This window comes from Talpa occidentalis, unplaced genomic scaffold (genome assembly GCF_014898055.3).
Source record: "Talpa occidentalis isolate TD23 unplaced genomic scaffold, MPIMG_talOcc4v2.1 talOcc4.2, whole genome shotgun sequence".
Taxonomy (NCBI): domain Eukaryota; kingdom Metazoa; phylum Chordata; class Mammalia; order Eulipotyphla; family Talpidae; genus Talpa; species Talpa occidentalis.
In genome coordinates, this window is record NW_023602073.1 from 58,498,766 (window position 1) to 58,559,713 (window position 60,948).

The following is a 60,948-nucleotide window of genomic DNA, read 5'->3' on the forward strand; positions in this document are numbered from 1 at the left end:
GATATACTTTATTTTTTTATTTTTTTTAAGATTTATTTATTTATTCATTTATTTTCTATTTATCCATTTATTTCTTCATCCACACAAGCACTGGGTACAGTCAGAAGCGCGGGAGGGTGAGAGAATTCACCAGAGCCAGAGCGGGGAGCAGAGCAGGCAGAAGGACCGAAGTACACTGCTGAGGGGAGCAGCGGGCGGCAGGAGAGGTCTGCGCGCCATGTGGGGCCCTCCTCCGGTGGCCGGGGAGCAGCCGGGGATCGAACGGGTGCTGCAGAGGCTGCAGGCAGCTTAGCAACCCAGCGCTCCACCGCTGCGCCACCGGGGAGGCCCAATACTTTAGATCTTTTAGTCCCTTACTCTCAGATCCTATCGACTTCCAATGCTTGAGTTGCTGTGGGGAGATCTTTGTGTTAATGTTTTTCCTATGTTTTGTTTATTTCCTTAGGATAAATTTCCAGAAATGAAATGACAAATTCATAGAAATATCAAAAGTGGCAAGCTTCACCAAGACACAACTGGTATAATTTTTGGTAAATAGCCAAATTATTTACCAAACGTTTCTATCATTGCATGTGAGAATTTTGTTTAACATTAAAAATACAAGGTGTTTGGGCGGGGGGTGGTCTCCTTATCCAGGAAGAACTTAATTTGTATGGGGCCATTGCCACCTTGTAGCTTAATCCCCAGGACTGTTATTTCCATTTTAGGTTCCTTATAGTCAGATTGTGCTGCTCCTAAACTCATATGGTCAGAATATAATGCTTAAGTTATAGATATGGTTAACTGACCTAAAAAGCAATGCTTTCTAAAAATCAAAGTTATCAAAATTACAACCCTTTATCAAACAAATAAATGAAATGACCATTAAGTATGTAAGCTAATGATTTTTTTTTAAATAATAAACTCTTAAGTTTAAATAATACTTAAGTTTCTTGAGAAATAAAGGCTCCTATTTTCTCCCTAATCCTGAAATATCTTCAATCATAACTAAATTTCACCCTGGTCTTGGTCCTCTAACTAATTAGAATGGGTCATTCTAACTGGAGTAGAATTAGAAAGCCCTTGCAGGGCTGGTGTAAGGACCTGTCTGGCTGGCTTCCCAGACCAGGAATCTATTATTCTGTCTATTGTGTCTACTTAACCCTCAGCCTTAGGCTCAAACTGCCCTCCCATTCCCAACAGGCTGAGACCACTCTGGATAAGCAGACAGGAGGGACTGGACTGACATTTCTCTCCTCCTGTGAGACAGCAGAGCCTGGGCATTGAGAGGGGAGCACAATCCTAGCAGAGACTGGAAAGGATGTTCAAAGAGATGGCAGGGGTTTACCTCCCAGTTCGGCTAGACAGCGAATATCTGCATCATCGACAACCATGACAGCATCTAAACAATGAATTGGCAACATTTTCCCCAACTATAGGACTAATCAAAACAATATGGTGTCACTTTACTTTTCTGAATCACGTTTCCTGTTCTATAAATGGAGGTTTAAAAACTCTTAACTCTCAGTATTGTTGTAAAGACTAAATGAGGGCCTCCCTGGTGGCGCAGCGGTTGAGCTGGGTTGCAAAGCTGCCCGCAGCCTCTGCAGCACCGGTTCGATCCCCGGCCACCGGGTGAGGGTCCCACATTGCAGGCAGACCTCTCCTGCCGCCTGCTGCTCCCCTCAGCAGTGTACTTCGTCAGTCTGCCTGCTCTGCTCTCCGCTCTGGCTCTGGTGAATTCTCTCACCCTCCTGCGCTTCTGACTATACCCAGTGCTTGTATAAATAAATAAATAAATCTTTAAAAAAAAAAAAAAAAGACTAAATGAGATGATTAAGGTCTTCGAAAGCAGATTAAGAAACTATTATTAGTTTTTCTTTTTTCATTAATAATATTGCAGCTAACATTATTGTGGCTATCTACAGTGCAGTTTATAATTTATAGTAGTTCTCAAAATTCTAATGTGCATATGAATGACCTGAGAACTTTGTGAAAATGCAGAACTTTGATTCAGTAAGTCTGAGGTGTAAGAGGCTGACACTGCTAGTTCACCCTCCACAATTGAATAACAAGGGTTTGTAGCAATTTGCAAACATGAAATTTTCTAATAGTAGACTCCTGGCAGACTTTAAGTCACCAATTTGGATAGTCATTTGTGTAGCCCACATATTATATGATCAAAAGAGCCTATGACCTTATATATTCCACAGACGAATGTAGTTGAAAGGCACAGATTTAAAAGGTAGAAATTCAGGCCTACACAGAACTTTCCTAAGTATGTTTGACATTTCAATAGATGTTAATTAAAGATGTGGTCACATAAATTTGGTGAAGCTTGGGTTAAACAAAATTAAGCCAAATTCCTTCTTGCATACTTACAACATTTTCTTTTTCATGTAAGTAACATCAAATCCAAATGGAAATTGCTTAAATGGGCATATTTTGTTTTTCTTTCAATACAAGAAGTCTGCAAAGTCCTAAACCCAGTGGCCCAGTGGCAGCATGCAAAGTCCTAAACCCAGTGGCCAAATGACATCATTAGTGACTCAAGTTCTTTCCACTTTCTTATTCTGCCATATATGGTACCTGGACCTCATTCTAAGCTAGTTAGCCTCACAATCAGAAAATGATGGTGGCAAAATAAGCTTCACAAATCTTAGGATGGTCAAAGGCAAAAAAAAATGGGCTCTTTCTTCTTTGTAATTTTTTTCTTTCAGATGTTATGCTTTTTAGTTCTAGAATTTCCATTATGGTCTTTTTATTGTTTGTTTCTCTGCTGAGATTTCCTATCTTTTCGTGCATTGTAAGTATATTTTCCTTTATGTTTTTGAGCTCAGTTATAACTTTTTAAATTCTTGTCTGCTAATTCTAACATCTGGGTCCTCTTAAGGTTATATTTTCTCTTTTATTTGGGCTGTATTTTCCAGTTTCTTCTAATGTCAAGTACCTTTGGATTTTATTCTGACTATTGCAAATGATACAGTTCCTTTTGTTCTGGAGACTTTTCCTTTTTTGTGTTTACTTTTTTTTAGTAGGCAGTTAACTTCACTGAACTCCCAAGCTACAAATGCTATCTCCCTTCTGATGGGTGGGATCTGAAATTTCAGTTTATCTTTTCACCTTACCTGTGCTACTTAGAGTCTGACATGCTCAAGCAGGGGGTCAGTGATTTCATCAGTCTACACACAGAATTTGGGGCTCCACCCTTGTGCTTCCTTCTCTTCACTTTCTTTTTCTTTCCTTTTTTCCTCTCTTCACTTTCCAATCATGTGGTCACCAAAACTCTATCCTCTACTTATTCACAACAGTACAACTATGGAATTATATCCTGGTTTTAATCACCCCACATGACCCTAACTAGGACCTTCCTTCAGGGGAAAAAAAAAACCAAAAAAACAAAAAAAAAAAAAAAAAAAAAAAAGCTAGCCAGCACTATTCCATTCTTTCAAGGTGTTGACACCTTCCTACTATTTACATGTGTCCATCACTCTTCAGTGTCTTCATAGTGACTTTTTATAATTTTGCCATATGGGAGGTTTGGTCTAATAGGAGCTGCTCAGCCATTACTAGATGCAGAATGTTTGTTATTCTCTTTGGAAAGAACAAAGACGTTTTCTCAGAATCTCCCAGAAGATTTCTTTTCTGTTTTATTGAGTGCATTGTGTTTGCCTGCTCATTCTTAACCCCTCTTGTTCTGGAATTTGCTTGCTCTGAAGAACATGGTTGCCCTGAGAAAGGTATACTGAATTTGAGTTTGACGATCCAGGAAAAAGGTAGGGATGACTACTGAGCTAGAAATCAGAGGAAATTTCCACACAGGACTTTCAGTGTCTTTATTTTTTTTAAAGATTTATTTATTTATGCATACAGAGCTGGGGTACAGGCCAGAGATGCAAGGGGTGAGAGGATTCACCAGAGACAGAGTGGGGAGCAGAACAGGCAGACTGACAAAATACACTGCTGAGGGGAGCAGCGGGCAAGACAGGAGAGGTCTGCTTCGCCATGTGGGTAGCTCCCTGGCTGGCCGGGGATCGAACTCATGCTGCAGAGGCTAAGGATTGCTTCATAGTGTGGTGCTTAACCCCTTGCGCCACCAGAGAGGCCCACTTTCAGTGTCTTTAATATGAAGGTCTGCATGCAGGAGCTCCCAGTTCTCATCCCAGTCTCACCTGCAATATTTTATAAAAGGATTCATTTGATTAAGAAATTCTCCATCCACAGAGCATGTGTTAGGGCTGGATCCTATGGGGCACACTCAGCACGCTGGCCAGAATTGAAAGCAGCAAGGTCCTGAAGGCACATTTTGGTTACTATACTCAGTGTGCTTCATTACTACGGCAGCCTGGCCACCAGCCTGGGTTTTACTGGTGTGTCCAAATCAACAATGTTCTGTGAACCACAGCAATGATTTGGACCAAAACTCAAGGTCTGAACTGATTGCTGGACTAGATGCCGGTAGTGGGCAAATATTGTTGGCTCAGTTTTTGATGAACGTTCCCAGAATGTGGACCGCTCAAGAAAAATGAGTTTTTCCTTGCAGCCACAGCTAAACTTAGGATGCAGAGTTTTGTTTTGATAGTTATTTAAGCTAAACTAAGCTGAGGATATGGTGATTTTCATCAATTTATTGCTTTGTAGGTTATTGATCCCTGGTGCTGGGGAATGTCCCCCACTGAAACCACTAAATATCTCCTGCAACCAGCTCAAAATATGCTTTTTAAACTACTGAAAAAGATGTAAAAAAACCAGTAAGGACCATTTTGAAGACAAAAGATCCCCGCAACTCACCACAAAATTATTTCATTGTACCCTCCTCCCACACATGCACAATTTTTTATGTACTGTATTTCCTTGGTTCTAAGATAGTTTTTAAGACTTAGCATTGATTTAGTAAATAGCTTCTTAGGAACAAAAAAAAACAACAACACCATTGATGGCTATGGATGATGTGAGGGTGATTGGGTTGTGACATCTGTTACCCATTGATCGCCAGGATTGATCCAGATCATCTGGCTGGCTGGTAATTGTCCCCCTCCTCCCTCCCTGGCCATGTGTGTCCCTCCCAAAGCTGTGTGCTCGGTGGAGGAGGCTGGCCTTCCCCAAATAGAGACAGGCCATTTTGTGACAGGTATATATATAGCTGCACCCCCCTGCTAGAACTTTCAAACCAGCTCTCCCGAATGCCCACTGTGAGAAATACCCTGATATCAGAAACTTTAAAGTGTGTGTGTGTGTGTGTGTGTGTGTATGTGTGTGTGAGATTAGTTAATGTTTGAATCAAAACACGCTAAAATGGTTCAAGTCTCAGAAGGTAGGAGTGCTGTCATTGACTTTCCACCGCTCAGTTTCCCCTCCAGAGGCCCAGGTGTTTTCAGCCTCTTGTGTGTCATTTGAAGTATTTTATGCTTATAACTGCTTGTGAATGCTCGTATTCTTTGCTTATCTCCCCATCACACAAATAGTAGTGTATTATATACCCTCTTCTGAGCCTTGCTTTTCCACTTAACAAAATGTTGTCAAGATGAATCCACATCCTGTCCAGAGCATTTTTATTTCTTTTGTTTTTCTAAGATTACATCACAAGCACTTCACTATCTTTCCATAAAAACACTATAATTACCTTTTCAGCAACTATTCAGTTTTGTGACTGGACCACAATTTAATCACTCCCTGTTGTTGAACATTTAGATTGTTCCCTGTCTTTCACTATGACAGGGAACACACATCGACCATTTACTCATTCAGCAAGTATTTATTTTGACAACCATGACTTGTGATCTTCCTATGTACCAAAGTGTCTTTCTCTTAGAGGATGACAGTTAAGCAGTGGAACTAGACATAGAAATAAATAAGAGCACAGAAGTGTTCCCATTCCCTCAAGGAAACTCTGAGTACAGTCTGGACTCCCACATGGGGAGAAGAGAAGAGAGGTGTTGATGGGTTCACCTCTATGCTAGCTAGATGGGGGGCTGGCTGGTTGGGATGTTGGATGGCTAGGGGGCTGGGGGCTGGCTGGCTGGGGGGCTGGGAAGCCGGCTGGGGATTGGCTGGCTGGGAGTCTGGCTGGCTGAGGGGGTTGGGGGTCTTGCTGTATGATTGGCATAAATGACTCTCAACTTATTCATTAGGCTTGGGAGCCTGGTTAAATGCATCCACCTCAGACACAGATCCAATCTCCACCACCTGCTCACCACGCCATTAGTCAGGCTTCAGCTATGGCGAATTTACAAAAGTGGAAAATAATTATAGGATAACAAAGTTTAATACTTCTCAAGCCACTTACCATATGCCAGGACAACCCCCAAGCAGGTAAATATTATCTTCCCATTTAAAGATAAGAAAATTAAGGCACAGAAATGTTAAGTTTAGTAGCTGTGATTTGTACTCAGACAGCCCAGCCCCCTAACCACTATATGGTACTGTCCTGCAAAAGGCAGCTGAATTTAACCCTGAGGGTACATTTGTCTTTGTTCTATGCATGAAAACCTAATCCCTTTCCTTTCTTCTTAAACCTCAACAGGGTAAACTCAAGCTGCCTTTAATTCTCACTGTTTGGATGAGCATTTTGCCTGAATATGGTCTTTTTCTTCTACACAGAATTGCCTGCCAGAATGAGGTGCAGAGTTTCTTCCTGCCCTAAGCTTTGCACCTAAGAGGTGCAAGGACACTCAGACCCTAAGGTGGCCCAGACTCAGGACTCACAGACTTGTCTTGGGGCCTCAAGGACCTGGGCAAAAGGATCCTCTCGGCCCCAACCTTCTCCCTCTAGCCCTCCTCCCCAGCACCCCAAAGACAATCACTCACCACCACCCCCACCACCACCCCCTGCTTTGGTTCGCAAACAGCTTCCTTCTCCCCCAGACAACAGCCAGCCTGAATCTCATCAACCAGCACGCTGTGCGAGCGCGCCCTTTATGGCTTCAGACAGGGCTCAGAAGACAAGTAATGAAACTGTCTTGGTGATGCCCAGGCTCCTGCCCTACCTAGTTCTAGTAATTCAATTTCTTTTCAGCTATTGGAACAAAAGGCCCTCTTCACCTCAGAATATTTCAAATGCCAAAACAAATAGCAACTTAGAGCAGATGGGACCATTCACATCCATCCCTCTTTTTTTACTGTAATGGAAGTAACGATGAAACACCACAAAAAGAGTGGGAATGAGAAATGGGTTTCTCTCCTACCTTCAAGCCCTACCCCCGCCCCCCACTCAGAAGTAGCTGTTGTAATTGAAATTTTACATGAATGATTTTATACACAAGGAACATTTTCCCTTTTCAACATAAATGGCAACATAACATATTTACTGTTTGGATCGTGTTTTTGTATTTTAATTTAAAATTTTCCTGCTTACAAATATATCTTGGAAAACTTTCTATCTGAGTATGTCCAGATCTCCCTTATTTTTTCCTTTGGCTGCAAAGAATTACATTATATGGCGATACTATATTTTATTTAACTAGCTTTCCACTAATAGATAGTTAGGATACTTCTAGATTTTTGTGATTACAATTGGTGCTTTATTTAACAGCATTGTGTACGTATTTTGGGGAAGGCTGTATTTCTGCAAGATAAATTCCTCCTTATTTTTAAGTAGATGGTGCCAAATTGCCCACCAAACTGAAGTTTTTCACTGGAGGATGAACAAATAGCTGAAGCCTGGTTGTTAAATTATTTAAAATAATCAAAACTATTTTATATGAGAAAGCATCTCATGGCTCTAAGACACAAAAACATGCATCATAAAGGGAAAAAAGGAGATGTTTTATTTCATTAAAATTTTAGGCTTCTGTACCATAAAAGACACCCTTAAAAAATTAAAAGACAAGGCACAAAACTGGGAAGGGATATTTGCAATACATTCAGTGGAGCTAATATCAACACCAAGTTGTCATATTAGCAAATGACAAACACTTTTTGTATCTGGTATACCAGAGTAGTGAACTCTCTGGGAGTGCAAATGGCACAGGCACTCGAGAGAGCAATTTGGCGACACCTCATCCAATGGAAGGAGCGCCCGCTGCAGTGACTCTATTTTCCTATTCTGTATTTTTGGTGTCCCAGCATCTGTGACCTCCCCGAGGTGGCAGAGAGTCCCCTCCAGGGAGAGCCATTTCTTAGAGATAGCACAGGCTCAGAGCACACAGCTCAACCCTTCTGCCTCTTCTCTCCGGCTTCTCTAAGGCAGTATTCACTCCTCAGTTCTCATCCCCCCAAACTCAGGTACCGATTGATCACCAGAGGCTGCTGCCACAGTTACGGTGCCACAAAAAAATTTTGTAGACAAAAGACTGAGTATATGAAGGTGTGTATAAGCCTAGCTTTGTTTAGGTACCCTCTGATATTTACACAGGATGAAATTGCTAACGATGTATTTCCCAGAACGTAATCCTGTTGTAAGGCGGTATAGGACTGCACAGTCCGAAGCCTGCTGACTTTCAGACCAGTGGTTTTGTAAAAGAGTGGTCCCCAGGAAAGGGGGAGGTTCCAGGTTCCCTGCCCCACCCAAATGGAGGGTGGAGCTGAACAGAGAGAGAAGAAGCTGCAGAGGAGAATGAGGAAGGAAGCAGGATGGAGCCAGATGGAGACCTGGAGGAGGCACATGGAGCCTAGAGACACGTGAAGAAACTGCGCTTGCCTTTTGGTCATGGACTGGGTGACACAGATGTGGGTGAGACCCGTGGGGAGGTGACAATGGCAGCTTTTATCCTGATGTTGATTTTGCTCTTTTCCTTCCAAGCTTGTCTGGTTGTTTCCGACCCTTTTCTGTGGGGCCCCACTGGAAGATGCTTTAGACGTGTGGCAGGCCTTGGGGACTTGCTCTGGGCCAATCCCATTTGGATGGACTTTTACCCACGAGGGGACGGGTAACTTTGGGTGCTTGATTTAGAAACTAGATTCCTTGCCTTTCCTGTATTGTTTCCCAATTGTATTAAAGTTCCTTCCCATTAAAGTCTCATATGTTTTGTGTTGATGCGGCGGATGGCAGAACCCATTTAGAATAGGCAGTTTTGCAGGGTTTGGGCTGCCCCTCTCCCTGCCCTGTAACAGTTTCTACATGCAGAAAACATGATAAAGACTCTGGGTCATACTTTCCTCTAATCCCGCTGCCTCCTAGCCAAACCGGGTGTTTTTCCTTGTGACCCGGGATGACATGGGCAATCTCCCTTCATCTCCAGAAATGTGATATATTTCAATGGCATTATTGTCACTCTCTTGTCACTCAGTCACTTCTATCAATTAATATCCCATGGGCACAATGGCTACCCCCACATTGCAACCTGAGAAAGTCCCATACCACACAGAGGGAGATACATGCATCTCACTGCAGCTTTGCTGGCTACCCCGAAGAACTGGAAAAAACCCAAATGTCCATCAGTACGAAAAATAAGGAACATATTGTCCCGTGATCTCATAATGTCCAAATCAGGAAGACAGAAAAGATGAGAGTTGTGTGTCACAAAACTGAATGAATACAGCAAATTGCAAGATAGATCAATGTGTCTGCTTCTGAATTTTAAAACTATGTAAAATAGTGTATATTATTTATAAAATGTGCTAAGAGTATAAAAACATGGAAGAGAAAGGTTCTCACCCAACTGGAGCATGGTTTCTCTGGGAGGGAGAGCAGGGGTCAGGGTAGGAAAGAGTTCAAAGGAGGCTTAACCTCTCCCAGTGATACTTTATTTCTTTCAAACCAAGCAAATATTTGACTGAGGTATGAGGAAATGTTAAGATTTGTTTAATTTGTGTGTTGAGTCTGAATGTTTGCTATTCTATTTTTGACACTACTGTAAGTTGGAGCTATTTTATAATCAGATGCAGATATGATTTAGGCTGCATGATGACCTCAAGGTCATATATAAAGACATCAAGGTCATATATATAGACAGCATGGTGGATGCCAACAAGATCTGTCCCCACCTCAGCTGCATCAGATTCTGCCCCACCCCCCATCTTATTTTCAAAATGGCTGACCTATTAGAAAACACAGAAAATATACCTATTTGTTTATCAAGTGTTCAAAAGTTAAGCCACACACCTCAAAAGATAAGAATGATATTAGAGTGTTGTTCAATTAATTAGCTAAAAAAATAAATTATTTTTCAGGACAAATAAGGAAGAGAAAAATAGTCTATGACTCCCAATAAAAGCAATAGTTGGCACACCTATTCTAAAAAATTTTTCTGAAATGTTCAGATTAAAATTTTCAGAATTTTCATGAAAGAGAATTATTTCACCCATAATAATGAACTTTCTATCCTTTAAAGTATTTCTTTTATTTTTACTAAAAGCAAAGAGTGTCTGGGCCTCCCCGTTGGCGCAGTGGGTTGAGCACAGCACTGTGAAGCTATCTGTAGCCTCTGCAGCGCAGGTTCGATTCCCGGCCAGCCAGGGAGATTCCCACATGGCACAGCAGAACTCTCCTGTCTTGCCCGCTGCTCCCCTCAGCAGTGTTTTCGGTCTGTCTGCCTGTTCTGCTCCCCACTCTGTCTCTGGTGAATCCTCTCACCCTCCTGCACCTCTGGCCTGTACCCCAGCTATTGTATAAATAAAAAATAAATCTTTAAAAACAAAAAAGCAAAGACTAGCTTTTATTTGTTCTCAAAACAAAGGCTACATTTTGCTAGAAATATTTTTAAATCTTTGCATTTGTCACAGGTTTTCAGCAGCAAATATCAAATGAATAGCTTAAACCTTATGAATAGTTTTTAACAAATGACTAGCTTAAATGATAAAGACATTTGGTTTTTGATATAACAGGTGGGGTTCAGACAAATGGCATGGAAGTGGCTGCTGTCACTCAATTATCTCCTCAAGGACCTAGGGTCTTTCTTTCTCATCTGCTGTCTTCAGTGTGGCAGCCAGCCTCCAGATTGGCCCTTCATTATCCCCACATTCTAGTGTTCACATCCCTCCTACAATTTATCATATTTAGATTTGGTCCATGTGGCTACTAGAATATGGTGGAAGGAATGGTATTACTTCTGATATTAGGTTCTAAAAAGACTCCAGAATCCATCTGATCCGTCTTGGGTTCACACACTCTCTCTTGTTTTTTTTTCTCTCTCTCTCTCTTCCTCTTTCACTCTCTTGCATTTCTCACTCTGGAGAAAGCAAGCTGTCATCTTGTGAGCAGCCCAGAGGAGAGGCCCTGAAGCTTTTTATCAATAGCCAACCTTTATTTGACCTTTTCAAACTAGTGTGCCAATTATTGCTTTTATTGGGAGTGACAGGCTATTTTTCTCTTCCCTATTTGTGCTGAAAATAATTAATTTTTTTACTAATTAATTTTCTATCAATGGTAGAAATGATCCTTAGCAACAACCAAGGGAGTGTGTTTGGAAGTGAATTCTCCCAATGACCCTTGAGTTGACAAATCTGAGAGCTTGACTACTATACGACCTCAGAAGAGACCCTGAGGTAGGACCACTCAGCTAAGTGATTTCTGGGTTTCTAGACCTCAGAAACCATGTGGAATGATAAATGTTTGTTATTTTAAGGTGTTACATTTTGAAGGAATTTGTGACACAGCAGCTCCAAACACTATGTCCTCATAGGACAGCACCTCAGCCTTGAAGAAAGTGGGCTGGGCAGGCAGGGCTCTCCTTAGGTACTTTTCCTTTTTATTATGGAGGAAAATCTTTCTTAGAAGCCACCCAGCAGACAACCCTTACTTCTCACCGGCTGTACTGTGTGTCTTGATCACCTCTAGCTGCAAGGGAGGCTGAGAAATCAAGTACTGGATCTTTCAGTTGCTTCATAAGGAAGCGGGCGAGCAGCAGGAGGCTGAGGGAGGGCTGCTGTGCAGCAACAACAGCCTCTCCCAGCCCTTCCCAGTTTAATCTGTCTGGTTTTCTTCACTTGGAATCATTTAACTTGTTCCTTCATACTCTGTATTCACTGAAAACTAGAGTTAGATTCAGATTAAACATAATTGGCAAAATTACTCATGGATGATGCTGTGACTTTCATACTCTCATGTCAAGAAATAACCAAGTTCTTCATTAAATAGACATTTTATAAGATCTAAGCAGAGAGTGGTGCACCACTGATAGAGGGCTAAGCCAGAATCTGGATCCTATCCTTCTACCCCAAGAGCTGTCTTATACTTAAGGGAACTCTAGGTTCTTCTAGACTCTAAGTTCATTTTGGACTGTCTTGTTGGAACTGTGTGTGATAAGCAGTCTCTGCTTCTTGCATGTGATTTCCTCAGGGCCTGATGAATCATAGAAACAATGTAAACACAGTCAAAACACCCAAAAGGATCATGAACTGACTTTGAAAATCAAATGCAGAAACGCTGAAATGTGATCCTTTCTTGTTGTCCGCTTGGAGTTCTTAAGGTTTTAAAAGTAGAATGTCAGGGGGAAATGTGGCGAAACTTCTCCACTGGTTGGCTCCAAGGCACAGGACAGGCGAGAGACCCACCAGCTCTGCTCAGACGTATAGAACATTTGACCACATCAGCACCCAGTTACGTGCTCCTCTGGGGCCCTCTTGTGCACAGCTATGATGAATGTAAGACGGCAGCCACAACTAGAGTTGGCTTGTCTGCATAGGGGCTGTGCTGCACCAACTGTGGTCTTTACCCCTCTCCATGGAACAGCAGAATCTGTATCCTCAATGAAAATCAAGGCCTAGGGCCTCCGTGGTGGCACAAGGGGTTAAGAAGCAACCTATGAAGCTCTCCGCAACCACTGCAGCATGAGTTTGATCCCCGGCCGGCCAGAGAGCTACCCACATGGCACAGCAGACCTCTCCTGACTCGCCCGCTGCTCCCCTCAGCAGTGTATTTCAGTCAGTCTGCCTGTTCTGTTCCCCACTCTGTCTCTAGTGAATCCTCTCACCCCTCACACCCCTGGCCTATACCCCAGTTCTTGTATTAATAAATAAATCTTAAAAAAAAAAAAAAGAAAAAGAAAATCCAGGTCAGAGGAAGCAGGGACACCAGAGACTGTGTCAGGACATAACACAGATCCTGAAAGGGCAGTGGGCTTCCCTAGATCTCTTCCCCGGGAGCCCGAGTGAACAAGATGGGCTTGCTTCCTGCATCCCTGAGCACAATGAGATGATGGGAAGGAGAACACCTGTCAGGGCAGTCGGCCTTGAAGACCACCTCCAGTTGCTTACCGTTGTCTGCTGCCTTCGTGGCGGGGGTCTCTGCTGGCTGTGTGGAGCCTTCCCTCCTTCTCCTTCCCACCCCCAGATCTTGCTGTCATCACAGACAAATCTTAAACTCACCCTCCACCCGGTTTTCCCGGTTCTGTCCCAGTTTCCCCAAGTTGGTCAAAGGCAGCCCCACCCCTCCCAGGTAAGACCAGGCTGAGACGAGGCATTTGCCGTGACTCATCCTGCCCATCCAACCAGTCCCCGGGCCCCGAGAGTCTTCTGTGGCAACGACTTTATTAACTTGTCTTCTTTCAGCCACCACCCTCCTGGCCACCGACATCCCTAGGAAGACTCAGCTCAGCGTTATTCCTCCCTGTTCTCGTTGCCCTTCCAAGACGTGCCTGCCTGGGGACGCTACGGTCTCCGCCTGCCCGCTGCAAATGGTCTTGCCCTCCTCTTCTGCTCCTCCCTTCCACGGCACCTTATCTCCCGCTCCACCTGCTTCAGAAGCCTTGTTTCTTACCACCCTGGGTAATAATAGACATACCATGTGCCAAGCATTTTATGGTCATATCTTTAAACTTTATTTATATTTACCTGCGCAGCATGGGTGTTATTATCCCTTTGACAGATGGGGAAAACTGAGGCTCAGAGAGGTTACCCAGGTCATGCTGCCTATAAAGAACAGAACTGGGATTCAGTCCATGCCCTTCGTCCTGCGTAGCAACCTGCATTGTTCATTCCCGCCTCTGCAAGGAACTCACTCTGCTCCTGGGCACAACACCTGCGCTGCTCCTTGCGGCTTCTTCAAACCCCTCAACCCACAGCTCTCCTGAAGGTCCCAGCCCTTCTCTCTCAAATTCTCTCACAGGAGTCTCCGCCCTGTACAATCCAGAGCTTGATTACAGTCTGCCTTGTATTTTTCTCTCATTATTTCACATTTGCCTGTCTTGTTTCCAAGAAGCCTGGAAGTGTCTGAGTTGGGGAATGGGGTTTCCACTTACTCCTGTCTTCTAGAACTCCTAGATACAGAACCGGGTGCACAAATACTCTGTGGAGCTGACCTGATCCCCCCCCCCCCAGGAAAGTGGATTGGACTTCACCCTGTCACAGCCACCCGTCACCGCAGCAGCCTCATATCTCTGTGGGTAGGTACACACACACACACACACACACACGCACACACAAACACGTGCACATGCGCGTACACACTGTCACACATACATTTAGTCAAAAGATCTCTTCCCAGGATCCTCTCTGGTGGCTCAAGGGGTTAAGTCTCAGCACTATGAAGCTATCTGCAACCACTGTAGAATGAGTTTGAGCCCTAGCCAAGGAGCTAACCCAAATGGCACAGCAGACCTCTCCAGACTCGCCCGCTGCTCCCCTCAGCAGTGTATCTCAGTCTGCCTGTTCTGCTCCCCACACTGTCTCTGGTGAATCTTCTCATCCCCTCCAACCCTGCACCTCTGGCCTACAGCCCAGCTCTTGTATGCATAAATAAATAAATCTTAAAAAAAAATCTCTTCCCAAACAGAAGCAATTACATGCCTGGAACTACCCACCCAAGATGGAAAACTGCCTCCTCACTGAATACTGGGTGTTGTGGAATTCCAGCACGGCCCAGTGTGGCCACAGCATTGGTGGCCGCCCAGGGAGCTCAAGAATGGCTCTGATATCCAAACAGAGGATGGACATTGGGCGGGGACCTGCAGTCCCTGCTCCAATTCTGGTCCTGCCACTGTGTGGTCTTAGGGAGGGGAGAGATGTGATCTGGTCACTTGGCTAGTTTGGGACATCCTCAGGCAGTGTAACTCACAGGCTATGAGGAAGCCCCTCCTCTCCAGAGCCACGTTGCTGGGCTCCTGAAGAAGCATCACTAGTGACTCCTACAGCTAAACCCCACTTCTCACTCCCCACCCCTCCCCAGCCACGCTCCCACCTTCTGGGCCTCAAAGCCTCTCTCTGTCCTGAAGGGGTGTGACCATATTTGGCCTCCAAGCTAGAATTAAGTGTTGCCACTTCAAATCCATCATTTCAAAACAGGAAAAGGAGCATACAATAAATTTCAGATCTTTTTCTTCTAACACTTAAGGGAAGGTTTGGGGTTTGGTGAGAGGGTGCTGACTAAGGGCTAATGGTATCATGAAGGGTGGGAGGAGAAAAGATAGTGAGAGATAGCAGTGGTATCAGATGGGGCCCCTGAAACCAACTTCCCTTCCTTTACAGTTTTGCCCACAGCCAATCATAACATGTGAATAAACAAACAAGGGGGTAAGCAGAGGGGTGCTTATGTAAGAAAAACAAATAAAAATAATTGTGTAACACGTCACACATTCCCCACAGAGGCCAGAGAAGGAGTGTGGGGACAGACGTCACTGTGAGGGGCACTGGGGGCCTGAGTGTGTCCCTTCAAAAACCAGAGACATCTGGTCAGGCTTGGCCCTGCGGGGAGGGGACGCTGCCTGCTGGAGGGAGGCCAGCACTTAATTCCTTTGCTGCCACAGCGCATCAGGGAGGGAGGCGCCTTCTGATAACCATCGGTGGAGTTTTGCAACTCGAAGTGTGAAGCCTTCTCAGCCTGCTAAGGCCCAAGCAGAGCCCGCCTCTGTGGGCATGGCCCTGGGCGACTGCCAAGAATGCTCCAGATTGTGCCAGAGATGAATGTACCCACGCTGTGAAGCCAGGGGGCCGCTCCCAGGACCAGGGTGCTGCTCATACAACCGGGGTGTCTTCTGCGTCTCTCCCGGGTCTGCAGCCCTTGACCGAGTTTAACAGGCCCAGGTGGCGGCTGCCTGAGCCACCTGTGGGTGCGCCAGCCACCAGGGAGAGACGGCCACATTCCAGGCTCCAGGCTGGCAGGGAAGCTTGGCAGGGAGGCCTGAGCTCCGGCAGACAGCGCTGAGGGGCGGCTCCTCCCCACCACGGGAGGCCCGGGGCTGAGGACATGGAAGAACAGGTGTTCAAGGGAGACCCAGACACGCCGCATTCCATCTCCTTCTCTGGCAGCGGGTTCCTCTCCTTCTACCAGGCTGGGGCCGTGGACGCCCTGCGGGACCTGGCCCCCCGCATGCTGGACACGGCCCATCGCTTCGCAGGCACGTCTGCGGGGGCTGTGATTGCCGCGCTGGTCATCTGTGGCATTGAAATGGGTAAGGGCTTTTTGGGGGGTTCTCTGGGGGGCTTCTGGAGGGATTCTCCAAAACAGAGCTGGGTGACTGCCTAGAGATGCTCTGGGGACCAAAGCTAAGCTTTCTGGGTGGCAGGAAAGGAAGTGGTGGGTTGAGCGGGACAGTGAGCAGTGCGTGCAACATTTGAAGGTAAGGTCTGTGAGGGCCCAGGCTTCTCTGACCCACGGGGTGAGCTTGGACTCACCCCCCCACCCCCCTCCTTCCTCGAGTGACTTCTCTGTGGGAAGTCAGTCTTCCGGGGCCTGGCGAGGGAAGTCAGTATCTCCCACAAGCATCCTGGTGTCAGATGCTACACCAGGACACAGTCACACTTTGGGGTAAAGTGTTGCTCCTGTCTGGCCTCTTCAAATGCAAATACTCATGGGAAGGGCACCCCTTCATGTCTATATCACCTTCATGAAGATGAATTTGTGAGAGCAGCATCCAGAAGGCTGGAGAGGTGGGAGCCCTGGGAGTAGAGGGGGAGAAACTGGGAAGGAATGTGGATGATCACCTTTACCCTCTGTGCTGCTTGTTTGGGGTCCCCAAGAAGGATGGGCCCACACCACTGACACATGAGCAGAAGAACCAGCGCCTACAGACTCATTCTTAGCAGCCCCAGACCTAGTACTAGAAAGACCCTTTGTCCTTGGGGTGCATTTATTTTATCTTTGTCTTGATTATAATTTTTATTTTTTAATTATTTTATATCCTTGCTAGTGTATTGACAATATTATAATAATATATGTGACTTATATATACTTATATAATATGTATGTAATTTCTCTCCTCAAGTGTAGTCACCACAGCACTCCCACCACCAAAACACCCATAGTCCTCCACCAGAGCACATTGTGCTCTACCCCCTGGCCCTAACTCTCTGAAAGCCACAAATCCATCGCTAGCTTTCAAAGATTGGTTTTAAAGTTTGTCTTTGTCTGACTCTTTGTTTGGTTTCTCATATTCCACATGTAAGCGACGCCATCCTGTACTTACCTTTCCCTTCTGGCTTATTTAGCTTAGCATAATCCCTTCTGGCCCCATCCATGTTGCCCCAAATGGCATGAGTTTATCTATTTTTCATTGCTGAGTAGTGTTCCACTGTGTGTATATACTACATCTCGATCCGCTCATCTGCTTTGGGGTACTTAGGTTGTTTCCAGAGTTTGGCTATTGTAAATAGTGCTGTCATCAACATGGGAGTGCAGGTTTGCTTTTGAATTAGTGTTTTTGGATTTTTGGGGTAGGGGTGCATTTATTCAGTTACTGCACTATCGTTCTGTGTCAGGCTCTGTTCCAGGTACTGGGACAAAGTCCCTGCCCCCATGGAGTAGAAATTCTGTGGGGGTGGGGGGCGGGGAGGACAGTTAACATTCAAACAAATAACCTCCCCCTGTCAAGAAGTGATTGTCTTATGTAAAATCACAGCAGGAAATGTTCAGAGAATAAAGTGCGGTGTGTCTTAGAAAGGGTAGTCAGGGAAACAGACCAAGTGGAGTGAGTGAACACACCAGGTAGGGGGGAGTCAAGTTGCCTGGGGGGCTGGGGAGTGGTGGGAGAGAGAAAGGGGTGGGGATAAGGCTGGAGAGGCAGGCAGGGGCCAACTCACATGGACCCTTGTAGCCAGAGAGATGGGGAGCACAGGCACTAAATGAGGAAGGTGACATGGGGGAGGTGATGCCATGTGGGTTATATTCCAGTTCAGCTGTCTCATGGAGTGGGCCTGGGACAAGTTATCGACCTCTTTGTGCCCCAGTTTCCGCATTCATAAAGTGGAAATTCCACTTACACCTAATTCCCAGGGTTGTTAAAAGATTAACAGCTAATCAATTAGTGCCTGCTGTTCCACTCAACCCATTTCTTATTTTCCTACTATCCAGAAGGCCTAGCTTTGCTCCCCAAATCGTCTCAGGCAATCATCCATGGCTGATATGATAAATTGCTTATCACAGGGCCTGGTATGTGGCAAGCTCTCTTCACACTGTTTTTAAGGGACCCCTGTTGCTGGGTCACATGAGTTAGGGAGCACAGCAGAAACATAACAGTGGGAAAATACTGTATGTTTATGTGAGGAATGAGCGAGGCAGGTGGCTGGGCGGTGAGGTTGGTGAGAAGCGGTTAGATTCAATACATACTTTGAAGGTGGAGCCGAGGAGACTCACTGAAGAACCAGGTGCAGTGTGTGAGGATGTCAGCAAGCAGGGCACCTCCACTCGAGATCCCTGAACTGCGTGGGTAGTCTTTGTCTTTGTTTTAAAGAATAATAGCAATGCCCATTCTCTTACATGCAAGATCATTACATTCTTTTTAATATTTCACAAGCAACAAGTTTCTTCTCACTGTACAAAATTCAAACAATGGAAAGTCACACAAAATAAAAGTGTACAGAATTTAAAAAGAGCCTCCACCCAACCCCTTCCTGTAGCCAGTCTCAGGGATCCATGTGGATCTTTCCAGATGTTTTTTTATGTAGAGTCTGCTGTGACTGTTGTAGCTAATGTCACCCAGTGGACTCTGGGACAGGCCTATGGACCGGGGCTGGGATAAGGGTCCCACTCCTTCGTCCTGGAGTCACAGCACTGACCTGGGCAACACCTTGCCTCTGTGACACTCATCTGCTCCATTGCTTGCACCGTTCTCATGCCTTTATTCAGCTTCCTACAGTTCACTGTCTAAGAGTCATTCTCTGGCATTCAAGGACTTTCATAATTAATTCAGCTCAAGCAATTCAATAAATACTGGCCAAACCCTATTCGGCCAGGCTGTGATGGGTCCTAGAAAGACCCCTAACTGTGGGCATAACCAAGGACTGACTGTGTGCTGCTATAAGGAGAATAGAGCACAGGGAGCGTGAGACAGCAGCACGCTGATGAGATTCAGCCACATCGCTCCTGCCTACTTCGTTCCTTTTAACTGCTATGCAACTATTTATTAAAAGCATTTCCTTTATACCCAACCCTGTTCTGTCTCTGACACATTAACTTATTTAGTCTTCACTAACCCTCTGAGGTGAAAACTGTTATTTTCTCCATATTACAGAGGAGGAAACTGAGTCACAGAAGGCTTAAATAACTTGTCTAAGGTCATGCAAACAGTACTTGGTGAAGATGAGGTTTGAACCCAGTCCGGCAGCAGAGTTGACATTCTCACCCCTTCAACCCCTCTGCCTCCTGTCAAAGCAGTGCCAGGGGTGGGGATGCTGGCTGCATGGATAGTGGGATCAGGGAAATCTCTTTGGGCAGGTAGAATTTGCACACAGACCTAAAGGAGGTGAGGGAGGCTGCCGCAAGTGTATCTGGAACATTCCATGCAGAGGACAGCAACTTGCACTACATCCCGCCAGCTGTCAGAAGCAGGGGAACCAACACTCAGTCTCCTGGCTTTCTTCAAGATCCCCCAGCTTTCTTCAAGTTCTTTTCCCTCTGTCAGTGTATAGTCCATCAGACTCCATCACAGTTCACCCAGCCATTCCAGTGATGGACACAGCCAAGCTGTGGTTATAAGCAACCCCACAATCAGCATCCTGTCATGTCTCCCATGGTCACGTTGAGTGTTTCCCTAGGATCCTCCATTAGCTTGGAGAGACTCTATTATATTATTCTCAAGTCAATTCTACCAGCTGGACACCAGCAGTGTCTACGAGTTCTAACTTCCCCACAATGTCATCAGCCTTTTCGCTATCAGACTTCAAAGTTTTCAACAGTCTGTGGATGTGAAACTCTATCTCATTTCATTGTGTCTATCGAATCTGCCTTTCCCGATTGCTAGGGATGTGAAACTTCTCTCTGTATTTATTGACTGCTTGTGTTTCTTCTTCCATCACTGGCCTGTTCGTGACCTTGTTCCATTTTCTCTACCAAGCTGTCATTTTCTCTCTCACTTGTAGTTACAGTTTATACACCAAGCATTTGTCAGTTATAGAGATTGCAGCTGTCTTATTCCACTCCATGGCCTCTCTTTCTGTTTTATTGATGTCTTTTGTCATTTAGAAAATTCCAGCTTCCATGCAGTCAAATGGTTCAATGCGTTCCTCTTTACATTTTGTAGTTTTCAGTATCTTTGTCATAATGAGCTCCTCAATGTTTTCCAGTTTTGCTCTCTCAAATTTAGGTTAATACCTCTAGAATTTATTTTGTGGAGAGTTTGAAGTAGAAATCTAAGTTTTCATTAGTTTTGCCGTGTGAAAACCAATTTTCCCACTCCAATTAGGGGCAGTCCTTGCCACTTTTTTCTGAAATGTTGCTTCTGGCTTATTCAAGTTCCTAGATTTTCTCTTTTCTTCCATTGACTAATTTGTCTGTTTCCGTACCAGATCCTATGGTTTTAATCAAGAGAACCTTATCATAGGGGACATATAGCATATGCAGCAATCTTTCTCCTACTTCCCTTCCAATTTTTTCTTTAAATATTGCTTCTGCCACTTTTAACCCCTTCCTTTCCTCATGAGAAGCTCTATTGGGATTTTGCTTAAAATGACACCTTCCCATTTATAAATATAGTCTTCTCTATTTTTTCTGGTCCTCTTGTCCTTCAATAAAGACCTTGTGTATCTTTTATTAGATTTGCTAGTTTTTGTTGCTATGGGGATGAGATCTTTTGTCCTATGGCATTTTTTTTTCTTTTCTTTTTTTTTTATATAGGAACTGGGATACAGGCCAGATGTGCAGGAGGGTGAGAGGATTCACCAGAGACAGAGCAGGGAACAGAACAGGCAGAGGGACCAAAGTACACTGCTGAGGGGAGCAGCGGGGGAAGAGAGGAGAGGACTGTCCCGCCATGTGGGAATCTCCCTGGGGTGCAGGGAATTGAACCGGAGCTGCAGAGGCTGTGGACAGCTTTGTAGCGCTGGGCTCAACCCACTGTGCCACTGGGGAGGCCCCCCCCATTGCATTTTCTAAGTGATTTTTGCTGCTGTAAACTATTGTTGATGGTTTTGCACAGTGAGACTGTTTTGAGCAAACTTGTTAAACCTTGAAAATTCGGTGCGTTTGTTGGTAGATTATCTCATACTCATGTGCAAACAATTACACTATCTGAGTATTATCAAACATCATCTCTTTTTAAAAAAATTCTTCAACATATGGGCCTCCCCTGGTGGTGCAGTAGTTGAGCGCTGGATTGTGAAGATGCCCGCAGCCTCTGCAGCACCGGTTTGATCCCCGGCCACCGGCAAGGGTCCCACATGGCACGCAGACCTCTTCTGCCACACCCACTGCTCCCCTCAGCAGTGTACTTCGTCAGTCTGCCTGTTCTGTTCCCCTCTTTGGTTCTGGTGAATTCTCTCACCCTCCCATGCTTCTGACTGTACCCAGTGCTTGTATAAATAAATAAATAAATAAATAAATCTTAAAAAAAAAAATTCTTCAACATTTGTCGCCCATCCCGCCCCTTCTCCAGACCTGGGCTTTCTATGTGGGGATTATGTGTGGTTCCTGTGAGAACTGAGGCAGCAGTGGGGCCATCTTCTGGAAATGCGTGCCTCAATTTGGATACACATGAAGTTGTTTATAAAAGCATTAAACACAGAGTTTATTCTTAATTCAAAATGCAGTAAATATTCATTCATTCATTCATTCACCTGAGGAAAAATGGCCTCTATGACAACCAGTGGGGCATTCAGAATTTCCAGTCTGGTCAGAAGTAAGGCTGGGAATTTGCCTCAAAGCTATATTTGCATAATTTCAAAAAATTTTCTTATCAAAGAGTGGGGACTTGGGGAACTTGAAACTCCAATCCTTCTTAAGCTACTACTTGGTATCTTTTCCCCTATAAAAACTGCATGGTAACCGAATTACTCATTCATTCATTCATTCAGTCATTCAACTAGTGTTTATTGACCATGTGCAGAGGATACAGAGATGTAATGCAAAACAAAACTCTGCTCTTGCCCTCATGGAGCCTACAGTCACCTCAGACTTGAAGGCAACCACCAGGTGGTTATAATGCAAGACAGTTGCAATTGAATGTTAGAATGTTAGAAAATTTAAAAGCATAGGAGTTCAGAAGGAGGTTGCAAACATTGCAGTGATGGAAATCCTCGGGGTGGTGGTATTTGAGTCACCACTTGAAAAGTGAGTAGAAGCCCCATAGGTCGGGCAAGGTGAGGTTTTTAGCGAGGACAAGACAACAGGACAAATCACCAGGTGGGGACATGCTGCCTCCTGGATGTGAACAGAGCAGGTGGGCTGCTGTCAGGGCCATGGGGGAGTTTCAGAGAAGCAGCTCTTGGCTCAGTGAGAGTTGCCCAAAATGGGGAAGGGCCATTTGGGGGAGCCAAAGAAGGGGAACACCTGCCTCAGAGAGGTCCACACTGAGGGTAGAGCACCCCCGCCTGAATGCTGCTGTGGGGGTCCCATTATTTAGTGTGGTGACCGAGAGGATCTGTAAACCTAGGGTCCCCAGATTCCCAGCCCAAAACCCAATATTTTTTATGTTGTTACATGAGTCTAAAAGAAAAGTTTCATAATAGAATATGCACATCTGTTAAACTTTTCAAGTAACTTTAATTCCCCCTCACCTCATCCTTTATATTCCCTTGACACTTTCTCCTCCCCAATCCCTCTGACTCTCATTTCATTTTTTAATGTTCACTAATTTTCATAAGTATTTGTTGAATCGTCTACTGTATAAATGTCGATCATTTGTCTTTGTCATTCTGACTTGCTCACTTCCATTTTGCTGTACATGGCAGCATTTTGTCTTTTCTTGTAGCTGAGTGGTATGCCACTGTGTTGGATATCCCACATCTCCTTGATTTAATCCTCAATCACTGGGCATCTAGATTGTTTCCATGTCCTAGCTATTGAAATAGTGCTGCAATTAACACTGTAGAGCATCTAATTTTTTGGTCCTGCATCCTTTGGATAGATGCCCAAGAGTGGGGTTGCTGGGTGGTATAGTATTCCCAATTTAGTTTTTTTTTTTTTTTAGATTTATTTATTTATTTATTTATGCATAGAAGAACTGGGCTACCTGTACTGCTACACACTCTGTCTCTGGTGAATCCTCTTCCTGTCCACCACCACCATCCTGCTGCCCCTTCCCTACACCTCTGGCCATTTTAATTTTTTAAGGTAAATCCAGATTGCTTTCCATAGTGACTGCACCAATTCACATTCCCACCAACAGTGTAATAAGGATCCTCTTTCCCTGCATCCTTTCCAGCATTTGTTGTTGGGGGTATAGCTTTCCCTAATCAGATGAATTTAATCAGAATGGAGGGGATAATGTAACAAACCCCACAGGCAGCTCAGAGACCAGCACGTCCACAGGAAAGTGCACTTAACACGGAAGCAGGCTCTCTGAATTCTGAGGACAAAAGTATCCTATAGTCAGAGTAGAACCAACCTTGTAGGTACAGTCTTCTCACATAGTCTTTCAGTGTGGGGTTTAATAGGAAGGTGGGATTCAAACCAAAGCTGGTGTGACCTCAAAGCCCAAGTTCTCTCCATCTCTCCCTCCCCCAGGTCCCAGGAAAGCACTCAGCACTGAGTGACCTCAGAAAAGTCTGCTCAGCGACTGTGCATTGGAAGGAACTGATGCCTACTTCCCACTCCCCACAGCTGACCCTGGGTATCACCAGTGATCCCATGAAGGAGCTTTGCAAACTAAGGGGTTGTTGTAGCTGCACTGGGCAGGATAGCAGAGGCTTCTGCCAGACAGAAGAGCATTGTCTTCCCTGTGGCCTTTGCGCGCCATCCCCCCATCCCCAAAGCTGGTGAGGTGATTCTGGAGTCAGGACCCAGCTTCCTCCCACTGTGGTCCATGAGGGTTGCCAGCCACATCTGCAATCCAGCCGGTCAGAGAGGGAAAAGGGGAGGCACACCCTTGCCTTTTAAGTATAGGCTTGGGAAGTGACACACGTCTTGTCACCTCACCTCCCATGGGTCAGAACTTAGTCACATGGCCACACCTGGTGGTAAGGAGGGCTGGGAAATGTAGACTGTGCTCTGGGAGGCCAGGTGTTCAGCTGAAGCTTGGAAGCTCAGTTACCAAGGAAGGAGGAGAGGAGGGATATTGGATATTGGGGACAATATTGTGATTCTGACCCAATAGCCATAAGTGGTGAGATGAGGATGATGATGATGATGATGATGATGATGATGATGATGATGATGATGATGATGATGATGACGGTGATGGAGAAACTATTTTTGTCTGCAAACAAGACCATGGCTCCATAATCATAAGTTCAACTCCAGGCTGTTGGCTGGAGAGGGGCTCAGCTCTGCACCTTCAGGGGGACAGTGCCCTCTTGGCAGCTGGAGGCAGGAGTGCCTTGGTCCTACTGGAGTTTGGGGGGCTGGGCAGTACCCTTCAGCTCCTACTGTGTCCCCCACTTAGAATGACCCGTTTTCCTCCTCAGACATAGAGCCTCTTCCAAAGCACCCTTTCATCTTACCCCACTTGATCTCCAGGTCTGATTTCCAGTTTGTCCACAGAATCTGTCCCCCACATCTGGCACTTGGTGCACTGTGGTGCATCTTAATTGTTCCAGATGTTGTGTCTCATTTCATCAGTTAGATTGGATGAACAATCAAGTTCTCATGAGTCCCCTGGCTCCCACAAATTGCTTGTCAAACAAGAGCTGCTCAGTAAATTCTTGGTGATTTCCGGCTGTCAGCAGGCATGGCACTGGAGGTGTCTTTGAAATTTCTATTTCGGGGTTTACTCGTTCTTAGGTAATTATCTGGCCCTAGATATGACTTAAAATACCAGAATTTTATAGACAGAAAGTTAGCAAATCCAACTCTTCCATTTTATAGATGATTGTATTAGAGTTAAATCTTAAAGAAGTGATCAGTTGGAGGTGAACTTCACTTAGGTCAGTGGTTTGTAAACTGTGTTCCAAGGAGCCCCAGAGTGCTACGGGAGGCAGGAAAATTATATACACTGCAAGCCTGTGGCTTTCTCCTGGCTTCAACAAGTACAGCCTTGTTATTATCTGTCTTATTCAAGGAAGTTCTTTCTAAAATTTCATTTAAAGAAAGTGTTCTGATGACCCCCCTCTTTTTTTTTTTGAAGTTTGAAAGCTGTCATTTGAGCCAATGTGCAAAGAAATTGAGGAGCAGATTCTGGCTGAATTACAGTGATCAAATAAAGCCATTCATTCAATCCTTAATTCTAGGGCAGTAGTGAACAAAATGGGTGTCTGCCCTCATAGAGCCAACATTCTTTTGGTAAAATCAAATCATAAGTAACTAAAAATGTAGAAAAATATCAGCATGCATGCTCAAAGGAAGGGAAAAAAAGCAGGAGGTGGTATGGTGAACGATTTGAGGGTATAGTTTCAAGTGAGATAATCCTTCCAAGGGGAGTGAGCGGAGGGAGAGAATCTGTAGGCTCCGAGAGTGTTCCCGGATGACAGGTCCTTGGTGGCATATCCCTACAGAGATGGGTTTGCATCCTCCATCCTCCCGCCCTCCAAGAGGAAAGCAGCTCCCCTCTAGTCAGGAAATAGGCTTCCACAGCATCTCACAAAGCACATGCAAATGCCAGGGAGCAGTAGGGTCTCTGTCCCACCAACACAGGCACAGTAGGGCCCAGGATGACACCTCGCTGGGAACAGAGGACAATACAGGCATTTTGTTCTGCCCCCTCAACTTGCCCCCCAAGTGTTCCAGTGCCACCTAGGGCAGCTCCTGCCATCCTAATGACAGAGGGTTTTGGGGGCCCTGGAGTTCAGGGTGACTGAAGTTACTGTCATTGGCAGGTGGTTCACTGGGATCTCCCTGACTAGGGCTGGATGGATGGATGACCACTATGAGAACCTTGGCTCTGGTAACTCCTTGCTTTGGGCACCAGTGGAGGAGAAAGATACCCCAGAGTTGGTGGATGTAAGGGCAGGAATAGACACGGTGCAGGTTTTCTGATCCAGCAGACCGGGTAAAGGAGGAGTCAGAGTCCTCAGTGGCTTTTGCAGGTCTTTTATTGGGGTTCACCAGGCATATGGCAGGCAGGGGTGCTGGGGGGCCGGGAGGCTGGCAGGCCTCCCAGCCCCCAGCAAATCCTTACTCTATCTGGGCTCTCTGGTGATCTCGGCTTCTCTTCGGCTTCTGCTGCTGCTTTCTCGGCTTCTTCTCTTTCGGCTTCTACTGGAGTCCCCATGACACCGCCCTTAAAAAGCACAGTCTTAGCACAGGTGTACCCACTTCAGGTGCCCGCCATCAGACTTGCATTCAGGATCACAGGGTTCCCTCATCTATCCTGATGGCGAGAGGGCAGAAAAGCCTGATTTTTTACCTTACCCTACAGTGGAGATTATAGGTTCCAGGAAGCAGGAGAACTAGAAGTCCCATCTGTGGGTCCTTGACCCGCCAGTGACCTGCCTCACCTTGCTCTTCCCATCTGTAACTTGGAGGTGGGAGGACATCCCGCTTACAGGCTAAGAGAAGCCATGGCTGTGTTCCCAGCACAGGTGCCTATGATCAGTGCGTGAGTCGTCTTTGATCAATGAATGTTGAGTGAGTGGATAAACACGTGAAAAGGAAACTACCTTGAAATAGAAAAACAGGCAAAGCAGTGTTTTTGAAACTTAATCAAGCGTGTCCTTGAGAACTTATTGAATGTATTAAAGCAAAAATGACTGGACACCAGTCTACGTGATTAAAATTTTTACTATCTACTTGTGAGTTCATCCGCACAGATTAGGTTTTCCGTGGGACTTCCGTGTGGCCTGGGTGTTGGAAGGACCTGTCTGGACTGGTTTGCCTTGGTCCTGGCCTGGAACCCCAGGCTTATCACCAACTGTAAAGGCAGGCAGGACACGGAGCAGGTTTTCTGATCCCGCAGACAGGGTAAAGGAGGAGAGAGTCCTGGAGCCCTCAGTGGCTTTTGCAGGCTTTTATTGGGATTTACCACGTACACAGGAAGGGGTGCTGGGGGGCCAGGAGGCTGGCAGGCCTCCCAGCTCCCAGCAAGTCTTCACTCTGTCTGGGCTCTCCGGCCTTCTCTGGTGGTCTCTGCTTCTCTCCCATTTGTTCTGCTTCTCTGCTTCTCTTCTGGCGTCCTCGTGACGCTGCCGTTAAAAGCCCGGTTTCAGTCCAGGTGAATCCCATCTACCTCTGCCCACACCCTACTCCAGGTGCCCGCCATCAGGCATGCCTTCAGGACCGCAGGGATCCATCATCTATTCTCATGGCGGGAGGGCAGAAAAGCCTGACACTTTTACCTTACCCTACACCAACTCAAGACTGATTTTCATGTTAATGACGCTGTGGGTGATGGCAATTCCAGCCTGTAGGGTCAGGAATAGACACGGTGCAGGTTTTCTGATGCCATGCAGACCGGGTAAAGGAGGAGTCAGAGTCCTCAGTGGTTTTTGCAGGTCTTTTATTGGGATTTACCCGGTACACAGCAGGCAAGGGTGCTGGGGGGCCAGGAGGTTGGCAGGCCTCCCAGCCCCCAGCAAGTCTTCACTCTATCTGGGCTCTCCGGCCTTCTCTGCTTCTCTCTCTGCTTCTGCTGCTTCTCGGCTTCTGATGGCGTCCCTGTGACGCCGCCCTTAAAAAAAAAAAGCACAGTCTTAGCCCAGGTGGATCTCATCTACCTATGCCCACACCCTACTCCAGGTGCCCGCCTTCAGGCATGCATTCAGGACCGCAAGGATCCATCATCTATCCTGATGGCAGGAGGGCAGAAAAGCCTGACATTTTTTCTTTACCCTACATAGCCCTACGCCCCATATAAGGCAGTGTGGGGCTTTGAGTGTGTAAGGGACTTATGAGCTTTTGTGTTTTTCCACCTGAGCCCTGGACAGATGAGCCACTGGCTTGTTTCACTGGCCCAGCAGCTGTCAGAGGGTCCTGCCTTTAAGCAGGGTCCCAGCTCAACTCCCTGTCACCCCATCCTGGTCCACCGCCCCTGGACCACAGACCAGACTTTCTGGTCTAATAAGAGTCTCTGGGGCCACCACATCCTCAGCTTTCTCCCTCAAGCCTCTGGCTTTCAATTCCTCTTTGGTTCATCTCTTTCTTCTTGTGAGTTCACCCATATCTCACAACTTGGTTTTATTTTACATCCAGGATTTTTGTTGTTCTTGAAGCTGGAGAGATTCCTTTTCAGTTCAGTCCACTAGAGGTGGAAATCTCTCCAAAGTTCTTTAAAGATATGAATAAGATGAAAAAGAACCTCCTTTTTTTCCCCCTGTTGTAGGGGTGTGAGTGTGTGAGTGTGTATGTGTTACATTTGATGTAACCTGCAGTTCAGTCCTGGCTGCTGGGTGTACTTTAGAATCGAAATGTCTTCATCAAAAAATGATACAGAGTTATCTGCCTAATATGGCAGCATTTCTGTAAAAAGGTAGTCTGCTCAGATTCACATCTTAGTGTCATGCTAATAGCTAATGGCCATTTATCAAGCACTTAGGACATGCCAGGTGCTGTGCTCAATGCTTTACACAAATCATTCACTTTAATCCTCTCACAACCCTATCAAGCAGATGCTATCTTAATACTCATTTATTCCTAGGGATGGAACAGCCATTTAGAGAGACTAGATCATTTGCCCAGGTTTATGCAGCAGAGCCAAGACTGGAATCTCTCTTAATTTCTACATTTTGCATCTCTCTAATTATGATTTCAGAAGTCGCTTTGCAAGCAATACAACTTCCCTGCCAGGATCCATGGGGCAAGCAATTATTTACACACTGACTAAGAAGGTGAGAACAAATGAAATAAGAAATGCAAAAAATACTTCATAGGATGTTGTGGAAATGACATCACTATGTGGTGGTGGTTGCGACTCCCATTTCCATGTGGGAATCATTATCTTTCAAGTCATTCAAAGTAACTTGGGTTTCACATAATCAGCCTCTTCTACCAAATGGATAAAGATTTATTTCCCCCAAATCATCCTTTGGACTGTTGAGTGGAAAGTGCTTGAATGGAAGTTCTGGTAAAACTCTGAATGTGTTGGTTATATGTAAAACCACCTATCTGGAAAGTTCGTGTGGGTGACATTCCCCCCAATGTCCATAGGCTTTTTTTTAAAGATTTATTTATTTATGCAGATTTGGGGTGTAGGCCAGAGATACGGGGTGTGGGGGGCAGGTGAGAGGATTCACCAGAGACAGAGTAGGGAGCAGAACAGGCAGATTGAATGAAATACACTGCTGAGGGGAGCAATAGGTGAGTCAGGAGAGGTCTGCTGCGCCATGTGGGTCAGCTCCCTGGCCAGGAATCAAACTCATGCTGCAGTAGCTATGGATTGTTTCACTGTGCTGACTTAACCCCTTGAGCCACCTGGGAGGCCCTGTCCACAGGCTTTAACTGAACCCCTGCTGAGTGGCAGGGACTGTGCATCTAACAGCCTTGGGTGAGCTGGGTTGTTTTTTTTTTTTTACTTTAATAACATAAACTTGTCATTCTGGAATACTGTAGATTTATAGAAAAGCTGCTGAGATAGCACAGATAGCTCCATCCATCCTTCATCCAGTTTCCCCAACTTTAACCTCTCACATAACTATGGCACTAATTACTATTAACTATAGATTGCCCCAATTTTTCTGCTAATGTCCCTTTTCTGTCCCAGAAACCAATCCAGAATCCCACACTCTATTTGAGATCTATTTTTATTTTTATTTTTTTTTTAATTTTTTTTAAGATTTATTTATTTATTTATATAAGCACTGGGTACAGTCAGAAGCACGGGAGGGTGAGAGAATTCACCAGAGCCAGAGCGGGGAGCAGAGCAGGCAGAAGGACCGAAGTACACTGCTGAGGGGAGCAGCGGGAGGCAGGAGAGGTCTGCGCGCCATGTGGGACCCTCCTCTGTCGGTCGGGGAGCAGCCGGGTATCGAACCGGCACTGCAGAGGCTGCGGGCAACTTTGCAACCCAGCACTCAACCGCTGCGCCACTGGGGAGGCCCTGAGAGATCTATTTTTAAACCAGTTCACTTAAAAAGTATTTAAATAGTGTTTGCTTTATTTTGGGATCAAAGTCAGCAAAGACAGCTGAGCTCCATTTCTGATTCTATAGAAAAAACAGGCAAATAAACGATAAGCAAACCTCCAGACTGACTTGGCTGCCATTCAACTTAGCAGTTGACCCACTGACCTTCAAGGGTCACCCAACTCTGTCCTCCTGAGATCACCACATTAGGAAGAACGTCCTCCCAGCTCAGGGTTTTATGTGCACTGAGCAAGAGTTGGGACCAGGCTGGACAGAGCAAACTGCTTTGTGGTTTGGCCCCCAAGCCCAGGTCTGGCTGAGTCACTGAAAAATTCTACCTTCCTGACCGCCAGCTGGAAGGATTCCCATCAGCCCAGGAGAGAAGACACTCTTTGGACTTCTCCTTAAGTTCAGTTCATTCATCCGCTTGTGTTTTCTTTTAACCACTCATTACTAATTTATCCAACAAACGTTTATTAAGTCCCTATAGTACTGATTAAGGGCTGGGGATATAATGGGCAACAAAACAGAAAAGTCCCTGTTGATGGAACATTAAGAAGCTCACGTACTCTTTCTTAAATACTTACAGGTTCAGCATTAACATTATCTAGCATGTAAACAGGCAATAATGGGGAGAAGGGTATTCTAGGTATGGGCCTTGTCCTCAAGGATGGGCTAGACAGGCCGGGCCACTGGAGACAGCCTGAGATAAATGGTGCAGACAGAGAGGGCAAAGACAGCACTGGGCGTGGGGGTGATCAGGGAAGGCTTTGTGGGAAGTCAGAGCTTAAGCTGGACCTTAAGGTGAGGTCTGCATAGGTGGCAAAAGAGAAATAATAGTGTGTGTTGGGGGAGAAATTCAGGATTGTGTACTTTGTATTTACTGGTGAAAGAAGAGACTGACCTGGCCTGAGAAGGGGCTTTAAGTCTGGGATCGGGGAGCTTAGATTTGAAGATGTGGTTTGGGTTCTGTCGATCTAAAGTGGGTCTTCCTATCTCTCAGGGTTTTCTGGGCCCTGAGGACATGTGCCCAGACTCAATCTTAGAAAGGCGGATCTCCAAGAGCTGGTAGAAAGAACACGGGCTCTGGGGGCCTCAGGACCTGAAGGTCTGGCTCTGCTGTTTTCCAATGGCACAAGCTTGAGCGAGTTAATGAGCCTCTATTTCCTCACTGCACAGACAAGATACCTGTAATACCTGACAGGAATGTCCTGAAGGTGAAATGAGACAATGAGGCAGAAGCCAGCACAGAGGCAGTACTAAGAAATGGCAGTTGGTAAGAGCAGTAAATAGCCAGAGTGTGGCTAGACCCTGTGCTTTCATGAGAATTCCAGACTCACGTAACAAAGACATAGACACCGGTAACAGACCCATGTGAAGCCTGGGACAGCCGGGCAATGAACAGCTCCAGTCAGCAGAAATGAACTTTAATTATGGGCTTGAAAGAGCGGAGGCATGGGCGTTCCTATGCATTGGCGCCCTAATTTGAGAAAATCCCCAATGACGAGGTCCTCTGAGATGATCTTTTCTCTGTGTAACAGAGGCTTACCTGGAAGTCCCTGGCTATGCACACACGCGCGTGCACGTACACACACACACACACACACCCCAACTCTGAGGACAAGAGGGTGACTACTTTCCCTCTTTTGCAGTATCCAAGTGTTCCCTTAGTATGCAGGGAGAAGCTGCAGGGTAGGACAGTCACAGTCTGGAAGGAGGGGCAGTACTGATTTCTATCTTGGAGCAGGATCCCCAAGGGACGTCTAGGTCCACCAAAGAAAACAGCCAGAGAGAAAAGAGCAGGAGTAATGCCCCAAGAATATTATGAGGTTCCAAAGAACTTTCTAGACACACTCCCCATGTGTCTGTTTCATCTCAAGATAACCAGTGATCCTGCAGTGGAAAGTTGGGGAGATTGTGTCTGGATACTGAGGAGAAGCATACAGGGGCAGGAAGAGGCCTCAGGTCCTAGGAGAGGAGCACAGGGCACCTTCTTTGAATCCAGGTGCTGAACCAATGGAAGACAATGCCATTTCTATGGCAATCTGATATCAGAGCATCTAAACTTTTATTTGAAGATTTTAAAATGATTATTGAAGCTAAGCTTTGGAAACAACCCAAATGCCCAAAAAGAGATGACTGGATCAAGAAAATGTGGTACATATACACCATGGAATATTACTCAGCATTCAAAAAAGATAAACACATGCAATTTGCAGCAACATGGATGGCGCTGGAAGGGATCATGCTCAGCGAAATAAGCCAGAAAAAAAAGAAAAATACCGGATGGTCTCACTCATAGCAGGAATCTAGAAAACCTAAATAAGGGACCAGGAAAAAGAATAACTATAAGAAAGAAAATATCAAAATCAACAAACAACTATGAACCAGAGACACACTATGGGGTGGGGGGGAAAGGAGGGATTGGGTCAAAATAAGGGGGTTGCAATTGTACAGGGAATATAAAAATAAAATTAAAAAAAAATGAAAAATGATGTAGAATATATAAAAAATTATTATTGAGTATTTATTAATTATATATTTTACATTGTTCTTCCTTTTTTGTAATATGCATGCTTTCTTCTTTCAGGTGTAGTCCCTGCAAAATTCCCACCACCAATTTACCCATGCACCATCACCATAGTCCCTTGTGTAAGAACACATTCCTCCCCTGTTTTGATCTCTCTACCTCCCCCCTCCCCTGCAGAGTGTCTCTGATTAATAGTTGCCTGTTAATTTGGTTTTTTGATTTATTATAATTATTTTTTTCCTGGTCCCATATTTTGTTCCCCTATATTCTTCCTATAAATGAAACCTTCCAATATTTTTCTTTTTCCTTCTGGTTAATTTCACTAAGCACAATCCCTTCCAGCTCCATCCATTTGCTGCGAATGGCATGAGTTTATCTTTTTTGATTGCTGAATAGTATTCCATTGTGTGTGTATGTATATGTATATAGATGCCACACACATATGCCATATCTTCTTGATCCAGTCATCTCCTTTTGGGCATTTGGGTTATTTCCATATCTTACCTATTGTAAATAGTGCTGCAGTCAACATAGGGGTGCAATTATCCTTTTGAATTAATGTTTTTGTGTTCTTTGGGAGGATTCCTAGGAGTGGAATTGCTGAGTCATATGGAAGCTCCATTTTTAGTAGTTTGAGGAACCTCCACACAGCTTTCTGTAATGGTTGAACCAGTTCGCACTCCCACCAGCACTGTAGGAGAGTTCCTTTTTCTCTACATCCTTGCCAACATTTGTTGTTTTTTTAATATGTGCCATTCTCACTGCTGTGAGATGGTATCTCATTGTAGTTTTGATTTGCATTTCCCTGATTACAAGTGATGTTGAACATTTTTTCATATGCCTGTTGGCCATTTGCATTTCCTCTTTGGAGAAGCGTCTTTTAAGTTCTTCTATCCATTTCTTGACTGGATTGTTTACTTGTTTTTGTTGAGTTGTGTGAGTTCTTTGCAGTTCTTTGTATTGTGTGCAAAATTTTTTTCCCATTCAGTAGGGTGGCTCTTTGTTTTGGTTAATGTAAGAGCATCTAAACGCCAGTTCTCTTAGAGTTCGATAAAAGTCTGTGTGGAAGAGTGTCATTATCCATTTTTAAAGCAGTGTTGTTGTTTTGAATGCTTACTAGGGCAGAGTTGGTTTGCTTTTGACTAAAACCTATAATGCATTCAGAATCGAGTAGAAAACTGTGACTTTTCTCATACATCCTAGCTCTGGTTTCTGCTAACAGACTGTGACTTAGAGTATATGGGCCTCCCCGGTGGCGCAGTGGTTGAGCGCTGGGTTGCAAAGCTGCCCGCAGCCTCTGCGGCGCCAGTTCGATCCCTGGCTGCTCCCCGGCCACCAGAGGAGGGTCCCACATGGCGCACAGACCCCTCCTGCCGCCCGCTGCTCCCCTCAGCAGTGTACCTCGGTCCTTCTGCCTGCTCTGCTCCCCGCTCTGGCTCTGGTGAATTCTCTCACCCTCCCGCACTTCTGACAGTACTCAGTGCATGTATAAACAAAACAAACAAACAAACAAATAAATAAATAAAACATGCCTCTATTAAAAAAAAAATTTAAAAAAAATTAAAAAAAAAATTGGAGTATATGCTTCCTTTATTCATTTATCCCGCCAGCTGGCCAGCCAGGCCCCCCGTCCACTCATCCATTCAGCCATTTTTATTCGGTTTCACCTTTGTCCTTGCTGTGGATTTCTCACCTATAACATGAGAAGTTTCGTCTGGGTCAGCATTTTTGACCTAGGCTTCTAGCATCTTAGGCGTTTCAGAATAGTGCTTTCAGGGGCTTCCTTCCTACAGTGGGGTGGGGGCGACTCGCTGTTGACTGTGAAGACAAAATGAAGTTTTAAGTGTGAAAACCTGCTTGGGTAAACGACTATTGTTAAGATAATGATAATAATTACTATGATAGTGGCACGGGGCAGTCAAGATATAACCCCAGGGAGATGCAGTCTAAAATTCAGCGTACAATTAGGGAGCAGGTAAGAGCAGAGACAGATGCTGCTCACAGGGACTTGGAGAATTGCCAGCGCTTTCCTGGGAACTTATCTCTGCTCTCTGGCGCCTCCCCAGAGGCTGAGGCACCCCCAGCTACCCACCGTGCACCCACCCTACAAGCAGCTGGGGGAGCAGGGCAAGGGGGTGGGAAAGCCTCGCAGCGATTGGCTGAGCCCGAGGTTGTTGCTAGGCTACCAGTCCACGGGAGACCGGGCCTGTGCGGTCCCATCCTCCACCTCAGACCATCCAGACCTATTTTGGGCACCCTGTGAGCGGGATCCCCAGCAGTTAAAATTCTCAGCTGCCAAGTGCCCATCTTTCTAGGATTTTTCACATAGCGAGAGGCCATATGGAGGTGGGGAAGCCCTGGTTTTATTCTCTGAATCATTTAGAATAGCTGCTTCTCTCTCTGGACCTCAGTTCCTTCTGCTGTTTCTAGGTTCATTCTTTTCTGCTTTATTCATGCAAGCATTCACGTTTACTAAGCGCCTACCATCTCAGCAGGTGCTAGATCCAGAGACTGACCAGACATAGCCGTCCTAGGCCTCACAAAGGGGAATATATTAGGTACTGAAGCAGATAAATAAGATAAAACACATATCTAATTATCCCTAATTTCCCCCTAATTATAATATCCTAGTTAATACCCCTAATTATTCTTCCCCCTTCAATGGTTTTTCTAAGACCCCTTTTTCCCTTCTATATTTGCAGGGTCCCCCACACTGAAGAGGCAGGCGGGCTCTGCCCACCATACAGGTCACACACCGCAGGCTCCTCCCTCTGCCCTGAAGCAGGCTGTGCCCTCTCAGCTCCCCCGTGCTTTTGCTTTGCTTTTTTGCATCCACACATGACCTGATCACACCCCAATAAAGTTGTGTGAAGTGAGGGTTATTGTCCCATGTTCAAATGACAAAGCTGAGAACCAGAAACACCCCATGGTTCCATGGAGAATTACTAACATCACTGATACCCAACACTTGCATGATAATTATGTCAGGCACTTTAAAGCTATCTGCCTTATAATCGTCAGGTCAGTGTTATAATACCCATTTTAGAGGTGACAAAATTGGGACTAAAAGAAGTTTTTTGACTTCCCAGTGATGACCCAGTGTGTGGTAAAACTCGGATTTGAATCAAGTTTCTTTGATTCCAGAGCCTGAACTCCTTCCAGAACAGGATCTGGTCACAGAAAAGAGAACAAGACTCTCTGCGTGGCTGAGACTAGGAACGGCTTCCAACTGTCTCTCCATCTCAAAATCTTATTTATATATTTTTCTACTGAAGTTCTTGTATGTAAGGCTGGTGAATTGACCACACTTATGAATATTTAGTCATCCATTGATATTCATGGACCCACAAAAATCCAAGGATGCTTAAGCCCCCACTATAAAATGATATATTTATATATCTGCACATCCTCCCATGTACTTTAAATCATCTCCAGATTACTTGTAGTATTTAAAGGAATGTAAATGCAACATAACTATTATACAACTATTATACTCTTATCATTATTTAATGACAAGAGTTTGTACATGTTTGATAGAGATGCGACTATTGTAGCCCTAACATATTTTTTATTTTTGAGGTTGGTTGAATCCATAGATGTGTGACCTGGGACACAGAGGTTTCACTATAGCTTAACTCTGCTATTTTATTCTGTCTGGCAGACAGAAAAGGGGGTCTCAGAAAAACCATTGAAGTGGGAGGAATAATTAGGGATATTAACTAGGATATTATAATTAGGGGGAAATTAGGGATAATTAGATATGTGTTTATTTTATTTATCTGCTTCGGTACCTAATGTTTTCCCCTTTGTGAGGCCTAGGACGGCTACATCTGGTCTGTCATGTCTTGCCTTTAGGCTTTTATTGGGCAATGATGTTCAGTAGCTCTTTCCTTTGAGCAACCCCATCTCTTGCTTTTCCTCCCAGTCAGGTTTTTATTTTCCTTTGTTCACACACTGAACAAACACTGAGCATCCACCAAGTGTGGGAGGCTTTCTGGGTCTAGGTAAGCATAGCCCATCCCTGGCCTGGAGGGCTTCTAAGCCTACGGCCAAGTTGTCTGAAGGGCCTTCTATGGGCAAAGCACAGTGATAGACTGGAGAAGGGGAGGAGGGCATGACAACCTCCAGCTTGACTTGGGAGACAGATTTACATTTAGATAACACTGAGGCGTGAAAGGAGGCAGGAAGGAAGAGCAATGAACATGCTTTATGTGGGCTGTGGGTGGCGAGCCAATCCCAAGTTTCCTGATCATACATGTGCCAGTGGTGCTGCTTTTAAATCCCATCTGCTCTGGTCAGTGTGGGACACTGTGTCCCCAGGCACAGCAGCCTGCACCCTGGAAGGAGAACGTGAAATGGGAGAAAGTGCTAGAAAGTACAGAGATGCCTAAAGAAGCAAGCTAAATTTATCTCTCCTCCCAGCACCCAGCAATTGCTATCTTAACACTTAACTTTCCACCAATGGAGGCTTTTAAACTAGATTAGTTGCTTCTCCCTCAGATGGGAAGAAAGAAAGAGAAGGAAGAGAGGCAGAAAAGAGATAATCAGAGACTGAAGACAGAGTGGACAGGAGCAATGAGAGGCAGAGATACAAGATTCCCTGGGTACACAGCCCCAGTGAGCTGCCAGAGGAATTTCAAATTGGGCATCTGAACAGGAAAAGTCAGACCATCTCCTGTTCCTTCCCTCCCTGGCTACACGATTCTGGCGAAAGCATTGCTAATTTCCAGATGATGCTATTTGCTGATGTAAGTGCATTGGCAACCCCTATACTATTAGCATGGGCACTGTTTTTTCCCCTGTCACCCCTTCCCCCATACGTGAGTGTTGACTGTAAAAGGATCATATATAAAAGCCATGATTACAATGGGCACTGCAATTTATTTTTTAATATTTATTTATTTTATGTACAATGCATGCTTTCTCCTCTCAGGTGCAGTCCCTGTAAAATTCCCACTACCAATTCACCCGTGCACCATCACCACAGTCCCTTGGAGCACTGCAATTTTAAATATACATGCCTCTGAGTGACCTAGCCTTCCCTCCTCTAGGAATTTATCCTAAGGAAAATAACTAAGGACACAGGCAATGAATATAACATGAGGTTATTCATTGCGGCAGTGTTTAAAAAGGCAAGGAAACAAGCTAAAAAGCCACCCCTGTTGGGGGCCTGTTCAATAAATATGGTATACAATAGCATTCCACACTGCTTTTAAATTAGGTCATCAATGGATATTTATTGATGTGGAAAGACACAGCACATTAGGTGAAAAAGGCAAGTTACAAAAACGGTGTATATAGTAATATGTAGTATATTCCAAGTAAGATTCATACATGTAGGAATAAATACAAATTTTTATTCACATGTCTTTATATATATGTAATTTTGTAAATGCTTTTATCTAGGAAGACAATAGACCAACAATTAATCTCTGGGTAGAGGGATTCCAAGAGATTGAAATGTTTTTCTTTTTGCTTATCTGCATTTTTTTTAAATTATTTTTTCCACACAAATAGGTTCTTCTTGTGTGGTATGAACAAACTTCCCTCCTTGGTCCAGTGAGCACCTCCTGCTGGGGGTCCAGGAGGATATCGTACGTTGGCTCAGGTGCTCCTGGCTCCGAGGCGTTGTGGGAAAGGTCACTGACCCTCTGTTCATTAAGAATTCCAAAAACATCGTGTCCCCACCCTATCCTAACTGGTCCTGTGGGTGAGACCTCAGTGACCCATCATCTTAGCATCCACATTCTCAGTTGCTTCATAACCTGCAGGTGGGTCGGCCCCCACCACCCGCCCCTGCAGGAAAGCACTGTTTCTGCGAGTTGGCACATGGTTAGGCTAACTGCTCTAAAACCACAAAGGCTTTCCCATCACCCTCCCCTGGAAGGGGGTGACAAGAATGCTTGGTGGCTCTAGTCGTTCCCTAATGCACATATGCAGCTGTGATTCTGAGTGTTAGGAGAAAAGGATGTTACCATGGCAACCCAGGCTCACTTGGCCTCTGGGATCACCAACACCCAGAGAAAGCAGGTGAGCTTTAGAGCCAGAACAAGCACTGCCTGGGTGTCTGATCTCAGGCAAGACACTGAGTTTTTCTCTGCTTCAGTGTCTACATCTGTGAAACGATGTTGAAGCTCCTTATTCCATCCACTTCCAGACTGACAAGGAGTAATGTGTTAACTGTAAAATGTGAACTTTGCTGTGTGTGACTTTGGGCAAATAATTTAACCTCTCTGTGCCTCAGCTGTTTTATAAATAGGAAAGTCCATGGGTGATAACTTGCCAGATGTATTGTAAGGTGCCCCAGAGAATTCCAGAATCTCAAAGTTGGATGGAATCTTAGCTCTTAAAACCCAATGCAGGGTCCTCCCTGGTGGCGCAAGGAGTTAAGAAGCAGCACTATGAAGCTATCCACAGCCACTGCAGCACAAGTTTAATCCCCAGCCAGGGAGGTGACCCACATGGTGAAGCAGACCTCTCCTGACTTGCCCACTGCTCTCCTCAGCACAGTATTTTTTGGTCAATCCGCCTGTTCTGATCCCTACTCTGTCTCTGGTGAATCCTCTCACCTCCTGCACCTCTGGCCTGTACCACAGTTCTTGTATGCATAAACAAATAAATCTTAAAAAAAAAAAAAAAACTCTTAAAACAAAAACAAAAACCAAAACCCAGGAATTCCTTTGAAAATTTCTCTGGGGTACTTATTCCCCTTCTGCTTGGTTACCTCCAGTGCAGAGAGCTTGTGAGACACCACTTTTTTTTTTTTTTTTTTTATTTATTTATTTTTTAAATAATAAATTTTATTTTTATATTCCCCCATACAATTGCAAACGCCCCATTCTGACCCCAATCCTTCCCCTCCCGCCCCCCACCCCCCAAAAAGTGTCTCTGGTTCATAGTTTTTTGTTGATTTTGATTTTCACTTTCTTATATTCATTTTCCTGGTCCCTTATTTAAGTTTTCTAGATTCCTGCTATGAGTGAGACCATCCGGTATTTTTCTTTTTCTTTTTGGCTTATTTCGCTGAGCATGATCCCTTCCAGTGCCATCCATGTTGCTGCAAATTGCATGTGTTTATCTTTTTTGAATGCTGAGTAATATTCCATGGTATATATGTACCACATCTTCTTGATCCAGTCATCTATTTTTGGGCATTTGGGTTGTTTCCAAAGCTTAGCTATTGTAAACAGTGCTGCTATAAACATAGGAGTGCAGGTGCTCTTTGGAATTGATGTTTCTGTGTCCTTTGGGTAAATACCTAGGAGTGGAATTGCTGGATCATATGGAAGCCCTATGTTTAGTAGGTCCAGAAATCTCCACACAGCTCTCCATAGTGGTTGGACCAGTTTGCACTCCCACCAACAGTGCACAAGAGTTCCTTTTTCTCCACATCCTCGCCAACATTTGTTGTTGCTAGTTTTTTTAATATGTGCCATTCTCACTGGTGAGACACCACTTTTAAGGAGCCATTGCTACGTAATAATTAACTGCAAGAAAGTTTTTCTGCATGGGATGTTTTACAATTAAATATTTGTTTTTAAAAAATTAACAATCCTTTTCACAGCTATTTCTGTTTCTGATTTTCTCAGAGGGTTCACCCAGGGTAGAAAGTAGCAGCAGTCAGCAAGAAGCAGGGATAGGCCTGGCTCTGGAAGCTTGCAGCTTAGAGTAGCGGAAGGACCACGGGTTTTAGGGTCACACACTCCAGCTTAAAATCCCACTGGGTCCACTTAGTAGATGGTTGACCTTGAGCAAATTATGTTACCTCTCTGGGCTTCAGTTTCCTGATTAGTAAAATGAGGATATAAAAACTTACCTCACAGTATTGCTGTGAGAATCAAGTGTGTCGGCACTGCTTATTAAGCCTACAACCCAGACTTCTCTGGTGGGATTTTGGGGATTGGCAGAAGAGAGGGGGAGGGGTTATACTTCCCCTGAACAAAACCTCTGTGGTTGTATACATTCCCTGAACAACACCTCTGCCCTCCATGGGAGCCCCTGGTGCTCTGCCTGTGCTCCTCTCCAAAGGAGGGAGAAGGACCTTCACCCACCCCCCACAACCTGCAGTCCCACCTGGCACATGTGTCCCATATTTCAGGAACTTCTCCCTCCCTGGCCTGTGTCAGAGGCCATAAAGGGAAGGCCAGCATCCCTACTTCCTCACCCCCACCCCCACATACAACTGTCTCAGGGTGTCACTAATAGGCTTTCAGGCAAAAGAACATAGTCTGGTGGTGGTGGACTTCTAGCATCGTGGCAGGAAGTAGGGGAAAGTCATTTGGTCTTTGGCCTTCACTATGGAGGAGGCCAACCCTGGGTCTGGTTTCGCCTTTGACTAGTTCCGCAGCTGGTCTCTGGAGCCAGTGACTTAATTCTTCTGTACCTTGCTTTCCTTGTGTGCAAAATGACAGCTGGATTCCTGGGACCTTCCCTGCCTCGCAGTTCTAGGTTTCCCATTTGCTGGATGCAGGATGAAATTGCCACCCTTGACGTCTCTGGGCCACAGGCCACGGTGTGCCCTGACCACCTGCTCCTCTCTGCTTCCTCCACAGACGAGTACCTCAGAGTCCTCAATGTGGGTGTGGCTGAGGTGAAGAAGTCCTTCCTGGGGCCCTTGTCCCCGTCCTGCAAGATGGTGCAGATGATGAGGCAGTTTCTGTACCAGGTCCTGCCTGAGGACTCCTACAAAGCCGCCAATGGGAAGCTCCACGTGACCCTCACCCGGTTCACGGATGGAGAGAGCGTGGTGGTTTCCGAGTACACGTCCAAGGAGGAGCTCATAGAGGCAAGGGCGCTGGCCTGGGAATGGGGCGGGGCCCAGCATTGGAGTGGGGCCTGGCTTGGGGCTGGGGCCAAGGGGGGTGCCTAGGGGTGAGAGGTTGGAGGGCCAGTGAACTTCCTGCATTTCTTGACAAGCCCCCCATGGTCCACTTCTCTGCCTTGCTTTCTTCCTTCCATTTTCTGCTTCCCTAGTTCTACCCTGCCTTCACCCTCCTGGCATCTCTGTTCCAGGCACACTGCTAGGGACATAGACTCAGAGAAGCCCAAGATGAATAAGACTCGGTCACCCTCCTCTACACTTCAACACTCAGAGTCCCCAGGGCTCAGCCTCTGCTCTCCCCTCTGCCCTGCCATCTGCCTTAATCCTGGAGCTTTTTAGAGGTCCAAGCTTGGCCAACAGAGGTTCCAGCGCTTGTCATCCGATACTGCCACCTACTGACTCACTTCCCCTCTTTGCATAGTCCCAAGGGTGGGCGTCTTGCCCTCCTTTGATTTGAGGGCCTGGCCCTGGAGACACGGTGGTTATTGAGTCCTGTTAGATTCTTGGAAACATGGGGCTAGAAGGACCCTGGAGATTGTTAGGCCACCACCTCCCTTTAAACTTGGGACATTAGGGTCTCCCCTGGTGGCGCAGTGGTTGAACGCTGGGCTGCAAAGCTGCCCGTGGCCTCGGCAGTGCTGGTTCGATCCCCGGCCACCGGGCGAGGGTCCCACATGGCGTGCAAACCTCTCCTGCTGCCCGCTGCTCCCCTCAGCAGTGTATTTCAGTCCATCTGCCTGTTCTGCTCCCTGCTCTGGCTCTGGTGAATTCTCTCACCCTCCTGCGCTTCTGACTGTACCCAGTGCTTGTATAAATAAATAAATCTTTTATAAAATAAAATGTTAGCTATAATTGGTTTATGAAGAAGTCTCAGTTTAAATAAATAAATAAATAAATAAACTTGGGACATCAGGCTCAGACTGACCAAGTAGATTACCGTGGACCCAGCTAATGAGTCAGCGCAGGAACTGAACTTGAGAATCTGCTTCCCTGGTAAGGAAGACCAGACCAGTGGTGGCCCAGTGGTCTGCATACGACCCCCCTCCCCACCCAGCCGCCAGGCCTCAGCACCTCAGTCCTGTGCTCTCTCCACAGGCCCTCTACTGCAGCTGCTTTGTCCCTGTCTACTGTGGCCTCATTCCCCCAACTTACCGTGGTGTGGTAAGTGCTTCAGCATTTGGAGGGGGTGGTGAGCTGGGATCAAGGGGTGCTTAATTCAGGGGGCCAGATTGTGGTCTCAGAACTCAGTGGGAGAACCAAAAGTTGGAAGGCTTCTTATGTTTTTCTACTCAGAATTCCCAACAGATAGATTTCTGGGACTTTAGGGTGAATTTTGGGGACTTCCCAGCTGCATTGGCGTCTCTCTGAACCCAGTGACCTATTACTGAGCCCAGCAAATCAAGACTCCACAGACTTGGCAGTTAGAATAAGGGCCCTGGAATATTGGGGCCTGGAACCTTCGATGATGGAGACTTTCTAGGTCCTCTAGGCTCATGCCTCTGAAACCTTAATGCGCCCATGAATCACTTGCAGCTTTTATCAATGATGTGAACTCTGAGCCAGTAGGTCTGTAAGGAGGGCCCCAAGATCTTGCACCTCTAACCTGCTTCAGGTGAAGCCACTCTGCACAGGAGGGTCTAACCCATGCCCCCTCTTCATTTTATGTACAAAGAAAGTGAGATCCAGAGATTAAGGGCCAGTTGCTTGCTGGAGCCTGTGTCGTGTGTCAGTTGTGTAGCTGTCAGTCACCCCAATAGCTAGAAATTTGGCATTTATTGTTCTTCATTCACAGCTTAGGAAGCAGAAGCCCTAAGGGGGTTGGGGGTGGACACATGGTAGCTGGTGGCCAGGCTGTGGCATGGGGGGGCTCTGGAAAGTGGTAGGGGTGCCTGGCCTTAGGAGGAAGGCTGTTTGGACCCATAGCTGTCTGGCAGGAGGAAGGGGGGATATTTCACACTTTGCCGAGACCCAAGATGAGTATGCCTTCCTGAAAGGCCATGAGGATGGGCTCCATTGCCCCCCACCTGCCCTCAGCAGTGGAGTGGCTCTGGGAGAGATAGCCTGGGAGGTTGTGGGGGGGGGGCATGTTTTCCTGTTTTTCCAGGGTATGGGTACCCCTTCTCACAGAGGCCTGAGATCCCCACCCTTAGTACCATTAAGATGGCTGAGAGGGGCTGGTGCAGGACAGAGCACTGGACTGGGGGTCTGAGGCCACCATGGACTCCCTGAGTGACCATGGGCTCACCATTTACCTGCCCAGACCACGGTCCCAAGGCTTGTCCTGAGTGACCCATGTCCTCAGTGGCCCCTGGATGAGTGAGGGCTTCTGCCACCAGATGAACATCTCTCACTCTGCTTCCCCCCAGAGGTACATCGACGGGGGCTTCACAGGCATGCAGCCCTGCTCCTTCTGGACTGACGCCATCACCATCTCCACCTTCAGCGGGCAGCAGGACATCTGCCCCCGGGACTGCCCTGCCATCTTCCACGACTTCCGCATGTTCAACTGCTCCTTCCAGTTCTCCCTGGAGAACATCACCAGGATGACCCATGCCCTGTTCCCCCCGGACCTGCTGGTGAGAGACAGGGGGATGCCGGGGGGTCAGGGGCTGGGTGGCCTGGGGGAGTCAGTGGCATCATTCAGTTCCATTGTGTCTCCTCCCTACAAATGATCCTTTAAACTTTCTCCTAGACTGTCCTGGCCTTGTCGCCAACGCCAACTAGCTATATGACCTTGAACACACCTCCCATGTCCTCCCAGCCTCCATTCCTCCCCTGAAAAATGCAAGGATGTCAGAACCACTGATAGGAGTGTTCACGCTGACAGGAGTCTTCCTCTCTGACCTGCAATGTGGAGGTCAGCGAACTGTGGCCAAACGCCAGATCCAGCCGGCATTTGTTTGTGTACAGCCTGTGAGCTGAGGATTGGCTTTTCATTTTTAAAGAACTGTAAAGCAAAACAAAAGCAAAAGAGGAAGAAAAGGGAAAGGAGCAGGGACAGATACTATCTGTGGCCTGCAAAGCCCAAATTATTTCTTTTTAAAAAAATGTTTATTTTTTGTGTGTAGAAGAATTGGGGTATAGGCCAGAGATGGGGGTCAGTGAGAGGATTTGACAGAGACAGAGAGGGGAGCAGAACAGGTAGATTAACTGAAATACACTGCTGAGGGGAGCAGCGGGAGAGACAGGAGAGGTCTGCTGCCTCATGTGGGTAGCTCCCTGGCTGGGATGGAACTCATACCCTAGCTATGATAGTGCTGAGACTTAACCTGGAGGCCACCAGGGAATGCCCCCAAATTATTTCTTATTGGCCCTTTGCAGAAAAGGCTTTGTGGTTAGTGTAGCATCCTCTGCAATAAACACTGTTATTCCCACTTTATAGATGCATGACTGGAGGGCTTACATTCACACAGCTACACAGCCAGTGGCAGCACTGGGGTCTGAACCAGTCTCCAGACTCTGTTCTTCAGATGGCCCAGATGCACCTCCTCTGGGTCTACACTAAACCTCTCACCCTTTCCTGCCCAGAGGCGTGATGACCTGCTGTGAATAGTTGCACACATTAATGCAGCATCCCTAAGGACCCCCGATCAGAAATTGCTCCCCCTCTTTCAGCACATAGTGAGGGGTGGGACACTGGAGGGTACATTTCAAAAAGCTGACCAAATAAAGCTCAAGAGCAATGAACGTAGCTGCTCAGGGTGAGGGGTCCGTGTGTTCGCTGCTGCTGCAGCCTTAGTTACTTTCTTGGTGTTCACCTTGCAGATCCTGCACAATTACTACTACCGCGGGTACGAAGATGCTGTTTTGTACTTGCGGCGGCTGAGTGAGTACTGTGTGGAGCCCGAGGAAGGGGAGGATTGGAGGTGGGCCAGTGAAGACAGGAAATAGAAGGACTGAAAAGAGCATCCCCCCAAAATTTGTGAACTGGAGTTGACCTTCACCCAGGAGAGCCAGAAATGGGGCAGGACCTGCCAGCTGGCATTTCCCAGCACAGACCCCTGTGACTAGAAATTAGGATCTCCATGGCGAAGGGGCTTTGAGGTTAACTGATGGGCCAGTGTCTAGGGCTTTTATGCAAATATATTTCTCGATTTAAAAGCTGTATTTAGGAAACTCCTATGACATCTCCATTTCCATGCCACCTCGCTCTCTTCCATTCGATTCTCTTTCCAATAAGCCATATTGTGACTGTAGGGCTAGGATGAGTGGTTTGTACGCTGAGTCTGTGTAAACCATACTGAACAAGAATGACGTAGAGGTGTCCTGGTGCTCGGCGGGCCTGGGAAGTTGTGGCCCCACACTGCGCAGACTCTGTGCGTCTCCAGGCCGGGATGGAAAGGCAGAGGCCAAGGACATGTATCCCACACACGGAGTCACCTAACTCCGTGAAGGTCAAGGCCAACATCTTCATTAAAAGAGAAGAAAAACAATCTTCCACCTGGGGAAGTAACTCCTTAGAATTTATTTCCACAAAAAGGAAGTCCTGGATCAAAGGGCACTTGCGTAAATGCATCTCCTGTGTTTATTTCCTTGCCGCCATATGGTCTTTGTACCTGTCCTCTGGGGCAGTTGTGAAATATTCCATCAGAGTCGTATAGAAAGCTCTGGTCCCTCTTTGAGTTTCCACATGTTCACTATTCTAAGCCTTCTGAGTGGATGTTTTGTGTATGCAGTTCAAAAAATAATTCAGGAGTGAGACTAGGGGGTTGAAGAGGTTTTTCCTAGGATATGTTCACTTTTTTTTTCCTCCAAAATTGCTTCCTGCTTTCTCAAGCTTCCCCTGTCCTGATTCTTACTTTCTCCCGGGTCCTCTTTCCCAGTAAGAGGGGTGCAGAGCCGGAGCACCAGAGAGAGAGAACTTGGGCTCCAGAGGCAATAATCCCAGGTCAAGATCCCCCTCCTGCCGCCTCCCCACGCCCAGGCTGTGTACAGTGGGAAAATACTTCCCTTCTCTGAATCTTGGTTTCCTGATCTGCAAAGAGGATTTAAATGCTGATTCCTGACCACTATAACCATGTGATCTCAGACGGTAACCTCCAGGGCCTCAGTTTTCTCATCTGTAAAAGGGGGCTGGTCATAGAAGCGACCTCAGTGTTTGCTTGTGAGGACTAAAGGAGCACGGCCGCATAGAATCCTAGCCCAGTGCTCAGCCCACTAGCAGCTGTTCCAGGGAGGCCGAGTGCTGTGTCCTGGCAGTGATCAACCCATCCCACTGCCTCCTCTCACCTGGCCACTGCAGCACAGACTCCTGCTCCCCTAACTCTCCTCGGACTGCTCCCCCATCCTCCACATTTACTCAGCTGTGAAAACTGAGTCCAGCTGCCCCAAAGGCTGACTGCATAGGGGTGTCAGTGGGGCATGATCAGGCCTCACCTACAAAGCCCTGTGAATAGCGGTCGCTGGCTGGGACCTGGGGTTCTTTCCAACATCAGTCGGGGGGCCCCTGCACCCTTTCCCAAGTGATGGTGTAGGCTGGGGACTTAGGGCTTGGAGGATTCCCTGGTTTTCATCTCAGATCTTGGCACAGACACCAACTGGCTACCCTAGGAGGATCTACCACACATGGTTACAGTCCAGCTACCTGGCTCCCTCCAAACCTGTTTCTTCCCTAGAACTTTTCTCCTCCTGGGGGCACACTCTGGGAGAGTTGCAAAGTGGGTTGTTAAGTCTCTCTCGTCTTTCCCATTTCTTAGTAGCCCCTCTTCCACACACTGGGAGGAACCCAGAGCCTTCTCCCTCCCACTCACCCCTGCCCCTCTCCCCAAGTTGGTGTGAATATTTTCACAGGCATGAACGGCAGGTATGAACGGCAGGTATGAATGGCAGTCTTAAACCAAAGGGTCACCCTAGCAGCAACATGACAGGTATCCACTCAAGAACTGGGGCTGTGTCTAGAGAATGGCAAGGTTTCTCAATGGGCCTGGAGTCACTCCAGGTAGGAACAAACAGCTCATAAGCAAGGAAATGCCTGGTGCTGGCTACCAGCTGCTTTTGCTTTCTCTTCCACCTGGCCAGGATGCAAGGCCTTCTCAGTGCAGGTTTCCGCTGCCCCACCTAAGTCCTCTTGGGTTTGGCAGGGCTGGAGTTTTCTCCTGGAATGAGTTGCAAGCAGGAGGTTATGACACATCCTGAGAAATCGTGCTTGGTGCCCAGAATCACACTCAATGCCCACCTGTCATTTGGGAACAGAAAACAGGAGTCAGCTCCAGCTTGCTTTCTGGCTGGGATCAGGCCCAGCAGGAAGTCGCACGCACAGGGTGTCACCCTCAGTTCCTCAACTCATATCCTGGCATCCTCTCACCTCCCTCTGAAGAGCTCTCATCCACCTAGTTATTCCTGCTGCCAGGCGAGCCAACCTCTCCACCCCTGGCCTCCCAGCAGCAGCCTCCTACCAAAGGGAAGGGCACTGCGTGCGGGTGTGCTTGAAAATCCGCATTTCCCACACAGGCTGTGCACGTGGGTGTTGCGTGAGGCTGCAACTCAGAGGATGCCACATGCACAACGTTCATCTGGGAGCTGGAAGGGATTATGCTAAGGGAAATAAGTCAGAAGGAAAAAGAAATATCAATGGTTTCACTTACAGGTGGAAAATAGAGAAACCGAACAAAGGGTCAGGGAACAAACAAAACTTGTAAGCTAACCATAGATCTGAGGCATACAGCAGGGGAGGGCGGGATGATTGTTCTGAGATTCACCCATGGTTTGCATGGTATAAATCGTTCATTCCTGTGTACAGCCCATCCCATTGTGTGAATATACCACAGTTCATTTATCCATCCACCTGTCAATAGACATTAGGGGGTATCCAGTTTGGGGCTAGTATAAATAAAGCTGCTGTGTACACTTCCTCATGGGTCTATATATGGACAGATGTGTTCATTCTTTCCTTTTTTGCATAGAAGAACTGGGGTATAGGTCAGAGTGGGAACACAGTGTGGGAAGCAGAGCAAGAGGGTCTACTGAAATACACTGCTGAGGGGAGCAGCGGGAGAGACAGGTGAGTTCTGCTGCGCCATGTGGGTCAGCTCCCTGTCTGGGATGGAACTCAGGTCATAATAGTGATAGCACTGAGACTTAACCCCTAAGCCACCAGGGAGGCCCTGTGCTCATTCTTTTGGCAAATACCTGGGAGTAGAAGGACCAGATCATATGCTAGAAGCCTGTTTTGTAGATATGTAAATATTAACCTATAGCCACATATATAATTTAAATTATGTATAATTACATATGATTATATATAGATAGATACAAAATTTATTATACATAAATTATATAAATATATATAATTTATATGGTATATAGGAAATTGTGGTAAGAACATACAGCATAAAATGTACCATCTTAACCATCTTAAGTGTGCAGTTCAGTCATGTTACATATATTCACATATATTTCTGTGACCAATCTCCAGAACTACTTCATCTCAAAAAACTGAAACTCTGTACCTATTGATCAATAACCCCTATTTCTCCCACTCCCACCCCACCCCCCTCCCCGGTAACTACCATTCTGCCTTCTATTTCTATGAGGTTAACCATTTTAGATACCCCACATAAGTGAATCACAGCAATTTTGGACTGGTTTATTTCACTTTGCATAATATCCTCACAGCACATTCATGTTGTGGCATGGACAGCATGCTACATGCTTAGAAAGCATGTCCTTTCTAAGGCTGAATAATATTCCATCGTGTGTCTTAACCACATTTTCTTTATCCATTCATTCACCAATGTACATTTGGGCTGCTCCTACCTCTTGGCTATTGTGACTGATGCTGCAGTGAATGTGTGTGCAAGTATCTCTTCAAGATCCTATTATCAATTCTGGATACATGCAGACTAAGATATGCCCAGCATTTATGTTTCACTTTTTAAGAAACTGCTGGGTTGTTTTCCAAAGTGGATGCACCATTTTACATTCTCTGCAGCAGTGTGTGGGAATTCCAGTTTCTCCAGGTTGTCACCAACAATTGGTATAATCAATCTTTCTAATTTCAGCTTTTCTGATCAGTGTGTGGTATCTATTGTGGTTTTAATTTGCATTTCCTTAGTGACTAGTGGTGCTAAGCATCTTTTCATTTGCTTATTTGCCATCCATATATCTTCTTTGGTAAAGTGTCTGTTGGATTCTTTTGAATATTTCATGCCCCACCACCACCACCTGCAACCTTCAATAAGCTTTATTCTTTAGAATAGTTCTAGATTTACCGAAAAAAAAAAAAAGTGAAAATAGTATGGACAAAAGCACCAAAGGGAAGTTCTTGGAACTGAATATACAGACTTACCTTTCCCTGACCTCTTCCTTCTTATCAGAGTAAAGGAAGCATTCATCTTCCTGCATAAAGCTTACCCCTCACCTCTGTGGAGGGCCCATCCCATTTTAGGGCTTTTCAAATATCCATTATTCCCCCTCTCTCTTATAACCAACTTCCACCTCTCAACTGGATCCTTACAAGACACTTCTCAGTCTACTGCTGGGTGCTCTCTCCTCACTCAATCCTGGCTCCTTCCTCTTCACACTCTGCGTCTCTTCCCTAGGCGGTCTCCTCCATGGCCACCCCAGCTTCAGCTTCCACCCCTAGGTGGGTCTCCCAAAGATGCATCTCCAACCCTCATCTCTTCGCTGAGATCCAAAGTCATGTATTCACTTGCCCCTGTCATCTCTCCTGGGTCTTCACAACAAGTCCCCAAACAAACTCATAACCTGTGCTCTCTTCCATGGTTATAGTCTCTGCAAACAGTACCAATCTTTATCCGATTGTATAAGCTCCAACCCTTTCTTCCCCTTCTTAATCCATCATAATTCTAAATTATTTTGTCTCCTAAACAGAATCTTCTTTCTCCTTCCAGTGCCAGCGGCAAACACTTCTTGCAGCTCCCTCTGTCCCCTATGCCGTTCTCACTGAGTCCCCAAACAGCAGCCTCAGCGGTCTTGTCAAAGTCAGAGTCGGAGCCAGGCTAGCATCTCCCTGCCTATAAGGCTTCATGGTCTCCATGGAAATTAAGAACCCTCGAGGCTGCCTACTACCACCCCTTGTGCAATCTGGCCCTTAGGCCTCCTCAGCCCTTCTCCCACCTGTGCCCCCACCCCTTCTCCAGTCGCACTGACCTTTCAGGTCCTGAGCTTCCTCAAGCTCCCTTGAACTTTGCATGCTGTTCCCACTGCCTAAAATGCTTTTCCCCACGGCACCCTGACCTCCCTGGAGAACTGTCTTCAGATCTCAGCTCACATGTCACTCCCTCAGGGACGCTCTCCCAACTAAACCCTCCCTGCTTCTCTTTGTCTTTTTTTTTTTTTAAGATTTATTTATTTATTTGTTTGTTTGTTTGTTTATTTATTTATTTATACATACAAGAACTGGGGTACAGGCCAGGTGTGTGGGAGGGTGAGAGGATTCACCAGAGACAGAGTGGGGAGCAGAACAGGCAGACTGACGAAATACACTGCTGAGGGGAGCAGCGGGCGCAACAGGAGAGGTCTGCTTCAGCATGTGGGATTCTCACCAACTGGCCGGCCAGATCAAACTGGCGCTGCAGAGGCTTCGGACAGCTTCACAGTGCAGTGTTCAACCGCCTGCGCCACCAGGGGAGGCCCTTATCTCTGTCTTAATACTACATTCCTGTCTTGCCTTGTGCTTGTCTTGGTTAAAACTTGAGATTTGGGTGGTCAGTGCTGCCCCACACTAGACCATAAACTCAAGAGACCAGGAGTATTCACACTTGCTTTTGTCCTCCTGGCATAGAGCCTGGCACATAGAGTTGCTCAGTGAATATCCATTGAAAAGTGAAGCAACATGCAATCAAATACTCAATAGAGACACACCTAAGTACAGAAAAGGCATTGAAAAGTACAAATCTTGTTTATGAAAATAATTTGGGAAATCATTTTTTGCAAATTTCTTGCAGATGCCAAGGATTAATAATGCCACCTATTGACCCCATGCTGTTATTTTCCCTAGATGCTGCTTACCTTAACTCTCCCTCCAAGAGAGTGATTTTCCCCCGGGTAGAAGTGTACTGCCAGATAGAACTTGCCCTTGGTAGTGAATGCCCAGAAAACAGTCAGTCCAGGCTCCAAGCAGAGCAGGATGATATGGAAGAATCCACACAACTTCATACACAGTGCACTCCCAAAAGGGAAGGAAGTGGTGGCCATGGTCCCTCTGTGTCCCCACCTGTGCAGACAGCTGAGTCCACATGTGAGTGGCCTGTGGAGCCACCAGTTTCACCACCTGTCTCCTCACTCTCCGCTGCCTTGCCACTGGCCTCATCTCCAGCACATTCACCATCTGACTTGCCACCTGTATCACTGCCAGCTGTGCCCATACTACCCAGCTCACCCCCTGGGCTATCCCCTGCGTCACCAAAGCATCAGGTACAACCACCTGGCTCATCACCCAGATCCCCACCCTTGAAGTCATCTATGTCATCCAGGCCATCCATGGGGTCTTCACTTGTGGGGGACCCTCAGATATCACCCCGATGTTCTGCAGCATCACCTGCAACACCGCCTGTGGAGGAACTGGGCCCAGAACAACCCCAAGGTATGAACCCTCTGGCTTCTCATGGTCTCCTCATGTTTGGAGCTTCTCAGCAAGTGCACATTAGCACCGTGGCAGATGACCGTTTCTTTAGAGATGAAGGTTGTGAAGTGAACGTGGTAGTGAGTTTCTAAGTGACGAGGCTCTGCCTGTTATGAAGACAGGTCACCACACGGGGGCAGTGTGCTCAACATCTGTTCAGGTCTTCAGGTCAGTGATTCTCAAAATTTGGTCCCTGCCTGGAAACAGCAGCATCTCCTCAGAACTTGTTAGAAATGAAAATTTTCAGACCCTACCTCAGATCGACTAAATCACAAACTCTGGGGGTGGGACCCAGTGTCTGTCTTTTTTACTAGCCCACTAGGTGATTCTTTAACCCGCTAACACTTAAGAACTGCTATTGTAGTAAATTTTTATTGTGAAAGGCTCCGAGACAGGACAGTGTCTCTCAAAGACTGGCCTGTGGTCCGAATGACAATCCTGGAATGTTAGGTACCAGTTCATGATGAAACAGCTCAGAGACCCAGAGTATGCATTTAGAATTCTATAGCAAGAAGAGATTATTCTGTCATCCAAGAGCTTGGTCAAATTCCTCCTAATTCATTTATATTGTATTTCACAAAAGTGCTACTTCTTTATGTAACTAGTCCTTATTATAAATAAGATTTTTAAGAACTGATTCCTTGCTACAGACAGTTCGAGAAGCACTTCTCTAGGGGCTGCCAAGATGAACAATTCTCAATTCCTTACTCTCAGGAAATGAAGGGATGGCATGAATACCAACCTCAAAAATACAAAGAGAATCTTTAAGTAGATATAAATCACATAAACAGAGAGTTGAGGGTATTCATAGAGAACGCGATCGCTTCTCTTGGGGGGAGTAAAGAAGGCATTTTGGACAGATGAGTCCATCAGTCACACTCCCACAGTTACTGTGATAAGCAGTAGCACAGAGGAGCAGATCTGCCCTGCGTTGGGGGTAGCCCTTTCTCTGTTATAGGCTTGATTCTTTTCATCACAGTGAGACAAAATATCGGGATATTTAAAGTCAGAGAATCGGTCAAAGTGATTCACATTCTCTCTTATTTTCTGTTAAATGAAAAGCGCATGTTTTATGTAACTCACATCTGTGCCCAAGGGCATCCATTGTCAGGGGCCTGAGTAATCCTGGCCCCGAGCTGGTATTCCTCACTCACCTTGGGGGTGGCTAGAGGGTACAGAGAGTACAGATGGTCCCATGGTTCTCACACGAGGCCAGTTTTACCCCTGAAGACATTTGGCAATTCCAGAGACATTTTCAGTTGTCGCCTGGTGGGTAATACTAAGTGGGCAGGGGACGGGGGATGCTAACGTCCTACAATGCATGACCCACACAGCAAAGTGTTTTCTGTCCTTAAAGTAAGTAGTGCTGAGGCTGCCTCAGCAGTGACATCCTTGGCTGTCTGTGGGAGCTTGAGTGTGGAACCTCCCCAGGGGTTACTGTTATTAATCATTTCATCGTGGCCATATTGTCATCAGGATGAGAGTTGTTGCAAAAGTCCTAGGAAAAGCCAAAAAGTTGGGAAAGTCAAGCATAGCCGACAGACAGAGGAATCTCAATGTATTCTATATTACTTTTATTTGCATGTATTACAGTATTATGTGTTAATTTTCATGTATATCCCCATACTTACCAAAACATGAAAAGAGCTGATTTAAGATCAGTGGGCATGAAACTATTAATATTTTCTATGCCAATAAATAAGAAAATAGCATTACATAAAGCAGGTGACAGCCTCTGTGGGGGATTTCTTGGAAATTTTCCCTAACACACTGCTTTTGGTTGATAATATTGATATCACATCCAAGGTCAGCAGACCTCCTTCCAAGGATGCCCTGGATCTCGATCAAATCCAACTATATGAGTCTTGACCTAAATATGAGAATTTGAATCTAAGAGAATTCTTTGCTGTTTCTAAACCTTTTCATTTATTTCCTATGGATATTTCAAAAATGACTAAGTTCTCCTCCACCTTTATCACTCACGTTGCTATATTTTTACTTTGCCCTATAGCTCCCCTAGACTCCTCAAACCCAGAATGCGCTGTGCCTCTGGTTAGTGCGAAGGAAACCACCAGCAAGTCTTATGCAATGTAAGTTTCTACTTAACTGATAACTTGTTCTTTCTTCTGGTGGGGTCAGCTAAGTGATAGTTTCCATCTCGTTAGCTGCCCTAAAAGCATTGAGATACTTTTTAGTTTGCATGATTATAGTCCACCCCTTTTCACTTCACAATCCAGTCCCTTCTCTCTCATGGGGAGCAATGTGTGGGAAATGAACCTATTCGTGCTGCCAATGTCATTCCCTTAGGCTCACTGCTGTGCACATGGGGCTGTGCTCCTCGGGGTGCAACAGAGCACATGCACCCCCTCCTGTCTCTTACTCTCTGGTGGTGTCTCAGTGCAGGAGGGCTAGCCTTTGGTAACTCCTGCATGGTATGAATTGAGGGACTATCAAAGACCTCCCTTACTCCAAATTATTTTCTGTCACCATGATAAAAGGGCTAATATTCTTATGTTATAGAATATCCCCCCTAAACATTTTTATTATAATATACACCAACTATCTGGTTTGTGTAACATATATCCATTATTATCTTTGAAGTAATTATGAAAGGGCCTTTATTTTTAAGTCTCCTGGGCACCATATTGCTCAGACCACCTTGCTGGCTGGGTTAGCCAGTAGAAGGCACCCATAGGGACCAGGCTTCTTTATGGTCACAACTGCAGGTGTCAGAGAGCATGGTCTGGGCCACTCTTACTTTTGGTGTCGCAGTCCACATAATATCAAAAATACTAAAATATGCCTGCTTCTCACATTAAGTATAATTTTAGCTATAGTTATAAGACATTTTTAAAAGACTTTGCACAAATTTAATAATTTTGTGCTTGCACAAAAATGATATGCTTGGTCAAGTGATTTACACTTTATTGCATTGGCATATAGCTGTATAAAGGTTTGAGTTTCAGTTGACTAGTTGCTTGATTTTACTTAAATAAATATACATTGCTGGGGAATTCTGTTGCTCCACTAGGGTTGAGGATTGGGCATTGGCGTTATCTACCTTCCAAGCTGGAGCAGGGAACACACAGGGCACTAACAAACTACTTATTCCACCTTTCTCCAGGGAAAGCCCTTCTGAAGACTCCAACTGGATGAAAAGAATATTCAAGAAGAACAAACAAAAGACAAGTGGTACCCGAAAAGGTTTCCTGAGACATCCACCATCCAAAAAACAAAGCTGCAAAGCACAGTGAGCATGACTAATATTTCTCAACTTCCAAAGGCAAAGCAGTTTGGAGAATAGTCTACAGGAGATATCAAGAGTAGAGGGGGGTCAGGAGAAGTGAGTGTTAGGAGCTTTCTGGTTCTGGGAATGCTACCTGGAAGCCAGGCCCTAATTAGGATTCCTTGAATCCAGGGCCAGGCCTCTCCCCATGCATCAGAGCAGTGGGAAAGATGAAGTCCGGCCAGAGTTACCTTGGTTGAAAAATTGCTAGGAGTTAAGATGTTTTATAAAGAAGTAGCTGTGATAAAAACAAAAAACAACTTTCATAAATTGCAGGAAACTTGTCCATGGTCACACACCTTGTCTGTGTCTTTATAGAACAGATTAGGAAACTACTTGGAGGCAATTTACCAATTAATAACCTTAAGCAATTCCATGCGAATTCACTGCTTTGAACTTCAAAAACCATGGCAGGGATGGAAAAGACAAACTCAAAAATTTTAGATTGAGAAGAAGGAACAATCCAGGAAGATAAGACAGCTTTCATTTCCTCTCATACTGCAATCAAGAGAGACACTGTCACATCCATGAACTAGCCCTGCATAAACTCTTGGTCTCCCTTGCCTTTGGGTTATTATGGAATCTTCCCTTGTTCAAACATGAGTGTAGTAAGAGCGAATATGTTCACAGCATTTATGTTCCAGACACTATGGAGCAGAGAGGTTGAGTTACTTGTCCAAAGTCACTCAGTTGAAACCCGCACTCTCATGTTCATAACAGCACTATTTACAATAACCAAGATAAGCAAACAACTTATGTGCCCCAAGCAGATGACCGATCAAGAAGATGTGGTATACAGATGGTCTCACTCATAGCAGGAATTTAGAAAACCTAAATAAGGGACCAGGAAAAAGACAAATTAATACAAAGTAAAAATCAAAATCAACAAGCAACTATGGACCAGAGACACCCTGCAGAGGGGAGAGGAAGGATTAGGTCAAAATAAGCGGGGGTGCAATTGCATGGGGAATATAACCAAAATGAAAATGCATATATTGTGCAAAAATGAAAAATGATGTAAGAATTATATAAAATAAAATATTTTTTCAAAAAAGAAGATGTGGTATAGATACACAATGGACTACCATTCAGCAATCAAAAAACACCAAGTCCTACCAGCTAGAAGGGATTGTGTAAGCGAAATAAGTCAGAAGGATAAAGATAAATACTATATGGTATCCCTTGTAGGTGGGATATAGAGAAAACAAACAAAGGGCCAGATAAAGTCAAACTTTTTTTTTTGCCAAAAAAAAATTATGTTTATTTTGGTTAACTTTGAAAAACTGAGCAATAAATTTAAAAGAAGAAAATAAATGTTACCTACTATCTTGCAATATTTTAGTAGTTTGATATTTAGTAGATTTACAGTTAAAGAAAAATTGCAATGACTGTACAGAGAGTTCCCATATACTCCATACCCAGTTTCCCCTATAATTAACATATTACACCACTATGGGTCATTGGTTACAAGTAATGAACCTGTGACAATAGATTATTATTATCTAAAGTCCATATTTCATTCATATGTATGAAAGATAAAGTCAAACTTAAAAACTAACCCTTGGAAGCTGACTATAGAACCTAGGCACCCAGAGGGGGAGGGGAACAAGAAGGGTGAAAGCAAAGTGGGCGGGAGCACAATGGGCTGCGGTGGTGGACTCTGGGTGCCTGGGTGGGGTGTGCACTGTGGTAACATCACTTGACAGGGGAGCACCCTAAACTTCCCAAACTACAAACAATGATGTAAATCAATATTACCGCAATTTAAAAAAAAAAAAGAAAGGAAAGAAAGGAAAACAAAGTCACTCAGTTGGTAGCTGGCAAAACCAGGATCTGAATCCAGGTTCTGTCATGACTGTCTTGCTGTTGACCACTGGGTGATACAGTCTCCTGGGGTAAAAGGGGCATTGATGAAAGAGTCAGAGGTCACAAGGTCAAGTCTCCTGATTTCTCCCTCAGGTCAAGGAGTGGGCTGGGGTGCACTGGAGACATGACAGGGGTAAGGCAGACTGGTTTGGTTGCCATGGCAATGAGCTTGGGTTTCTTCAGTGCTGAGATGTCTTCACAGGATAGGTTGGTTGGTTGATTGACTCATTGATTCATTTAGTAGGAAGCTGGGTTTATTGGTTGTCACAGCCAGAAGAACACACAGGGAAACAGGGAGTGTTACAGGAAAAAAGAGTTGGAAAGAACCTATCAGGGGATTTGCATTCTGATTTGGGGGAGGGTCCCCAGGAAGGAGCCGCCCACTGTAGATTGGAAGCTGCTAGAAAGTTGCAGGGAAGTTCTGTGATTGAGTATTTGGGGAGTAGTACAGTGACCTTGTTTTTGTCTGTGATTAGGGAAATTAAGAAGTGGACTTGTTTTGTCGCGTTTTTATCACGGTCTCAGAGTAACTACATCACCGGGTTTAAACAACAGAATGACACAGTCAAATCTGATGGTAATCCAAGAATGTGCAAGTCCACATTCCAGCCTTTCTCCAACCTGGGCTTTGAGGTGTCTCCCTCTTGTTTCCCAGAAAGGACAAGTGACTTGCCAGGGTCACACAGCAGGTGGAAGAGGGTTTGGGACTCAGGTCTGTCACCCTCTTTTTGCCTCATTTTCCTTACATGAGCTTCCTTGATTTCTCGCCCCCAGGTCTGTTCCCTGCTCACTGGATTTCTCTCTGCTCTCCGATTCTGAGAGAGTTTGGGTGACCTACAGGCCTCATCCCAGCCGGATCCAGGAATACAGCTGCCCTGAGGTGTGAAAGTCCCCCAGAAGTCCTTGGAGGATGGACATTACCTGTCCAGTCCCGTGATCCCCAAGCCCCAGCTTTCTGCCCCTCTTCCTGTCAAGGCAAACACTATATAAAAGCAAAAAATATAGCCTCTTATGCACTGAGCCCCTTCCTGGAGAGTTTGACCATGAGTTGCTGCAAAATTGTTATAAAATACTGATTGTGCTATCACAATTGACTTCTAATAGCTAGAAAACTGTATGAGAAATACACAAAGCTACAAAGTGTCATGAATAACACAAAGAAAACTACAAATAACATATGACATGTATCTGTGTCACTCTGTGAAGAACATACAGCTTTGTGCTGGAGTGTGGTCTTGCACAGTGTGCAGCCTGCACAGCTGTACTTGGCACTCAGGCAGCCACCCCACCCCTACCCTTTTCTGGAAAGCCACACTGTACTTTTTGTAAACTGAGTAGTGTTTCAAACATTCTTTTCTCAACTCCTGCTTTGCAAAACTGAGAATTCCATTTGCAGAGCAGCAAAAGATCCTTGTAAAATAAAACAAATCTCCAACCGGCTTTTGGTATACACTGAGATTTCTAATTTTCATGCAGTGATACCTGGCTACTTGCTCAGGGCTTCCCAAGGCATGTGAAGCTGCGAAGGATGTTTTCTGTGGAAATACAGGGACTAACGTCCTAGATGGGACTTAAAAATGATAAATCTGTGTCCTTTTTTGTAGGAAGCTGTGAGCCCAGAAAGAAAACCCGAGCTGGAGCGAGAAAGAACCTGAAGACCCGAGGGCTGAGACTTGTCCCACATCTCCAATGCCTTCCCCTCACGTTAGGCTTTCAGGGAGCAGGCGTGACAATCACAGACACCAAGCCTGTTGGTGTAGAAGGTCCTACTTTCCCAGGCGAGCACCTCCCTGTCTAAATATCCTCTCAGCTTCCCTGTGGTCCTTCCAGCCTTTCTGCTACCCTGCTCTGGACAGATGGACGGACAGACACCACCACACTGAAGAGCACTGGCACAGCCTCTTTCTGGCTGCTTTCCTCCTGCCTGGGCCTGAGTTTGCTTCTTTGAGATGAACCAGATCAACCCTGGTTCTCCTGAGCCTAGTTCACAGGCCAAAATTCTTGGGGGTCAGGCAGGACTGAGCCACGGACACACTTTCCTGTTACCTGAGGTGTCAAAATACCAAATTCTCCATCTGTTTTGATTTTAATTCTCACAGTGGACTCAGGGTTTGACCTGGAGCCCCTGGCCTCTGCTCCAACCACTCGATGGGGTCTCTGACGGAGCTGGTCTGGCAAAAGGCCTGCAGCAGAGCCTTTAAAGCAAGCAGGGAAGATGTGATAACCTGGTGTGGCTATGTTGAGTGGTCCTCCCTGGGCCTCCCCAGGCCTAGGATGGTTGTGGAGGAAATGGGAGGCCCAATGTCCCTACCCATCTCTCTCCCACCCCGAGTGAGGGCAGACTGTTATTCACATTTCAGTGAAAATGTTCCTCCTTCAGGGAACTTCAGCTTTAATTATTCCAACCTGTCCAGAAAAAAACTAATAATCTTTAGCCCCATTGCTTCTCAGTGAGCAAATGGCCTCCTGCCTGTTAGGTCTCAGAAGGAAGCCAGGCCTGCCCACAGGCCTTGGATGCATTTGTTTAATATCCTGGGATGCAAATCCCAGAAGACTGGGTGGAAGAAGAGTCTGAACAGGACTGGGGCCCCTTGGAGGGTGGGGCTGTGGCAAGAAACCGCCACTTAGCAGGACCACATCAGGGAGCACAAGTCCACATCAGTCCCCTTTAGGAGGTTCTGTCTAGAAAAACCTAAGTGTGTCTTGAGGGGGCGGGGAAGAACCAGAATCTCGGGTGTCCTTGCACTCTCTGCTGACTCCGATTCTGTGGTCCAGACCAGTCACAGGAGGTGCCGTAGGGGTTACGTAATGGGGAGATCCCTGGGGTGCCCATCCGCCCTGACTGAGGTCTGCCTCGGGCTTCCCTTCAGGATGGTCCTGCTGTTCACATGTGACTCTGTGCTCAGCGCCCCTGAGAACCAGGGGAGAGAGGGTTTCAATTTTGTGCAACTGGGACGCTTGCCCCCCAGTGTGCAAACGCGAAGTGAAAGTGATAACTGTTGTTTTCATTCAAAGTCTGTATTTAGAGCCCAGATGCTCATGTGTCACAGTTATGTTATTAAATCGCCTTGTAATAGTTTCCTTTATTTCACTTAATTGCCCTCTTTCCCATTTTGAGGTAATGAAGAGAATTGTTCTTGCATTCGTTCCGGCGTTGCCAGATAAAGTACAGGACACCTTGTTCAGTTTGCATTTCAGATAAACGGCCAAGAATTATTTAGAATAAATATGTCTCTAACATTGCAATTATTAGTTGTATCTGAAATTCAAATTCAACTGGGCTGCCCAAATTTTCATTTGCTAAATTTAACAAACTCTTCATATGCCCTTTTTAAAAAACCAACACTAACGGATTATTGATTTTACATGCTAGCCATATGCTTTGAAATTGGGGATCTCAGTAGTGGCACAGTCAAGGCCAGAACACTGTCTGGCCTTGTAAATGTGCACATTTGACACCTACAACCCCGTGACCCTCTACCACCCCAAAGCACAAGCAGTTCTCAGCCGACTCAACCACTTAGCCTCCTAACTTCTCACAGTGGGAAATGAGGCTCATAATGTCCTGAGGGCATTTGCCACCTTTTAAATACCCTTCAAAGCATCAGGGTCTCACATACACTGCAAAGGTCTTTTTTTTTTTTATTCTTTTTAAAAAAAATTTTTATTTATATTTTATTTTTATATTCCCCATACAATTACAACCCC

The 60,948-nt window shown here is 45.7% G+C and overlaps 1 protein-coding gene across 2 annotated transcripts; it reads left to right on the forward strand.

Annotated features, from left to right (window-relative positions):
• The first annotated feature begins 15,863 nt into the window (after positions 1-15,863).
• On the forward strand, positions 15,864-60,314 carry PNPLA1 (patatin like phospholipase domain containing 1). Of its 2 annotated transcripts, none has more exons than XM_037520877.2 (10): positions 15,864-16,244; positions 41,235-41,467; positions 42,599-42,664; positions 43,870-44,079; positions 45,269-45,329; positions 51,465-52,049; positions 54,100-54,178; positions 55,213-55,338; positions 58,015-58,120; positions 58,845-60,314. In XM_037520877.2, the coding sequence occupies exons 1-10, from the start codon at positions 16,040-16,042 to the stop codon at positions 58,893-58,895; spliced, it is 1,722 nt and encodes a 573-aa protein (XP_037376774.1). In that variant the 5' UTR covers positions 15,864-16,039; the 3' UTR covers positions 58,896-60,314. The 2 variants fall into 2 exon arrangements, with proteins under 2 accessions (XP_037376774.1, XP_037376775.1); XM_037520878.2 differs by having other exon boundaries at positions 51,999-52,049.
• The last annotated feature ends 634 nt before the right edge of the window (positions 60,315-60,948 follow it).

What these genes read in the sequence shown, in the direction of transcription:
- PNPLA1 (XM_037520877.2), top strand. Translation starts at nt 16,040, where the DNA reads ATGGAAGAACAGGTGTTCAAGGGAGACCCAGACACGCCGCATTCCATC. An exon ending in AAACAAAGCTGCAAAGCACA is followed by an intron (nt 55,339 to 58,014) that starts GTGAGCATGACT and finishes TCTCGCCCCCAG; the next exon opens with GTCTGTTCCCTGCTCACTGG. An exon ending in AGGAATACAGCTGCCCTGAG is followed by an intron (nt 58,121 to 58,844) that starts GTGTGAAAGTCC and finishes CCTTTTTTGTAG; the next exon opens with GAAGCTGTGAGCCCAGAAAG.